Below are 72089 nucleotides of genomic sequence, written 5' to 3' on the forward strand. Positions count from 1 at the left end.
AGATAGGTACTGTTCTCATTCTTACATTGGTGCTGAGGAAAGCAGCTCAGGGAGGTGCAGTGGCTGCCCAGAGTCACAGGGCTATGAGCAGTAGAGGCTGGAATACATCAGACAGATACAGCTGCAGAGAGGAAGAGAGGCTGGCTCTGCTGTGGCCAGAGGTGTGTGTCGCCTTTAGCTTGAAAAACTGTACAGCTGTGGAACTGGGAGCTGTAAAAGGGGGGGGGGGGGTTCACTCTGTACATTTCCCCTGGCCTGGTGAAAGCTAAATCTTTGATGTTCATATGATTTCCAGGAGACCTAAAGCCTCCAGCCCCCCCCCCCCATTTATTATATTGGAAATTTTGATATGGGGGAGAAAGTCATCCACCCATACTTATTGGATAATCTTGGTCTGTGAAGCAAAACCAAAACCACATTCTCCACACCACTGAGGAAGGCGTCCTTTTCACTTTCCCACACTCAGGGACGTCTGGAGGAGGCGACACTTTTGCAGGATGGTGGAAGGGTTGAGGATTTCAGCCTTGGATTGGACAGACCTGGGCTCTGATCCCACGGCTCAGTTTCTTCATATGTAAGATGCTGATAATAATGGTGATCTTTCAGGACGGTTGTGATGAGTAACATGTGAAAAACCCCAAAGGTGTTGATGCCTTAACACGGAGACATTAAGTGCTCAGTAAATATTATTAAAGCCGTATTGGCAGGAGAATCTTCTCTAAGTTTGGTTACAATAGTTTTTCAGATTTAGCCAAAGCTATTCAGTGGTTTGGCCCAGAAGCTGGTGTTCTCACTTCCTCACACTCCATTATTAAAGAATTCCACAGAGAGATTCTGTGTTTAGACAATGAAATCACATAAAAAATTGATATGTACAAATCTGATAAATTTGGAGAAAATGTGTGTTGTAGAATTTCTCATTTAAAAAGCACTCTCCATTGGCTGTTAATAAAAAACCTTCTTTGTGCTTTAATTTTTTTTTTAGTTTATATAACATGAATTTACACACACCAGCTTTCTAATTTGGCTTTGTTATTTTTAACCACTATTATTATTATTATTATTATTATTTTTAACCACTATTATTTTACACACCAACTGATGAAGGTAAGCTGCTGATCTCTGAGGTCCCCTCTGTTTTCTGTGAAGGTCTCACCTCTGTGCCTTGAGCATTCGCATCTCCCCTCCTGGGACACCCTTCTTCCTCTTCTATGTCTGGTCACATCCTCCCTTTTCTTCAAGGCCCAGTTTAAGATCTGCATGTTCTAAGAAGCCCTAACTGTGGACTCCTGTCCACACTGATATCTCCCTTCGCCCCTCCAGTCATTTGGAAAAGCATAGAGTCCATTTGTTCCAGTCTTTGAGAAAAGCATGCATGTCCTTGAAAACCGCAGAGCTCCAAGAAGCTTTCATCACTAAGCAAAATGACTCCGGCCCAAACACTCTATTAGGGCGGCCATGCTGAAGGAGGAAGGCTGAGGCAGGCTTACTGTGTCTTGGTGTCTGGTATAAGGTTTTGAGATAATGGAGATCATTATTATTACGCCATTAGGAGATGGAAAGTCACCAAGAACAAAAAGAAACACACACATACCCGCATGCACACATGCAAAAATGTGCATTTACTCAATCAAGGGCATGTACAGAATCTATGCCGGGGAAGGTCAACAATAGCTCTTTTAAATGAACTTATTTAGGGCAGTACAGCTATTTTGGATCATCATTTAGCCAAGAAGCCCTTGATTTTTAAAAAAATAAATCCCCAAACATTATGGAAATGTACCTGTGGTTTCCTCAAATTACACTTAAGTTCATTTTTCATGCGGAAAATGAGCTCCAGGCTTCAGTATGATGAATTGTTTCCTCCTGGGTGACAGTGGTGGGGGAAGTTCACTTAGCGCTGCTGCAGTGGTCCTGGCTGTATCCTATTTTATTCTGGTGATTAATAGGATTACACTGGAGCGATCACTGCTGCCTACTTGTTTATCCCATCACCGGGCTCAGTGTCTAGGCTCTTAATTCAGGACTCTCTTGGCTTCGAAACCTAGTTTGTCATGTTCGTAATGTAATAAACTTCTGCTATATCATTGCCCCATGGCTGTTGAAGTGAGCTAAGAGAACTCTCTCAGAGCCATCCAGGTTTGGGGATTTGGGTCATGTATTTATAAAGTATTGACTGAGCACTGCGGGGGAGCATTGTCTAGCGGGGCCCCTATCCTAGGCCTCATGCCTTGAGGTGCCCTGGGCTTTGACTGTGCCTTCCTTGAAAATTTCTAAATCCCTCTCTGATGTCTGGAACTGTCCCAGGGACTTTTAGGGCTATCCATTCATAGTGCCCTCAGCTGGATTGGGACATGAGTGGGCCCCAGGCTCATTTTCTCCCATTTGGAGTATCTGCAGCTCTCCTTCTCAGGTAATGGGTTGAACAGTTAACTCAAGGGACTGTGGAATTTGCACCTATGGGATTATCCCAGGACTTCATGGCTGGGCTCATATGGCTGGGGCCTGGTTCCAAAGGGTGACCTAGTAAGCAGATCACTGTCCTGGCCAGTGAAGTATGCATTTCTTTTGAGAGCTCTTATAAGATCAGGCTGTCAATATGGTGCTCACATAATCATTTTGGGTAACTTTCACACATGTTGGACATAGGATGAGTTTAGGGCTGCTGAGGGACCTATGGTTTACCACTATCCTTTGAGTTTGAGCCATTTATAGGGACTCATGTTTTGGCTCTTGCCTGTCCATGCAGTGACTGTCACCTCCAGCCTGCAACACCAGAGACAGGTGTCCTTTACCCATGATCTTCCGTATCCAGGGCAGTTGCCGCATCCCCGCCATAGGCACCATATCACAAGCAGAGCTGCTCCTGGGTGTGGCTGTGTCTGTCTCCCTGCAGGTATTTTAAGATTGCTCTGCAGTGCAAATGGACCCTCCCAAATGATGTCCTTTCTTGCTTCCAATCACTGTGGTGATGTCATGCTCTCCCAGGTTGCTGGACAGGAAAGAGACCTTCCTTGTCCTAATGGGAATGCTCCCTTTATCCCCCCATGGTGGTAATGTGTGGAAAGCAAGGGTGAGGTCATCCTGAGAAGCATCACATCCTAGGAAATCTGTGATTATATCAAGAGTTCAAAAAAGGCATGGGGTTGGAGGACGTTGTTCTATGTTTATACCACGCTTTTCTGAACAGTACACTTAAAATGACCAGAAAACAAATGATCATTTGCATTTTTCTGCATCTTCTATGTAAGACTTGCATTTGTTGACATTGTCAGTGAAGTGCAATAAAATCTTTTGTGAGAGTCAGTGGAAGCCAGTATTCATGGGCAGCATGATGGATGACGTAGAGTCAGGAGTAATGATGTAACCAGCATTAAATAAATGAAATTAGGGAATCGCAGAGGCAAGAAAACCTACATTTTTTTTTTACAATGCAAATAGTTTCTGAAGAGGCCTGGCATTGTGAGTAGTAATAGCTTGGCTACCCTTTTCTCACAGTGGGCGATGTGAAATTGGCCAAGAATAATGTATATGGCAATAAAGAACATACGTTGGTAAGTCCTGAGCCTGGGCAGCAAAAGATGGTGCTTGACACTAAGAAGAAACTTCACATGCATAATTGGAAAATAAACACCATATATCTCTACCTATTATTCTATCTCTTCATTGAAAAATCACTATACCTGACACGAGCCCATGAATTCTCTATTACATTGAAAACCTCAAGTTGCTAGTATTTAGAAGTGGGGCCCACACAATTATTTTCCAAGGGCCCCTTACACCCTAGGGATGGCCCAGTTGGGAGGGTATTTATTAGCTGTACTTAGGAAATAAGAGTATCTCTGCACTGCCCATTGGAGGATGCGTGTTGAGCTTAGATGCAGAGCTGGAATTTACGCTCTTCAATAAAAGGGAGAGGAATGTGAAGCACCCCCCATCTCAGCAGAGAACAAGAGCCAGAGAGGGAGGAGAGCACATGGAAGAGAAGCCTCGGATGTAGAATGGAAATCGCCCTTGGAGTGAAAAGCTACAGATAGCAGATATTCAGTTAAGAATGGTGGAGGAAAATAATCTCTTTTAAGTAGAAGATGAACACCTTGTCTTTTAAAGTTTGTGCTGTTTGTGTGTGGGGACACAGAATCACCATTTTTGGCAACTAATAATTAAGAACTTTTGAAGAAGGACATGTCTATTCACCGTAGAGGAGGCTTATGTGACTAAGAACAGTGTGAGGGACATGGTATAAGAACAGCATAAAATGGACAGTCAACACAAAGATAAATGCAGAAGAAAAGTGAACCAGGCAGCACTCCTGTTAATTGAGGCCTTGTTTTCTTTTGTCCAGAGATCTGTCATATCTCTAATTCACTGCAATTTTCCAAATAATTATTGACAGATTCTTTAATCACATTTGCAAGTGGCTCTTATTTTGCCCACTTTTTCCTTTATGCTTAGAGGTTTGCATATATTCAAAGCAGGCAGGTGCATTCTCATCATTTCATCATCTATATATACTAAAATGAGTTTGAATACTCAGTAAGGTACATCTTAATGCCTTTTGTCAGGTCTAAAAAACCCATTCCTTTTTCTTTTTTCACTTTGACTTCTGGATACTTTTAAAGATTTATGCCACTCTGTTGTATTTCTCCTAGTCTATATGCTCCTACCTCCAGTTTTTTGTAAATGCCCATAAAGTGTTGCCGTCTCAGGGACTCCCTGTGCAGCTACCCTGGTTCCTTGATAATTTTTCTTTGTTCTTACTAATTGGAATTTTTGGCTACACCAGGTCTTGTCAGTCATACAGCTGCTTGTTCAATGTACCTGGTCCTTAACTGCCTTTTTTAGAAATGTTGTTTTATATTGAAAGGTGTATATTTCCATAAACAAGGTGTGACAAATACCTCATGCTTGTTATAGTTTATAAAATATATATTATGAGTATATATTTTATTGTATTCCTTCATTTTCTCTTGGTTTGGTCACCTAAGAAGACTGTCATAAGACAGACAATATGGAGACAAGGAAGTAAATGGATTGAAGTTACTGAAGGTTTAACTACAAAGTTATTGGATGTTCAAGTAAAAGAGCCTTTAAATGACTCCCCCAAGGTCTCCCTCAATATCACAAATAATTCTTGAATATTAATAATTTTCTTCAGAAACCCAGAAAAGAAAAATCATAGAACCAATGACATGGATCTACAGAAAACTGGAATTCACTGTGGGCAGTAAGGTAAAGGACACTGTAACTTTGGAGAATCTAACTTGCTTCAGATAGAAAGTACAGCATCGAAAACATGATCTGCCCCCTGGAATTTACTGCAGGTGGTGAAGTAAGGAACATTGTGTATGCCTTTGGGAATACAACTTATTACAAGAAGAAACTATAACCTCAGGTAACTCCCCTTGCCCGCACACGGTTACCTGTATGAGCTCATCTGTTGTCCCCCTTCTTTCTCTGCCGCAGTCACGGTGGCCTCTCCTCGCCTTCAGCGAACACTCCTGCCTCGGGAAGGTGCAGTCGCCGTCGCCTCTGTTCTTAATGTCCTTCCCCCAGAAGCCTGGGTAGCTTGTCTCCTCACTTCCTTTCAGGCTTCTACCAGATCTGCCCAGTTCAATGTGGCCTTTCTTCCCTGGTTACACAAAATAGGTGCACGTCTCCAACACACACACGCACACACACGCACACACACATACTCTATTTGTCTTCTCGGCTTTATTTTTCTTTTGGCATGTTCAACTCTATCACTGTAAATATTTTATCTGTCATCTATCACCTATCTATCTATCTATCTATCTATCTATCTATCTATCTATCTATCTATCTATCTATCTATCATCTATCTATCTATCATCTATCATCTATCTATCATCATCTATCATCTATCTATCTATCTATCTATCTATCTATCTATCTATCTATCAATCATCTATCTATCTATCATCTATCTATCTATATCATCTATCTATCATCTATCTATCTATCTATCTATCTATCTATCTATCTATCTATCATCTATCTATCTATTTATCTATCATCTATCTATCTGTCTGTCTGTCTATCTATCATCTATCTATCATCTATCTATCTATCTATCTATCTATCTATCTATCTATCTATCTATCTATCATCTATCTATCTATCTATCTATCTATCTATCTATCTATCTATCATCTGTCTATCTATCTATCTATCTATCTATCTATCTATCTATCTATCATCTATCATCTCTCTATCTCTCTATCTCTCTATCTATCTATCATCTATCTATCTATCTATCTATCTATCTATCTATCTATCTATCTATCTATCTATCTATCTATCTATCATCTATCTATCTATCTATCATCTATCTATCAATCTATTATCTATCTATCTATCTATCTATCTATCTATCTATCTATCTATCTATCTATCATCTATCATCTATCTATCTATCATCTATCTCTCTATCATCATCTCTCTATCATCTAATCATCTATCTAGTTATCTGTTCTTTCCCGTTCACCAGATGTAAGCTTTGGAGAATGAAGACTTTTTTTTTCTGGTCTGATCACTGCTTTTTTCCCCAGCACTCAATTGAAAGGGGCATTTGATTACCTAGAGGTTTGCTCTAATCTATATATATTGAAGAAATAGTGTCATAACAGAATATGTTAAACTGAGGGATTTGATATAAAAAAAGAAACCAAATTGACTTTTTATACCCTTATGGTAGGTATTAGGATATAGGTCTAAAAACAATACCCCAAAACAACAAATTATTTTTATTCCCCTTTTTAAAAAGTCATGCTAAGTGATCTGGTACCTTTTTTTCAGGGGGAGGGGCTACTTTCTTCTATGTTGTCTTGGGACCTCAGCTGAAATTGAGGTAGAAATTTTCAGTTTTATATCTTGTTACGTTAGTATTAACATTTTAAAATTCATTCTAATCAATATCGCTGGTGTTAACCTCAGTAAGCTAGTGAAAATGAAGTTTCAGGGACTGTTGCTCCTAATATATTCTGAATTAAATAGGAAAGATGTTCACTTCTGCATGTCTTTTACACTACAGCTTCCTACAAAGGGAGGAGTTCACTTATTTGATGGTTTCTCTGCTTCTCTGTAGATCTGCAGCACAACCAGAAACAGAGTCTGGAAGTCAACCCAGGGTCAGCCTGGGGTATTTTTCATAGCAGTTGGCATTTGTTGAACAATTACCATGTGCCATCTATGGTTTTAATTACTTTATATATAATGACTAGTAAATCGTTACACAAATCCTAGAAGTTAAGAAATATTATTACCCCCTCTCTGAAAAATAGCATTCTGAGAGCCAGAGAGTTAGTCACTTGCTCAAGTTCCAGAGCCAGGAAGTGGTTAGAGCCAAGGTAGACTCCACACTGCAGTGGGAAAGGTACTGTATTACGAGCCAGGGCATCTAGTTCAAATCCTGCTTCAGCATCTCTCCATGCCTGTAGATGCGACTAGATGTTTATAACTTCTCTGAACATCAGGGCCACATCTGTTAGTGAGAGATTTGAGGGTGGGCTAAAAGTAACAACTCAAGTGTATTTAAACCTGACCAGAACCACTTGTTAGATACATAGACTGAGTAACCCAGATACAGTTTTGGGTGGTTTATTAACTAAAATTCAAGACTTTTTTCCTAGAACTCCTACTATTAGTTTCTTAGAGTTGGCATAACAAAGTATCACAAACTGGGTGGAATAAAACAACAGTTTATTTGTCATAGTTTTGGAGGTCAGAAGTCTAAAATCAAGGTGCTGGCAGGGCTGCTCTTCTCTGAAACCTGTAGAGTGGGAATGGGAAACGTCCAGCCCTGCCAAGGCAACTGGAGGCAGGACTCAAAATTCAATAAATCTAGGAGCTTTTTTCATAGCTAATTTTTAAGTTGATAATTTTGTATGACCTGAGAATGATGTTATAAATATCCAAATGGCCCTTGGCAGAAAAGGTGCCCCACCCCTGCTGTAGGGGGTCCTACCTTGTCTCTCCCGGTTCCTGGCAGCCCCAGGCATTCCCAGGCTTGCACCTGCATCACTCCTGTTGTCTGTCTTCACGTGACATTTCTCCTGGATCTCTTCACATCATCCTCCCTCTCTGTGTCCAAATTTCCCCAAATTTTATTAGGACACCAGTCATACTGGATTAGGGCCTACCATAATTATTTTAACTTTATTACCTCTATAAATACCCTGTTTCCCAATAAGGTTACATTCTGAGGTACTGGTGGTTATAACTTTTGGGGAAACACAATTCTATGTATAATAGTGATTTTATTGACTTGTGTTCTCTTTGGGACCCATGTCAAGATTAAGCTGCTGCAGTCTGTTTAGAGTCTGCCTGCTTTTCCTTAAGGGGATTCTTAACACTAAGTGAGTCTGGATTCCTTATTCAGGTTATTTTCTGTCTAATACTTAAAAACAGGAAATCAAATGGAAAGATATCAAAGACAATTCCAGTAATCCAAATCTTATTTGAGCTTTCCTGAATTCATGAATTCCCCCAAGCCTACTCCAAATTCAGAGTAATATTTAATTTCCCTGCCTACGTAAAGTGAAACTATGTGATTGTCTAGATAAATAAAAGTGCCTTTGAGTGTGTAATGTTAAGTTCTATTAGTCGAGGTCCTAACTGAAAACAGATGACACACTCAGATTAAGATAATTCAAGGATTTAATAAAGGGTAATTTGCAGAGGTGTGGGTTTGGTGTCCTGGGCCAACAACAATAGAGCCCTTACCATCCCTAGATCCGAAGGAAAGAGTAGCAATAACCTTTAATTGTGGGACACAGGAGGGAGCAAGGAAAATAGATACCCTAACCTCACTCTCCATGTTCTTTAACTCCTGCTGTGTCTCTCCATTAGCCAAATCTAATTGTAATCCACAGTGAAAGAGAGCCCTTTGGTATAGTTCATACATGTCAGGCTTGCAAGGGTGGAGAGCAGATGTGAAAAGCATGGGAAGAGGTCCAGCACAACCTTTTGCACCTCAGTATCCACTTTTTTTCCTTCCTCTGGTTGAAACTCAGTGAGGGACATACAAGAAATTCCAAATTTCTAATAAGTTACCTTATTAGAAATGACGCCATTATGGTCATACTCCTTCCTAAAACATTAGCTGCCACTGATGCTCTTCATATAAGACAGCAAGAAGAAAAAAAGGAAGGGTAAGAGTGTTAGGGAGACAATTTAGTGACATGAAATACAGCTGCTGAAGTCCCTGATTCTGTAGCTGGTCACACTGCTAATCCTAGGCAGTGTTTCTGCCACCATGCTCCCCTTGGGTCTGCTACGTCTTCAGCTGGATGATGTTTTTTTCCCAGTTGGTGACCCAGTTCTCCATTCCTGTAGGATCTCAGTCCTCAGTGGTCTTATTTTTGTGAGATCACTGCAGTTGCTCATCGACTGCTACTACTGGACAAGGAGAGGCCTGGAGGCGACGCAGTGAATTCCTGGGTTTCACACAGAGTCCTCTACTGTGCGGCAGCACCCCGATTTCCTCCTAGTCAGGGTCAATAATCTTGGCCAGGATAGAGACCTGCTTCTCAGACTGCTGATGGGGTGCCGTGAGGAACCCCAAATGACCCGGGGATATTCCCTTGCCATTTTATTTCACATACCTCTCTTTCCTAATAGAATCACTCCTCTGTGGACCCAAGAGCTTCCTTGCAAACACATCAAACCCCCACATTCTTCGTGAGCATTATTAGATGTAATTGTGAGAGGAGTTACTCCTACCTCCACCCTTGTTCCCAGACCCATTCATTCGGGTAACGAGGGAGATAGCACTAAATATTATCTCATCAGAATGCAAAGAAGCTGCTGCTTGTAATTTTGCTATTTTCTGATATAAAGTTTAATAAAGAGGTTCTTTAAATTTGTTTAGCATACTATATGTACTTTTCTTTTGTTTTTGCAGTTATATGAATAATTCTTTTTTCCCCTGTTCATTCATTCTTGATTTGGTATAGAGCTACTTACACCTATAGTCTCTCTAATAGTACTCGTTACTTAGGCATTAGTAACTTAAGTGGTGTGAGAAAATGTGGGCTCCTGCCATTATTCCGTTCACTCAGGAAGCTGAGGACCATAGGAGGAAATAGGGGCTTTGGATCTTCCTGTTGGAGCTGCTCAAACAGGATCCAACTTTCCTTTTCTTATCTACCAAAATTCTTGTCTACTGCCCAGCTCTTGTGGGTGAACATCCTGGAATTCTGCTCCTTTGACTATGCGCCAGGCTGTTTGCCCTCTCAGCTTTATAGGGGTACCGTCCCCTCCGACTTGCAGAGCTGGGTGGAGGTTTGGTGTGGTTTGATACCTATGGTCCGTCTGGATCTCTTTAGCTACCTCTGCTTCTCTTTATCTCTACTCGATATATAAGAAAGCTTATGTACTTTGTAGCATTTGTCTTTCAAGCCCAGAACTAACACAGTCCATGCAAGTATATAACCAGGATAAATGCAGACAGCTTCAACTCTACGCATGTGAGACAAATGCTGTATGTCTGTTAGAGGCACAGGTTTTCATGTAAGTTAATGTACAACAGCCATTTTAAAAAGCTCAGTGCTTTGATCTGACTATTCTTGCTGTACTAAGTAGCTTAGAGAGTTTGGCCTCAGTCTGGGACAAGCTTCAAACCACGGCAAACAAGTGACCTTAATTTTGTAGGTAAAAAATAAAATTGTGATCATCCATAAGTAAGTGGAAAACCTATATGATTTCCCAGGGAGGATTCTTAAAATGACATATTCAAATCCTGTCTAATACACTTCACTTTTTTCTTTATGATATTAAGGAACTAGGTATGGCTAAGAAATCATTTCAATAATTCTTAACATCTAACATCTTGGTCTTTAGAGAAACAGTCTATCGTTTCATTATTATTTCAAAATATCTTGTTGGAGCCTGGCAACTCAGATTGAAATAACCGAAGGACTATAAATAAAGTGAAATGATAAACAGCAAAGCATCAAATTCACTGCCATAGAAACTAGTCTTAGATAAGGTCTTATTTAATGTCTTTATTTATAATATATGAGGCAGGAGAAATGGCTTACTAAAATAATTAAGGCAACTGTATTTTGCATCATGGACAAATGTAAAAATTAACTAGCACTGCAGAAGGTCATACTTAGTTTATTTATGATCGTGCTATTCTAAAAGATACAGGAACACTGATACTCCTTTGAAAGATCCTTGGGAAGAGAGAACATGTCAAAGATTCCTCTGCTCCTATTCCTTTAGTGTCCAGTACGATTAGGATAATTTCAAAGCCAGAAAAAACAAAAAACATTTTTTGTGTGTAGTTTTACTATCTGTACCTAAATTTAAGGAACATAATTAATAAATTTATATCTGGTTAGGGCATTATTTGCAGTCTCTTAACTATCTGACTCTGTTATTTATAATAATTTATGATTCCAATTAGACTTATTTTTAATTTCTGAGATCTATTCCTCTAACATTATTTTAGAACCCCTAGAGGCATAACATGCCCTAGAGACTAGACTGATATAGTTCAGGGAATTTTATTTTTATGATTCTCTACCATGTGATTTATCTGCCATTTGACCTTAAAGATACCTTCTTGAAAATAATAATAGGAATTTTACTTTGCACAGGCACTGACTAGATTGATTCCCTATTTTGGCTGTAATTATTGATATTCCTTGTAATTACTTTTTTGGGGAATAAAAAGTTGGGGAACCCAACTCCGTGTTGCCTGGTCCAGTAACCCCTGCCCAGCCCACCCATACCGCCGGGAAACCCAGGCGGCAGTGCTGCTGTGCCCGCTTCTCCCTGAGCCTCGGTTATTGGGGCACCAGCATCTCTGCGGCTGTTAAAAGATTCTTTTGGTGAACTCTCTGATGTGACTTTGTGATCTGTGAGAACTGCCACAGGGTTAGCTAAAATGGATTCATATAGGGAATTAAATTATAAATAAGTGAAATCTCAAAAGTTATAGAAAAACAAATGTTTAACACCAATACTGTATCTCTTGCGGGTATCAGCGCCTACCCTCATTCCCATCCTTACCATGTGAGGGACTTGTTGGTATTTTACTGACGTTTAAAAATTCATATGGATTCTGATGTTTTCAGAATATCATAAAGAGGTAGCTAATGTATTTCCAGTTTGTTATACAGAGGCAGTTTCTCTAAATGGCTTATTTTAACTCAATTTAAAGATCACATCTGTCCAATTATACAACTTTATTGCCCCTGCCCCATACTGACTGGGTGTAATCCATATGGAGGTCTGTGCTCAGATTTCCATATGGCAAGTGGGCCACATGTATCGTGCTCACAGGTTCCTAAATTTATCTTGAGATGTCTTTTTACCAGCTCCTCTCCCCACCCAGTACTGGAGAGGCTAAGGGCTGAGGCCCCCTCAGTTCTCTTCTATCTCCAGGCTAGTTACCCTACCTTAGGAAGGAATTTTTATTACCTTCTTGTATAGCAGTAATTTGCATATCCCATGGTTTATAGTAAAAACCATATACTCATTCCTTTCAGCTTGATATTTGTTGGGGAATTTTGAAATTAGAAAACTTGTTTTCTCTCTTGAGTATATATGCCTCTTGTAATTGAAAGCTTGACTTTTCTGTCATTTTTTTCCCCCTTATAATGGGCTTCATAGTCTATTTTACAATACTTTCTCTTTGTATTCCAACTCTAATAATCTTAATCTTCCTCAAGCAATGGGTGTCTCTTGCTGAACAAAGGGAAAGCCAAACACAAGCAAATGTGAAAAAGTAAAGTACATTATCCAGTGTGTCTCTACTCTGAAATAGGAGGAAAAGCAAGGAATTTGAGGATTTCTGGTTAAAGATAGGGCATGATCACATTGTCTAACATGTGTATAATACTTCCCAAATTATTTTCCAAAGCCCACTAACATAAATGGGTAGAATGATTCTTTTGTTGAGGTATAATTGCTTAGCCAGTCTAACAGGTGTGAAGTGATATCTTATTGTGGTTCTGATTTGTATTTCCTTGGTGATTAGAGATGTAGGGCATCTTTCTGCCCACCAGTTGGCCATATGCATGTCTTCTTCAGAAAAAAGTCTATTCAGATCTGCCCATTTAAAAGTTCAGATGATTTGTTTTTTGCTGTGGAGCTGTATGAGATCTTTATAGACTTCGGATAGCAACCCCTTATCAGATATATGATTTGGAACTATTTTCTCCCATTCTGGAGGCTGCTTTTCCACTTTGTTGATGGTTTCCTTTGCTGTGCAGACGCTTTTTCGGTTGATGTAAGATAAAGGTAGGAAAAAGAGGTAACAACATCAGGAATATTTAAGAAATAAGAGAGTAGACCTGAGAGAGTTGATCTTAAGCCATTCAGGGAAAAACACAGAAAGCACCCTGATTCCCACAGCAGACCCTGCATATACCTTGGAATTGGTACCCAGATGCCCCAGAAAGTGAGGGTGAAGGTGGGGCTAAAACCAAAAGGACTGACTGAAATGAAGGACTTTTAGAGGACCAGTTTCCCCTCCCATTCGGTCCTGCTCATACTCCAACTAAATAGTAAACTGAAGATTTTCCTCTGTAGATATAAAGCATATTTCCCCCTCTCTATAATAAGCCAGGCTTTTCTGCACAGGGCACACATGAGGGAAGAGAGCCAAAGTGAAACAGTCCTCTTTTCCCACTGGGCCCCCAAAGCTTGAGTGATCGGAAAATTATTTTCTGGGATTTCTGACAAGCCTAAGACAAAATATTTAAAGATACTAATACCAGGCTTTCTCTAATGAGAAAGACTAGCCATATATTCTTACATAAAGGCCACAGTTGAACAACTCATGGAATTTCCAGTCAGCTTTTTAGATATGAGCAGAGAACAATTAACAGACACTTGAGGAAATGTTTAATGTGAAAGACAGAGATCAAAACAAACAAAAGTTACAAAAACAGAGACTGATTGGGAAAGTGAAAGCTTTAAAAAATTGATCATTAATATTCTCAGACATAAGAAAAATATTAGATCTTTGAAATAGAGCAAGATGTGATTTTTAAAAATATTCAGGGAATAGCTCTTAGAAATTAATATGTACATATGGAAAATTGAAAAGTGATTCGCATCTTTCACTGTGGGTAAAACAGCAGTTAGTCTCCATGCCCCTCTCCTGCCCCTGCCTGCCTACCTCAGTCACATGCCACAATGTGAAATAGGACTATGCAGTGATGTAGAACTAAATACCCAAAGAAACAGCTCGAAGACTCTATAGACAGTTACCTCTGGGGAGTGGGAAATGGTGGAAAGTAGATCTATAAAGACCAATGGTTTTCATAACAATCCTTTTAGAACAACTTGACACATAAAACTGTATATCATTGATTAAAAACAAACTTAATTTAAAAACAGAAAGAAACAGCATGGGATTGGAAATAAAACTGTTCCAATTACAAGTCTGTTGTTTCCTTATTGTGTGACTTCACCTCTCTGAGCCGCCCTTTCTTTACACGAAAAGTCATGATTAAATGAGATGATATATGTAAAACACTTAATTATAGTAAGTGCTAACCTTAAGTAGGCTTTAGTAAATGGCAGGCATTAAACTTAGCTTTGTATGTTTTCTAAGCCTCTGAGGAGGAAATTTAGGGTGAGTGAGGTTCAATAACTTGTTCAAAGTCACCAACTAAAAAGCATAAAAGCCACATTTGGCTCAGGGAGTCTGAGCTGTGTGCCCAGATTTCACCATCACATCACCTTCTTTCCTGTGGTTCCTTATAGACGGAACCTTATTAATCTTTATTCCAAATATCTAGTACAGTGCCAGACTCATAATGAGCAATTAGTCAATATTTGCACAAATATTATTAGGCTGTGAGTTAAATAGTCCCCCATAATTTAAACATTAGGTTTTTATATGCGCAGGCCATGGGGTTCACCTGTTTTAGTTTACATAATAGAGACTAAAATATCTATAATATGTACTGTCATATACTTCATTTTTTTAAAATAAATGATAGCCCTTCCCAAACTTGTTAGTGTATGCTAAAAATATTTCCTAAAACTCTATGGCATTTCTTCTTCAGTAAATTTCATAATGTTCATCCCCTTTTCTAAGTATATGTGAGTCCTTTAGATGCACACATAACTGTAGAGAACATACAGAAGATGCTGGACACATCATTTTAACTTGTGTTGACTTACGATAAACCAATCAAATAGATATCTTGTGTGAGAAAGTCACTAAAAAGAACCTAAGAGTAGATTGAATAATAAATACTTTGTATAGTATCATGAAGCCTAAATATGAGAGTTTATCTTATAAGTGGAAATGACATGACATAGGACAGGGTGGTAATTATTCTTATCTGGGGCCTGGAGAAACACAGGAGGTAAGTACTGTTCTGACTACCTCATTAGTTCTGGAAATCTAGAAAAAATCAGAAAAGCCAGCAAGAGCTGGCAAAATGATTTATGAGAAAAAATGAAATAAATTAAGCAAGAATCACTTGGATAAATAGTGATGAAGAAACACAGTAATATTAATTATCTGGAAATGAAAACATAAGAAAAATGGGGGAGACAATGAAGAGGAGTAATTATAATGACAGTACATTTGTCTTTTGTTTTTGAATCAATTGCTAGAGAGGGTATGTGGAAACAATAAAGGACATTTTAAAAGAAGCCAAGTTAAATATAATCTCCCTAAAAACCAAAATTCTAGGAAAATATATTAATTTTGCTTATTATTTCTACCTTAAATATTTTACCAACTGGTGGTCAAAATTTTCAATAATCCTTCCGGTTTGCTTTAGCTCACATTCTTTGCCATGTTACTATTCAGTTAAGTTTATAACTAAAAATATTTAGTGAATATTTTCATATGCATGAAGAAAATTTCAGACTCACCATTTAATCTCTGAAGCTTATTGTTAGAAAACAGATTGACAGTGAATTCAGTGAATGTTTTGTTACGTTGTTTTTTTTTAAGAAAAGTTAATGTACCCTATACCTCAAAAGAATATTCCCTAAGTATATTCGTTGTCTTTATCCGTTCTTTTATCTGTGACAAAATACGCCAAAGAATCTGAGTTCTCAGATTTAACTCAACATGCTGTCTTCAGCATTTAGCCCAGTTCTTGGTCCCTAGCAGTGTTCAATAAATATTTTTGAGTAAATGAATGACTTAAATGATTCAGTACTTGACATTCCATCTGCACATTTTTGTCAAGTCAGAAAATAAAGTGTCCTTAAGGTTGAATATGCTTCTCTTTCAGTTGGGTGGGGATCACATGTTTAGTAATAAAACATGGAATCTGAATCTCTCTTTTTCTTTGGAATTAGAAGTTGAGGTGTATATTTTGAGATGAATAGTCAATAATGCTCTTAGTTACTTGACCTATTCTTTCAGGCAGTGGCTCTCTCACACCTGAAGGATAAACTTTAAGAAATACAGATACCCAGGTTGAATCATGCGGAATGGTCTTCTGGGCATGGGGCCATCTTGAGGGCGGGAAGAGGAGGAGAGAGGAGAAGAGTAACACAGGTGGGCCCGGCCGGGCGTGGCTCAGTGGATGAGCATCGACCTAGGATCCAGGAGATCGGGGTTCGATTCCCGGTCAGGGCACATGCCTGGGTTATGGGCTCCATCCCCAGCAGGGGGTGTGCAGGAGGCAGCCGATCAATGACTCTCTCATTGTTGATGTTTCTCTCTCTCTCTCCCTCTCTCTTCCTCTCTCTGAAATTAAAAAAAATAATAATAATAAGGAAGCTTTAAAACAAAACAACAACAAAAAAAGAGTAACACAGATGAAGCTAAAGCAAAGGTGGAACGAGAGACATAGGTGAGAAGCTACCAGTATTCATTTTTGTTCCTAGATATTGCCTTATGCATTTCCATTTGTTGGAAGGGTCATAACTTGATTTCTGGTCACACTTTATGACAATTACGCTGTGCTATGGAGAGTTCCAAAAGCAAAGGGAATAAATGCTATAGGTTCTACAGCAGAAGCTCTGCCCTTTGCCTCCCCCCCCCACCCCCAGCATCTATTTTGTATGCTTATCTCGAGTAATGGGGCTGCTGTAAAGTTACTTGAAATGTACAACATCCTGTCCTGGAGAACAACATACTTAGTAACAAATCCTTTCACATGACAACCTTTCTATTCTTCACTTTCTAACTTGGAAGTTTCTCTCTTACCTGGCTAGTTTTCAAGAGAAAATATGAATGGCATTTTTTCTGTGTGCTTTGCTTACCTGAGAACTTTGTGTGGTTTTCACATATGAATAAGTGATTTGGTAGATATGAAATTTTGAGTAAAACCAAAATTACTGAGGACTCTATAAATTTGCCATTGCCTTTTGGTATTATATATAGCTCAGGAAAGGTCTGAAACTGGCCTGGCTTCCTCTCCAATTCCCCCACACCCCACTTTTTAAATCTGAAAAACAAAGGAAAACACACACATAGGCACACACACAAACACACGTAGACACACTACAAAAAAAGGAAAACATATCCATAATTCACCCCCGAGGTTACTATAGAGACTAAATAGCTATTATAGTAATAACAATAAATAATATATATAACATATATTATACAATAATATATGATACATATTATAGAGGTTAAATAGTATAGTACTGCCTTAGTTAGTTTGGCTCAGTGGCTAGAATGTCGGCCTGAGGACTGCAGGGTCCTGGGTTCGATTCCGACCAAGGAGAGGGAGAGAGAGAGAGAGAAACATCAATGATGAGAGAGTCGTTGACCGGCTGCCTTCTGCACCCCCCACTGGGGATCGAGCCCACAACCCGGGCATGTGCCCTGACCGGGAATCGAACCCCGATCGCCTGGATCCTAGGTCGATGCTCAACCGCTGAGCCCCGCCCGGCCGGGCAGAAACTCCTACTTTGATAACAATAAGCAAGTTAACTCAAGTAAGAGCAAAGTTACACAGATCATTTAAATTCTGTAAATTGACATTGAGTTATGAGCATTTTAGAATTAGAATTTCTTTGCTTTTTTGTGTGTGTACTTATTAATGGCTATTTAAAAAGTAAAACTAAAAATGTTTTCATTGATTCCTACAGATTAGTCTGTTGCAAAAAGTTACTGTAGTCATCATTATTTTTGAAAACCAAATATCAATGAGTAATTTTCAGGTGTAAAAGGATGTTACTAAGTTCCACCTGAGTAGAGAAAAAAAAATTTTTAAAAATCTCTCTGGCAGTAACAGTCACAGGGCTTAAAGTGGAGTCAATCCTATCACTCACTTTTTAATTTTGGAAACTGAGTTAAAAAAAGATTAAATGGCTATAGGTCAGGGGCAAAACTCGGGTACAACCCACTCCCCTACTTTCAACCAATGCTTTTTATTTTATTTTTAAATTAACTTTATTGAGGTGACATTGGTTAATAAGATTATGTAGGTTTCAAGGGTAGATTTCTGTGATACATGATTTGTATATTGCATTGTGTGCCCAACACCCAAAGTGAACTCTTTTGTCACCATCCATTTGGTCCCCTTTACTGTTTAGTATCCCCCTGTCCCCCTTTGCTCTGGTCACCACCACACTGTTGTCTGTGTTGATGAGTTTCAGTTTTATATCCCACAGATAAGTGAAATCATGTAGTTCTTAGCTTTCCTTTTTCTGACTGACATATATACAGCGGAATATTACTCAGCCATAAGAAAAGATGAAATACTGCCGTTTGCAACAAGATGGATGGACCTTGAGAACATCCGATGTGTTTTCATATCATTCTGCCATCCAGTTCCCCTTCCTCTGACTCTGTGGGGCAATAAAGGGGGTTGTGATGAGAAGACTCAGGAAAGTCAGATGTAGGTTTGGAGTTGCTTATCTGCTCTTGCTATTGATAACAGTTTCAGCTGCAACAAAGAAGAACATATATAGAGAGAGATGTCCTAGGAAAAAAAAAAAGGTCAGTTCAATGAACAGCCCAATCAAATTGATTATATGATGATATGTAGACATTCTTTCCCCCAAATAAAAAGCTTAATGGAAGCTTTCTACTTTTCAACTGGTGGTAATGTTGACCTAGAGTCACTGCCTCAGCTCCCCCTGACACAGAACTTACAAGTTTGAAGGAAGTTAGGAGGATGTGTTTTTAATACATTTGGCTTTGGGATTCATGGGATTGTCTAGAAAAAATAAAATCTCTGCATGGTATAACAGGGAATGTGCTCTCTATCCCACTTCTTAATTAAGATAGGAAATGAAAATACTAATGTTTGTGTTTATGCAGTGTTAACACTGTGGCTTCATAGATAAGTATGAGGATATTACTGTTCTTTTTCTCAGAGCAGTAAGATAGTGACAGATAAATTATATTGTTTTTATTCATGTGGAGCTAATGCCTATTTTTTAGCTTATTCATTTCTTCTAAAATATAAATAGATATTAAAACCAGAAAGTCAAAGCTCAGGTGTTATGGCTAAGAATAAATGCTTTGGAATAGGAATGAAATTGTCTGTTATCGTTTTAATTACCACTTTGTTTCTGCTGCATTGACTTAGATTAAATTACTATAGGGAAAATGTCACTTATTTTTCTAAGTGATGTTTTAGGATTAAAAAAATAAGTGTTAGTAAGATCATGAAAAAGTGTTTGGGCAGTAAATTTTCATTTCAGCATAAAGAACAGTTAAAAGTATTTCTTTGGTAATTTTTCCATTTTGCCCAAAATCCCCAAACAGTTTTTTTCAAACTTTCCGACCCAACATTATATGTAGGTGAATTATTCACCTATATAATTTTGTATTGGTATAGTGAGTACCTACACAATAGGCCTATTTGAAGGGTGTTTTATTTGACTGTTCCTAGGTCATTGTGTTCCATTTTACTCATTTAGTAACACATCTCTGTGGGAACCAATTCTGTGGCAGGCATAGTGCTCAGAGCTGAGATTATCATGATGGACAAGAACAAGTTGGTTCCTACTCTCATGGAGAGCACAGTGTGGTAAGGAAAGAAAGACATGACATACCTATAGCTTCAAGTGTCAGGGGAGGTATCTTTAGATTTGATAAGAGATCTAAACGGTGACCAGGAGTTACTCATGCAAAGAAGAGAGAAAACATATTCCTGAAAGAGGACAACATGTATAAAAGACATGTGATGGGAGGGGGCATGGCTAATAAGAGAAACTGAAAGAAGGTCAATGTGGCTAAAATCTTGAGAGAGCTCCAAGAGATAGGGTGAAGCAAAAATATAACAAGGGTAACATGGCAATTCAAAAGGGAGATGGTGTTGGCCTGAGCGAGGTTGATGGTAATAAGGATGAGGAGAAGGAGACTAGAGTTGAATAAGCATTGACAAGATGACCTTGGAAGTGAAAAGGCATGAGTCAAGAATAAAACCCAGGTTAGGCAGCTGGACAGATAGATGGTGGTGTCATTCCCTGAAATTGAAAACCTTGGAAGTTTGAGACACTCATGAGACAGGCAGTTGGAGGTATGAGTCAGAAACACAAGATATATTCAATCAGACCCAGAAACGCAGATTTGACAGCCAACAGCATTTATATTATGTGGCAGATATATTTCACTTGCCCCTTCAGATGCATTTATCACCCTTTTCAGCCCTGTTCTCACTCTAGGGGTCTGTCCTCTATGGGTTAATCAACAGACCATTCTGTCCTTTGACTTCAGATTAGAGTTTACCAATAGGGACCCTCTCAAGAACTGAGAAGGGCCTGAGGTTTTACCCTACTTTTAAGCAAAACAAGTTAGCTCATCACAGAAGCTAGCAGAAGACATGGAGACTCCTGGTCAGATACAAAGGTCTATATATTTACAATAATAGAAATAGCTAGGGTATCAGCATTTTCTTGTGTGTGTTCCTCAAACCCTAATGTCCCAGGGCCATGTGAGGAAGGCCAGGTAACACCTGCACAGGAGAAGCACCTTGAATTTAGGGAACCTGAATCTTTTATAATGGGCAGTAAGCATGCCTGCCCTTGGCTCTTTATCTTCCAAGACTATGTGTTATACTAATGTCCTTGAGAAGATAGTTCAGAACATAGGCAGTTGGTGCCTCTGACCTCAAGATGTGCAGAAATGTGAAAAATCCATGGAGAATTACTCCCAGCAATCTGTGAAAGGCAATAAATGGGAGGAGTGAGAAGAGTGAGGTCAAATGCACCTATTTCCCTCCCTTGAAGATTGCTTAGATCTGGTCATGTCCCTCAATAGAAGGTCACTGCTTCTCTACACAACCCCCTCAAAGTACCTGTTATCACATGCTGTCCTAATTCCTTTGTGTCTAGGAATGGTAATAGTTTCTTATTTGCCATAGCCCCAGGTTACTACACTATCACATGAAGTTCCCTCATATCTTGCCCACTTCTTTGTAAGTAGCTTCTTTTTATTTATTATTTTATTTTATTTTATTATTTTATTTTTATTATTTTTTTAACATCTTAAATTTTTAATCCTTCTTTACAGGTTACCTAAGACCACTTTTGATTAAGAAAACTGTAGAAAGTTAGTAACTGCCACAAGCAAACATCAGGTGGTGACCTGTGTCAATTTTTCAGAGTCCTGCTTTGCGGGGTGTCTGAATGTACTGCTCAGGGTCTCTTCTCACACTTGCCGGAATCAATTGTGGCAGATTTTAGTCCACAGGTTGCTTTTCCTCATATTTCTTTGTAAACTCTTCAGCATTCTTACAGAATTTTTTACGGTTCTTAGAGTATTCTTCAGCTAGGTCAGCCCGAAGTGGGTGCTCAGGCTGGGGGTCATTCACCAGTGCTATGAGAGACTGGATTACTTGGTCAGTTTTCGTTGCTGGTTTCCAGTTTTCAGCACTAATTACTGGCAGGCAGACCTGTCCCTTTTCATCGATGTTGGGGTGAAAGATCTTTGTTTTAAATGCGATCTTCGGTGGTTTGAATGGGTACCCTGTTGGAAAGTTGATTTCGATTCTCAAGGGCCACTTATGATATGGGGCTGTCAGGAACAATAAGCCCTTGCCAAGCCAATAAATTAGCTTCATCAACCTGGATGTTACGGAAGTTTTTCATTCCACATTTGCGGATTTCTTCAAGCTCCTTCATCAGCCTCCTGCTGGCTGCCACCTTGGGGCTGGTCAGCAGCTTCTTTGCAGATGAACCCTTTATACTTTGCCCCAGCTTGAGTGTATCATCTGTTTCCTGTTAGAATCTAACTGATACCAAGTTCACTGAGGCATGGGAATGGAGGAGATCGGAGATAGTGAAGAGTGAGAAGAAAGCCCTGGCCAGGTGGCTCGGTTGGCTGGAGCATCGCCCCATACACCAGAGGCTGCTGGTTTGATTCCCTGTCAGGGCACATACCCAAGTTGCAGGTTCGATCCCTAGGCAAGGTATGTATGGGAGGCAACGATCAATGTTTCTCTCTTTCTCCTTCTCTCTCTCTTTTTCTCTCTTCCTTTCTCTCTAAAATCAATTAAAAAACAAAACATATCCTCGAGTGAGGGTTAAAAAAAGAGGAGAAGAGAAAAGAACACAGGGAAGATCCTGATGTGCAGGGAAATATGGGTCCAACAAAGGAGATTTCAGTGACCACAAGAATTTGGCTTTCAGATTTTGTAATAGTAGCCTTTGTCTTGGGAGGTTTGGTTGAAGCTATTCTAGGTTTCTGGTGGGATGGGAAGGTGTGCAGTGACGTGTGGCTGGCACTGGACAGTCAGCAAGATGGAAGACTGACACTTTTGGTTGGATTTTGTTACTCACCTTACAGCCTCAGGAATCTGATTTTGCTAGCGTACTGCAGGTACCTTTGTTTCTGAAAATGCCAATTTGCTTATTTTCAGTGAGAAATATTACTGTCTTCCAGGTGGAATGTGTAACTCAGCATCAACTACCTGTAGGCATGTAAAAGTTGATTTTTTGGGTTGTGTGTTAAACAAGATGTTTCCTAATCCAGGCTGCATCATATCTCCTCTGCCTCTCCTTTAAGCATCATTTCTATGCCATCTCTCCTGATTGTCAAGAGTTTATTTAGATACATTACGATGATTGATCAGGTTATAGCTATATTCTTACTTTCCCTACATCTGGCAATAGAAATATTTTGCTCTCAGGCATATTTTTGCACGTTGCTCTCATGTTTGTGTGGACTTCACTGTCTCCTGCCTTCACTGTCCTGCCCCCTTCAGTCAGGGTGTTAGGGAGTTTGTTTCCTCTTGCCCTCTCTGGTCCTTGCATGCATCTCCTGGTAACTTGGGGATAGGGGATGTGTGTCCTCTCATTCACACAGGTTAGCATAGCTAAGGGATACCTATGTGGAGGTCATAGGTTAAGAGGCCTATGAAGTGCGCTACAACATACTTTACATAGGGAAGTAAGTGGTCGTTGTTATTAATGGAATGGTCAGAAGACATGGCATCATTCTGCTGCTGTGATATTAATCATAAATTAGCAATTTTTCTCTGCCTAATTTTTAGTATGCTTCATCTCAGTCATGAAGCAGAATATTGACAGAAGAAGGCATTTCATTACTCAAGGTGGAGTCTGTCTTCTTTTGAAACTCATGGAATGAACCTCATTCTCAGAATGAGTGAATTGCTCATTTCCAGTGCATTGTACTTTGTCTTACAGGAAGGATTACAAAAGAATTCAGGATACTTGGGCATTACTCTCCTGAGAGATGTAGCATAATAAAGCCAATTTTCAAATACAAGATATTTAGAAAAAATTAGTGGCTCCAGAATCAGCATTAGTTAGGAAATATGTTTTTAATGTATGTTATTGGGACCAGGATGAGCCTAAAATTAAGATAAGAATTACTTATATCCTGTGGTAGTAAGAACTAATGCAGCCTTTAACTGGATTAAGACAATCTATTTTTACCTCAGTCATAAATAATTTAAAATTATCTTTCCATTTTAATATGAAGACTAAATTCTAGAGTCATTCCCATAAAAATTATTGATGAACTAAACTGACTGTGTCCTCTCCATGTGGATACTCATACAGATAGTCTGGACTATTGGAAACTAAACTTATTTTGGATAATCTGTTGAGCGGACATGTGAATGGAATGGAAATAGCAACCTTGGAAATTTACCAAATTAAAGTTGTCCAACTATATTAGTGCCTCTAAGAAAAATAAAGTACAGCACAGCCTAAGGGCCAGGGTTGACCATTAAACTGGAATTCTGTGACTAGAATTAAGTTCTGGAGGTTGTGGGTACACATTTGAGATGCACATATTTCAGTTTAGTAATGCAAGGAGCCTATGAGCTGTGAGTAATTGAGCCCCCTCTTTTGTTAGGCACAAGCTGTATAGCCAATGTTAGAACTGTGATTAAATAAAGCATCTACTAAAGACTTTATATGCCAAGAATTATTTCGGTCTTTTCTAATACGAATAAAGCACTTACTTAGTCCCTATTGCATTCCAGGCACACTCTACATATAATAATCAACTTAATGTTCCTAATGATTCTGCAAGGAAGGTACTGTTATCCCATTTTACAGATGAGGAAACTGAGGCAAAGAAAGTATACCATACTTAAACTTACAAACCAAGTAAGCAGTAAAGGCCAGATATAAACCCAGGTAGTCTGGCTTCAGGCTCTGTGCTCTTACCCACTTTCTTACTTGCTCTGATTCTTGTGAATATCTTTTTTTCATGTTAACTTTGCCAAGTGATAAGAAGCAACAGCTTGTATTGTCTCGTGATCTATTAATCCCCAATTTAAAAAGAATTCCTTCTTGTCTCATTTTAAAAAACATTGAGATATAATTAGAGTACAATAAACTGCAATATTGAAAATGTACAAGTTGGCCAGTTTAAACATTTGTCTTCACTACAATCAAGACAATGACCATTTAACCCAGTTTCCTTTGTGTTCATCTGTAGTCCATCTCATGCTCCACCCCAGTTCCAAGCAATCATTGTCCTTCTTTCCATCACTATTGATTAGCTTGCATATTATAGAATTTTATATAAATGGAATCATATAGTATGCACTCTTTTGCTTGGGTTCTCTCACTTATCGTAGTGATTTCTGAGATTCATTCATGTTGTTGCAAATATCAGTTGTTTGTAATGTTTTATTGCTGAGTACTATTTCATTGTATAGGTATTTCCTGATTTGTATTTACTTGTTGATGGACTTTAGGTTGTTTCCAATTTTTAGATATATTTGTGATCGAGGCAGCATTATAAATGCTACACACACACACACACACACACACACACACACACACAGTCCCAGAGTTTCTACATATACATGATTCTGATAAGTTCTCTGTTTGGTTTCAATGTCCTATTTATCTTTCTCTGTGGCAATACCACAGTTTCTTTAATGGAGCTTTATAATAGGCAAGCCCCCTATATTTAATCATCTACTTCAAAATGGTCAGGGCTATTTTTGTCTAAAAGACACTTCTTTATCTTGTCACCGTGGAAACCTCTAGTCGATTGAGCGTTTCTCCTGATCACTAAGCCAGCTCCTTCCCTGACAAATCATAAGCCTCAGTTTCTCAGGCTATGTTCTTCATAAGGAATAGGCATGGGCTATGTCAGCTCTCCACTGTTAGATTCCCTTTCAGTAAACCTTATTGAAAAGAACCTAAAATATTTAAAGTTTTCATTTATATGTTCTTTGTATTTTATTCTGTGGATAGGAACTTTCTATTAGCTAAGCTCTCTGTTCTCAGCTTCAGTGGGTGACTTAATGACATGTTGTGGCTTTGTGTAGGGTGTGTAACAAAGATCAGTCCTTGTTCTCACACTTGTTAAAATTACACCAAATATCAATAACTAGAGTGAGGTTTTAATATTATTAATGACATATGGCCAGTGAACCCAAGAATTCTGACCTTATACCACTACCACCCCTCCTCACTCCCAATAAGATACCCAAGGGAGAAAAAATATATATACACATACATACACATACATATATATATATATATTCATGCATATGTATATATGTGCATATGTGTACATGGAGCAATGTCCAGTGGGAACATTCTCACTGGAACTCAGGTCCTTTGCGCTGGAAGACAGGGTCACCCAGAGGATGGGGGTGGGACTCGTCACCTTTCTCGGACGAATCTTTAAGCCCACAGCAAAAGGCAAGAGTCACAGTGAGAACAAGTGTAGGCCAGAGGGTAGGAAAAAGAACCCAGGATTTCTCACATGGGAAAGGACTTCTGACTGCGAAGGATGAAGCAGAGGCAAGAGGCAGAGATGAGTGACAGGCTCTGCGGGTTCCGCTCAGGTCCTCTTATCGCCCCTGCAGCTGGCAATCGGTAGGAGGAATGTCAAAGAACTGTTGTCTTGTACCTTATCTTCTACTGCACTCTGGCCTCTCCTGCTTGCCGTGTGGCCCAGTAAGGGTCCAATCTGACCAATCGGTCCCTTGTTTTCCCCTCTTGGTGAGACGTGAGGTGGAAAGGTGTTGAACGTGGCCTCCGCTGTTCTCCTTTCCCATATTCTGGGGACAAGTGGGCTAAGCTGTAGGAGCTTAACATAGATCCCAGGTTACTGAGGTTTTATAGATCCCACTACTTAATATGTCAAAGAAGATAAGAATGGATAAAACTGTTTGAGGTAAGATCATTTTAATCACTGAAACAGGAATAGGTTTAGGCCCCCTGATTACCCTGCACCTTGATGACCTGAATTATTTCTAGGTCAGTGAGATGCGCACTTTCCTGCTGTGGTGAATAGAAAGATGATTGTCCCTGCTTAGTGGAGTTGTATTGTCATTGACTAGAAGCCATCTAAGTAGAACATTGGTTGTTATTTAATAATTGTCAAAACTTGGGCTTGAGATCAACTATACTAATCCAAAAGCATCATTTTTTTGGCAGTTTTTCTTTGTCACTTAATTAACTTATATGCAACACTTTGACAGAGCAGGTCAAATCATTCAATTGCCTGGCAATACATTTCATAACTAAGTGATCTTGAAGGATTCACCAGGAAGCTACTTTACGTAAAATGAGATCTTGTATGAATTTTATTTAAAATGTATTCAGGCAATAGTGGGGAAACATGAATGGCCATATTAAAATTTTTCCATGATAAAGTAATTCTGGCCATGCTCTATGGCATGGAGTATTGAGCCTCATTTGTCTGCATGCCAGGAGACCAGAACTCTTCTTCAAAGGACAGACCTGGCCCTATCTGTAGATGTCTGATGGAATTTCACACCTCCTCATGAAATTGGAGTGGCTACAGAAGATGCCAACCATATCCCACTTTCCATGTGCCGAAAGTTGAAAAGTATGGTGCTTCCTTCAACTAATAACATAAAATATTTGTACATCATGTCTCATCAGAGAAAAGACTCAAAATCTGTCTCCCATTTTTCCATTTCCCCCCAAAACCAAATATATACGTCTTAAATTGTATTCTTAAACTCAGTCAGACCTTTCTTTACAAACCATTATACTTGGACTACATCAGTGCCCTCTTTATGAAAATCTACATAAAAAATATTTCTTCATGATCACAAGCTATTCTTTCCTTGAGCATTAATTTATCTTCATCATACGGGCACTCTGAGTCTATTTTGCCTTTTGAGAGTCCCGCTAGGACTCTCAAACTCATATTTGTTACCCAGCCTTAACAACTGAATAAGATGTGGTGGTCTGGCTTTCAAGTACTAATCCTTACATTTTAGTTCTGATATTCCACTGGTCCCTAATTGTTTATTTTTTTGTTTAATATGCTTGTGTTATATGTATCAGTGTCCACATCTGAAAGTACTAATGCAAAAGCTGTTTTTAGGAAGGAGGTAGGCACTTCAGGAGCTTTGTCCTCAGTTGGGAGGCCACATCACACCAGATATTTAAAAATAACATCAACTACAAAATAGAACCTTTCACGTTCCCCGTATTTATGACACGTACCTCACAGGGGAAATGCCCTCTGAGTGGGAGCAGAAACTTGATGCTTCAATCTGTTTCTCATTGCTTTGCACTTTAATGCTTTGACCGAGCCATTTCGGAAAATCAATGAAGGAGTTCAATGAGATTTACAAATTATTCAATGAATAAGTTCTTTCAAAAGCACCACACAATTTTCCCTTCACCTCTCCTGCTCTTTGAGGGCAGAGCATAAATCCACCATATACATTCAGGTTCTTCTGACTCTCAATATGTGTATGGAGATGCATTATTGCCGCCTTACAGACTTCCCTCTCTAGATTTAAAACTTATCTAAAATTCTGGAATTCCAGAATTTTGTTCTTCTTAAATGACTTTTTTAGGAGCCATGTTATCCCCATTTTCATATTTTGCCCCTGATGCCTAATCCTAATTATGAATCAATACCTTGGTGACTGCTCACTAAAGATCTTTCATGATGATTACAAACGTAGTTTCATCTGTAGAAGTCATTTATGGCTGCTTGGCCATGTCTTTGTGACTTTTTTGATTACGTAGCCTGAAATCGAACTAAATTGTGGAGGGGGAAAATTCTATCAGTATAATCATTCCAATTTTTCAGGTTGTATAGTATTGGGAACTGTAGTTGTGGTGTAAAGCAATAAAGATGAAAAACATAGAATCTGGTCAGGGTCTTAGGAATTTAGGAAATCTTATGAATCTTAGATTGGCATCCCATTCCAAGCCTAATCAAGGGTAGATAACTTTTACAAAGACTTTGTAGAAGCCCTTGGAGATAATCATGCCTTCTCCAGTCAGTTCTCAGTTCAGCACAACCCTCAGTTTATCTCAACATAACAATTCACACCTTAAAGTGACCTACCAGCATCATTCATTAATTCAAAAAATGTTTATTTAGTGCATATTAAGAGCAAGGCATCATGCAAACTACTTAATAAATATTAACAAAGGAGGTAGAAAGGGTGCTTCCATTTCCAGGATTCTTATCTTGTTTTTGAAATTCTAAGACATAGAGTATTACCCATTAAGCCAAGTCTTCAACCATTCCTACCTTCTTATTACTTACCAACATATTTCAAAATCTGAATTTTTCTAATAACCAATATCAATGCATAAATGCCATAAGTTGCACAGATTTTTATAGAACAGAAAGAGTAGGCCTATACTGTATTGTCTCTCTATTATCTATCACTGGCATATTCACAGGTTCTTAAGAATTAGAGAATGACTCTGGCCTTCTGAAGATTAGGAGAGATATAGTGTGTGGGAAAGTTATACTCCATAATGGAAGCTTTCAACTGGGAAAAATATAGTGGGGTGACTCATACATAGCTCCATATGTAGGGTGTGTGTGTGCGTGTATAAAATTTCCCCATTTAGTTATTTCATTTTATTGTATATTAAAATGTTTACATGTTGGTACATGCAACTTGTTTTTTTAACATGGCTATTTCAATGACTTTTCCAGTTTGTAATTTAGTCTACTTAAACATTCTTCTATTAATTATCATTGAAATTATTCCTAGTTTTTCCTGTTGCTAACAGTGCTGCAATTAAAAACATATACACTCTTTGAGAGAAAAGTATAAGAACATCTCTAGGACCCATAGGCAGGATCGGAAGTTTGAAGACCTATTTTGAATGATGTTCTTCAGATTTTGCTTTTACTGGTCTCTGAAATTGTAACATGCTGATTTTTAGGGATTGGTATTTAATATGCTGGAAATTGAAAAGAGGAACTTTGAAGAATCCCAATGGAAACATGGTCTCCTTCCTAGAAGAGAGATTTTTCAGGGTGTTTTGTGTGTGTGTGTGTGTATTCAGATATTAATGGTTCATCTTGTGTGGATTGATTAGTACTTCAAAATGTTATAGAATATTTTAATTAAATTATTCTTCATTTTCCATCAGTGACCATCCCTAAAAATAAAATTCAAAAGTATCAAAGAAAATCATCAGGGTTAATGGCAGTGGGATGGTAGATTCAATAAGAATATAATTATGGCCAGGTCGGGCATGGGTCAGTGGTTGAGCATCGACCTAGATCCAGGAGATTTCGGTTCGATTCCCGGTGGTCAGGGCACATGCCCGGGTTGCGGGGCTCAACCCCCAGTCGGGGGCGTGCAGGAGGCAGCCGATCAATGACTCTCTCATCATTGATGTTTCTCTCTCTCTCTCCCTCTCCCTTCCTCTCTCTGAAATCAATAAAGATATATATATATATATATATATATATATATATTTTTTTTTTTTAAAAAGACTATAATTATGAAATAATGTCTTTTATTTATTTTTTAAAATATGGTTTTATTGATTTTAGAGAAAGGAAGGGAGAGGGAGAGAGAGATAGAAACATCAACGATGCACGCCCCCTCCTAGGGATCAAGCCCTCAACCTCAGCATGTGCCCTGACGGGAAATGGAACAGAGACCTCTGGGTTCCAAGGTTGATGCTCAACCGCTGAGTCACACTGGCAGGACGAAATAATGTCTTTTATTTTAATGCTTCTGAAATGTCTCTATGTCAAAGTATAATAGGGAAAGAGCCTTTATACATCTAATTTTCACAAACAAATTCTAAATGGGTACATTTTCCTAAAATTTCTTTTCTAACATGTTTCCTACAACTCAAATATGATTCTTAATCTCTTCAAGTAGCTTAAAATTAAGGACAGTTGACATAAGTGTTGAAGAGAAAAAGATTTTAGAAAACCCAACCCAAGGACAGCTGGCAAATTTTATGCCCTGAAATAACCTCTTAGTGGTTACCATAGCTTCACCAGATATGTGAACTCTGTTGGAAACTTTATGCTACCTTAGAAAACAACACACACAATGTTTCTGAAGAATTGCTTCCTGCAATAAGTTTATTTTCTAGCCAAGTAGCGACACAAGCAGGCCCACAACAGATGTGTAATGGCTGCCCTAGAGTTTAGAGTTGTCTAGACAAGAGCAATTAGAGTAGATTACAGGAATCGGCCTGTCCATTGTCTCATTTTAACTTTATAAAGCGTAAGTCTTGTAGTATCGCATACTTCACTTCTTAACTGACCTTTGCCTGAAATGGAAAATCCTCTGTCCAACCAGGCTAGAAGAATTTATTCTGTATTGCATGTGCTTTGATGTATATTTCAAAGATTTCCGCTACAGCCAGGCAAGCTGTGTTTGCTCAGATGCAGTGGAAAACCTCTGTCTGGTATGCCCTTGAAGATGAATTTGTCTAATTTCCCTTTACAATGAAACAGCAGTTCATGAAATTTAATTCCTGCCTGCTTCCTCTGGTCATGGGTTAATATACAATATTTCATCCTGGGGATGATTTTGGATGCTCTAAGAACGGCCAAATGTCAATTAAATGGACTGGATTCTCTGTCCAAGGCAAGGCAGGGAATTGGGAAGTTATTTGAACCCTGAGTATATGAAATCAAAGCCTCTTCAATGGGCTGCGTGAGTCTGGCTGTATCCTCACTTCAGGAAATAATTAAAATCCTCAGCTCCCCCTAACACCTCTTCACTTCTGATGGCTCATACTATTTACTGCTGGGGGCTTTTCTACCCTCCCCCCACCAGCATGTAATACCAACTTGGGCATGCTTGGAGAGAGGTAGTTATAAGCTGTGGTTTTAGAAGTGTTTTTCGAAAAAGACTAGAAATGATTAACATTGTCATGTTAACAACTATTTCCTCTTTGGGCTAGGATCCTGGGGAGTTCTTACTTTAATATTCTTCTAACACATAGGGTAACTGTTATACTCTGCCACTTACAGGTATCACAGAGTTTCTCCCTGAGGGTTGGAGGTCTGTTTCTGCCCTTAACTACTTCTATAGATTTTGGGTCTCTGCCGCATTAAGTTACATACTTCTAGACATAGAGACTGTTGTTGCCTCTAAAAATTAATGTGCTCATGAATACCTCAACAGGTTCTAAAACGTCAGGCGTGTGCACAGAGGCAAATAAGGTTGAGAACTGGATATGGTGGGATCTGCATCGCTTTTGAAAAGATGAGGATTTTGCTGGTGTGCTCAAAGGGAAAAGCCTGGTGAAAGAAATAGCTTTAGTTCTGTAGACGAAATAATTTTTCAGTTCCAATAGTGAATGATGAAAGGAGGCATAATGTGTAGGTATACTCAAGGGCCCATCTTTCCCCAAAATTCATGTAGTAAGTGACGAAAAATGAAATTAAATCTGTGGAATACTATTTCATTTATTTTGAGGGCTGACATAGCCCATAAAACTAGTGGCAATTGTACTTTAGTTGAATTGCCATATAATTTGCCATTTTGCCAAAGGTACTGTGAACAGTAAAAAGAGTTTGCTGTTCTTAATGTTCTATGTCAATTCTGAAATGGATCACAAGTCTTATTACCTCAAAATAGAATGAGTTTCAAAGATAATCACAGTACTATTATTCCTTAGGCTAATATAATATGCTCATCCACATTTTTTATTGTGGAGAATTACATTTAATCTGTAATTGTCTCCCCTTTGTTTTTGCCTGATAATTCCTCGACTGACTTTGCTTTGCTAATGCAGACCAGTGTTTCTCAAACTTAAGACTATTAACATTTTGAGCTATATAATTCTTAGTTCTTGGGTCTGTCTTGTGCAACGTAGGATTTTTAGCAGCATCCCTGGCCTCTAATCACAGGGTGCCAGTAGCACCTTCCCCCTACTTGTGGTAATCAAACCTGTCATCAGACGTTGTCAGATGTCCCCTAGGGAGTAAAACTGCCCCAGGTTGAGTGAGACAAAGCAATAACGCTATGTCTGGTTCTAATTTTTTATAGTCAGTTCTTTTATAGTCAATTCTTTAATCCCTTGTTCATTTGGAAATAATTTGTCATTCATTCATGTCAAAGAAAATTATGAAATAAATGTCAAGCCTGCTTCTGCCAGGGCTTGAAAGGTTTGGGGAGGCTGAACATGTAAGTTTAGTTTATCAAACATTTTGCGCATGGGCCAGTGAACCTCAAATACTTTACACTCTGAGTACCATGAAGAAATATGACTGAGAAGAATGAAATTGCTTTAGATGGTGCATTTATAATAAGTCCATGCTATTATTATTACTAGGAGCTATAGTCATTAGTCATGACCCTCATTTAAATATAAAATTAATACATGTCAAAGATTTTCTTTCATTCAGCAGGTTAATTACTGAGGGAACCCATAAGATGTTAAACTGGCCCAAAGAACATTTGAGAAACTCGGTATCTGTAGACAGCAGAATAAACGAGTCTCAGACACAGAAGTGGTTAATATTTCTAAGGACAGTAATAACTTTGAAATATTTATTTTCCACCAAACAGAGATTATTTACATTTCTGCAAGATAAAAGTTTACAAGCTAACATAGAGCCTCACTAACTCTTAGACTTTTAGTCATTACTTTTAATAGTGTTTAGACATCTATTCCTGGACAGAGGTATTTATCTTTCCTAAGGGAAACCCGTCCACCTCCAGAAGACCTCTCCCTCCCATGTGCAACCTCCTCCTGTCTGTTCTTCTTTCTTTTTCCTTCAAAAGTAAGTGGGGTTTTTCCTTTTTTAAAATCATCATCTCTACCTACCTCCAATAGTCTCACTGAATAAGTGGTCCACCATCACCACACCCACCTTTACACCCTAAAATCAGGTGTCTAATACCTTTGAATTATTGAATCTCAGATATAAAATATTAGATAATAAAAATCATACTGTTTTCTATATCTCACGTCACATAAGAAAATAATTATGGGTTAATAATAATTAATATGAGAAATAATAGCATACCATTGTTGGGGGCCTAAGGTAAAATTTGATAAATTAATTGGCTTATATGTAATATATCATATAACATGTTAAAACAGTTCCCCCAAAATAGACACTTAATAAATATAAAATATTAAAAATAATAGAATACTTTTTCATGGAGAGCTTTAATTAAAATTGAGCTAACTCTGTGAAGACCTAGAATTATTTCTAAAGTTGACACGGGACCTGACCGGTGTGGCTCAGTAGGCTGGGCATCCTCCTGTGCACCAAAGGCTGCCGGTTCCATTCCGATCAGGGCACAGGCCTGGCTGCGGGCTCCATCCCCTGTATGAGGTGGGCAGGAAGCAGCAGATCAATATTTTGCTCTCACGTTGATGTTTCTCTCTCTCTCCCCTTGCTCCCTTTCTCTCTCTCTAAAAATCAATAAAAAAAATCTTAAAAAAAAATAAAGTTAAAATGAGGTAATCAGTCAAGATTTAACTATCCTAGTGTTCTGTTTTTATATTTTATTTAAAATATTCTTTCTTCAAAGAAAGTAAAAAAGGAAAGACAAGAAGAGGAAAGGAATAATTCCGAGCAGTTAGACATTGGATTAAAGGCTTTTTAAAATCTTATAGTTTTGAGGTCTTTGTCAAACAGCATGTTTTATGACTCAAGCGCTGAAACCTGTGCATTTTAGATAGAAGCCCATCTTAAATTTAGACTGCCTTTCAGTTTTAATGTGCGACATTGTTTCTTACACAGTCGTGAAAGGCAATAAATCGAACCTTAAATGTGATTTTTTTGCATTATTTCTATTTATTCCTCATTGCCTTCCATGAAGAAAGAAAACGAAGGTAATAACTACCCTAAAATAGACCAGGAAAATGTTTCTCACCGTTTTGTCAGTATTTAAACAAGAAATATACAGACTTCTTGAAGTGTGTCTTCTGACTCCTACAGAGGCTCAACTCTCCCCGTAACTTAAAACTTACAATGAATAAACGGAAGGAGGCCAAATGGCAGTTCCACAAACTATTTGCCGTCTGCGGTTGCTTTCCACTTTGGCCTGATTTGCTTCGTCTGGTAGTAAAATGTGTCCATCTGAAGATAAATGAATTCAGACACAGCATAGCTATGTAATCATGTTACACTTCAGGAGAAACTGTATGTGGTCAAACTTGTTAATGATAGTCTGTTTCTGTGGAAGTAAAATATTTTCGAAGCTGTTAGAAGATTATCAGAAACTCTAGATGAAGAGTCGCAGGTACAATGACCTCTTTTCTCTCCAAAGCCTGATCCCTGTTTATCCTTTATAGATCCTTTATCCCACTTCAATTCATTTAGTCTTTCAGTGGTGCTCCTCGTGGTCTTATGTAACACTATTCTTTCGATATTGTTAAGTGCTTCCTTTAAATAGTATCAAAAATACAACAGTTAATATCCCATTGCATTTTATCTCACTTTAAAATTTAGATTAGTCATGGAGTTAGGGTTTCATTTGTCATGTTGTTAAGGATGTCACATCATGTGGCTGTATTAAATTTAGGTTTGCACTTGGATGTTCTGGGCTGACGTATTTTCTTGGCATGTGAATTATCCTTTCTGTTTCTTTTCTATGATCCTCTATCTCCTCTGATTCTGATAATAGTTTAACAGGGAGTATGGAAATGGTTAGCCCTTGAAGACTGAATGGGAAGACATTAGCATCTGTTACTCCAAGAGAGATTTATTTCATCTGTTGGAACATAAACTTAAGGAGCTTGTATTAATTACCCATTGCTATGTAGCAAATTGTCCCAAATGTAGCAGTTTAAAAGAATATACATTATCTCACAGTTCCTAGGATCAGAGATCTGTGTGTGGCTTAACTCGATGGGCCTGGCTCAGGTTCCCTCACAGGTTTAGCGAAGCTGTTGGCTGGGCCTGCAGCCCTCAAGGCTTCCCCGGAGCTGGACAGTCTGTGTGCAAACTCACCCTTTTTGAATGTTGGTGCACCTCTGTTCCTTGCTGTTGGCCCAAGGCTATGTTGTGCTTCTTCACAGGGACGATCATAACCTGGGAGCTTGCTTCCCCCAGATTGATACAAGAGAACAAAACAATGTCCTAGATAGAAGCCACCATCCAATAACCTATAGATGGGACATCATCACATCAGCCATGGGATATGGTCACACAGACCATCTCTTGTACAGTGCGAGAGGGCATTACACAAGGACTCCTAAATTGGCACCAAAAATATTACAGCTCTCATTTAGTACATGCCTACAAAGTGCTTTACTGAAATTACTTCCTCCCTTCCTGCCCATGATGCTTTCAAGCAGAGAATATTATCTTCTTGTAGAAAATAGAAGCTCAAAGGAGATTAATAACTAGCCTAAAGTCCCAGAGCCAGTAAGTTGGTAAATAGCTCATGCTCTGTTCACTATATTATACTTTCTTTACCTTGGGAAGCTGCCCTGTCCATTTTTAGACGATATTTAAACTTCTAAAAGAAAATGTCAAGCATTTTTTCCTAAAGCTCTCCTTCGTTCCTTTCTACCTCCCTAGGCACAATCACCACTCCTACAGCAACACTACTCCGCAGAGTAGGGCATTTACACATTCAAATAAGGCTCAGTCGTATAGTAGTTTTTAATTTTTTTTATTTTATTGAACATTTAAAAACAACCAAATACCACATTCTCACAATGTGAAAGAGACTATGCAAAGAAACAGAAAATATGGATTTTACCTTCAAGGAGCTCAAAATATTTGGAGAGCTAAAACACAAGAAACAGTTGCAACCATTCCTATTTGTCATTTTAACTAACCCAAGGTTCTCCCCTTTCCTTTATGAAATATATTTTTAAGAAAGGTTGAAGGGGACGTCTGTAGGTCAAAGCATATTGCCCATATGTCTTTTGCCTAACGTCCCAGGCTGGGTACACTCTGTGGACAAATACAAGAAAACAAAATGGGATGTAAGTTAAGTGCTGAGTATGAAAGGGTAAACTAGTTTGAGTTGACAAGTTCATCATTCTAATGCTGCTGTTCCACCTCCCAGATCCATATGGACCATTTTTTCCCCTTCAAATCTCGATTTGAGCTCATGATCTTCTCCACATAGAACTTTAGTCAGTCACTCCTACCAAGTCTCATTTTGTACAAGAAAGGATTTTTATTATATTAAGAATTATTTTATTCCTTTTTTGTCACAATTACAGCAAGATATACTTTTCAGACAGTATTTATAGTCCTAACAAGGATACTCCTCCTTCAATCCCTTGCTTCTATCTTTATGGCTAACCCTACACACACCCCAAATTTGCAGTGCTTTGCATTGAAACAAATGCATGCATTATTTTAATAGCAACTTAAAAAGCAAAATATCAGCATTTGCATTCTAGCTATTTTTAAAATAAAAGCTAAGTTTCATGTAAAAATAGTGTTTATAAGCCTCTACTGTGTTAATATCAATGGATAGTTTGGCATTATTTCATATGCATATGTAAAGGCTCCTTCAACACCTGAAAGGACAAATCTATGAAGGCAACAGAGTACTGGCATCTGAATCCATCTTTATTAATAACTATTCTTCAAGGAAATGTTACTGGAGTTTTGACCAGGAGAAATATCAGGCTTGAAGTTCTCTTGCCTTTCAGAGTCTTCACAGGACAGTTCTCTGGCATCTGTACTGTTCCTGCACCTCTAAGGTTGATGCTCACAGATGATTTAGTAAAATATATATATTTTACTTTTTAGTTAGAGTTGATGTATAATATTATATTAGTTTCAGGTGTATACAACCCAGTGATTAGACATTTATATAACTTATGAAGTGATCACCCTGATAAATCTAGTACCCATTTGACACCATAAATAGTTATTACAATATTATTGACTATAGCATAGGGAATAGAGTCACAGTTGTTTTTATTTTTTTAAATTTATCTTTATTGTTGAAACTATTACAGATGTCTCCTTCCCCCCATTGACGCCCTCCACCCCTTTACCCCACACTGTCCCCCAGGCCTTCACCACACTCTTGTTGATGTCCATGGGTTATGCATATATGCATGTAAATTCTTTGGTTAATCTCTTCCCACCCCAACCCCCCTTCCCTCTGAGATTCCTCAATCTGTCACAGTTGTTTTAAAATGACTCTCTGCATTTGGTGCTTTTGTTTGCCAGCTACACATACACCCAGATGTGAATGATTAGTAGAATGAGTTAATTGGTTGCATAGAATTAATGTTACTCACTTTTCTTTATAAAAATCTTCAGAACTTGAACAGAATGTGATAATTGAAAATTAATGTAAACGATTTATAAACACACTAAATAAGCAGTTTAAAGCTTTTCACTTTTAAAAGGCTCAGAGGGTAGCAGCAGGATGGTCTGTCTGTGGGCAGGGGCCACCGGGACACTTCTGGGCAGTCTTTGCGGGAGCAGGGAGAAGGCTTGTCTCTGCCCACATGTGGGTGTAAATGGTAGTGAAAAAAACTAATTGCATTCTCTTTGACATTTTTGTTAGCATTTTGTATGAAATTAGAAAAATTTAAAAAATATTACACTAAAAAATTATTATACTTGTCAGCTATGGTTAATGTCAAAACTTATAATCCAATTTTAATAAATTTGTCAAAATCCTTTGAAGAGATTGCCAAACAGAATAGAAAAACCAAGTTGCTACCAAAAGGAATTATTTCTTAGGTAATGGTGAAGATGTTTCAAAGAGTTTGCTGTAAATTCTAAATATATACCAGAATCTTTATGGAACATAGTAGTAAAGGGAATGTATTTCCTCATTATGAGGGAAACATATGAATCATTAAATCATGATAAAATATGATTATTATAAGACTAAAATTAATACAAAAGAAAACAGAATTAGAACTGTCATTTTACTCTGGGTAAGAGGTAATATATAGCAAATTTTAATTACCAGTTTGTGGGTTTTTGCCTTTTTTTGCTTTTTATAGATGATAAAAACCTTTGCATTCACTATATTTCTTTGTGTTCCTGTAATTAATGTTGAAATATAACTGCTACATAATGAGAGAGAAACAAGTAACTATTCTTTTTAGACTAAAAATTAGCTTCTCACACTTGACTTTTACTAAAGAGGCTAAAAATTATAATCTTTTCTTCTCTTCAGTTTAACCTGCTTGATAGACACACTACTATTATATCTAAAATTTGTAGTTATCTGGATGCTGTATTTTAACCATGACATGGCATGACTAAATAATAATAGGAAATATTATATGTAAGGGATTTTTTTGAACAGTGAAGGAAAGAATAAACTTGATTTAAAAAATTCCAAAATGTTAGTATAGATCAAGAAAGAAAGGATCCACCCATGTTGTTGCCAATGGCAGTATTTCATCTTTTCATTGCTGAGTAGTACTCCATTATATGGATATAAGTTTTTCCATTCTCTTATTAATGGCACCTTGGCCATTTCCAGTTTTTGGTTCTATGAATAAACTTGCTATGAATCCTTTCATGCAAGTCTTTTTGTGCACATATGTTTTCTTTTCTCTTGGTTAAATACTTAGTACTGAAATTGCTTGGTCATAGAGTAGACCATATGTTTGGTTTCTAGTTTTAGTAAAAGTAGTTTCTCAGAAGCTGCCAACCTTTCCAAAGGGGTTGTATCATTTGCAAGAAAGTTTCAGGCAATCTACTTCCTTGTCAACATTTGGTTTTGTGAGTCTTCAATTTTAGCTATTCTACTTTGTAGGTATTGGTGTCACCTTGTACTTTTAATTTACACTTTACTAATGAATAGATATTGAGTACTTTTTAATGTATCTATTGGCTATTTATATATCTTCCATTGCGAAGTCTTTTCGAATAACTTGCCCTTTTTATAATTGAGTTATGAGTTCTTTTATATTCTGGATAGCAGTCCTTTGTACATTTGTTTTCCCCCAGTGTATGTATTTATTTTCCTAATGATATCCTTTGTTGAGTTAAAATTTTTAATTTTGATAGTCTAATTTATCAATTTTTCTTTTATGATCATTTTGTTCTGCTTTCTATTTAAGAAATAATTGCTTAGCAGTAAGTTTCAAAAATAGTCTTCTATGTTTTCTTCCAAAATCTTTATAGTTTTAGCTTTTATATTGAGGTCTATGATCCACCTTGAATTAATTTTACTTGTTTGTGTGTGGTGTGGGGTAATGACGGATGTTCTTTTTAAAAATATGGATATACATTTATTCCAGGACCCTTTATTGAAACATTTTCTTTCGTTGAATTACTTTGACATCATTATTAAACATCAAATGACCTTAGAAGTATAGGTTTACTAATGGGTTTTCTATTTCATTCTGTTGATGTAGATTGACTCTATCAACCTAGCAATTGTCTTCATTACTCTAGTTTTACAGGAAACCTAGAAATTAGGTAGTATAACTCTTTTAACTTTTTTTCACTTGATCAAACTAGCTAGGTGATTAAAATTTCATTGATATTTTCTAAGAACTATCATTTAGGTTTTTAAAGTTTTTCTGTTGTTTGCTAGTTTTCCATTTATTGATTTTTTGTGTGATCTCTATCATTTTCTTCCTTCTCCTTATTTTGATTTTGCTTTGCTCTTGCTTCTATAGATTCTGCTGGTAGAAATTAGGTCATTGATTTTAAGCCTTCATTCTTTCCCAATGCAAATATTAAGTCCTAGAAAAGTAAAATAACATGACAAAGGATATGCACCTTTATAATGATATAGTTAGTTTTTACACTTAGTCTAATAGCTTTTAGTCCAGTGTTTTTCCACTGGATCATACCACCCACTTCATCTTTTCTGTGCCTATATTTACAGCATGCTTTTTTTTCTTTTTCTTTTTTCATTGTTCAAAATATTACAGATGTCCCCCTTTTTCCCCATTGACCCTTCCACCTCACATCCACTCCCTGCCCCAGGCCTCCACCACACTATTGTCTGTGTCCATGGGTTATGCATATAAATTTTTTGGTTAATCCCTCCCCACCCATCCACCCCTGAGATTCGTCAATCTGTTCCATGCTTCTATGTTACTGAATCTATTCTGTTCATCAGTTTATTTTGTTCTTTAGATTCCACATATGAGATCATGTGATGTTTGTCTTTCTCTGCCTGGCTTTTTTCACTTAGCATAATTTCTCCAGGTCCATCCATACTGTTCCAAATGGTATGAGATCCTCCTTTACAGCCGCATAGTATTCCATGGTGTAAATGTCCCACAGCTTTTTTATCCATTCATCTACTGATGGGCACTTGGGCTGTTTCCAGATCTTAGCTATTGTAAACTGTGCTGCTATGAACATAGGGGTGCATGTATTCTTTCTGATAAGTGTTTCAGGATTCTTAGGATATAGTCCTATTAATTTTATCCTGAATGGCCTATGAAATGTTCTGGATGACAGACAAATTCATTATTAATTACCTTATAGTAAATAATAAGCACATCACCTCTCCACCCCCTTTCACCCCAGGCCTTAGCCCTGGGGTAATACAATAAAAGCCAGATGGAAAAACCTCCTACCTGAGCAGCTTGACACTCCATGGGCAAGGGGTGAACAGTGGATTCATTCCTTTTATATATAGAAGATAGAGAGTGACATTCCTTTCCTCATGAAAGTAAAAAAAGTATTTTTACATATTTGAGAGGGGACATGAAGGATCGTGGATTCTCAGTCTAAACCCTGTGAAATATAAAACTGTCTTTCTAAGAGTCAGGTAAATGGCTGGTGTTTCTGGCTTTTAAGACAGAGATGATTTCAAGGTCTGGCTTTCATACCGTTTGAAGTGTAAATACATAGGCTAATAGGGCTCTGTCTTCCTGGAACCTTGGGGACTTAACTTAGGGATCTAGTCCTGTCATTTGACAACCTTAGACAAATGGCTACAGACTTATTTCTTATAGCAGGTTTTTATGGGCAGTGAAGGCAAATATTATCATTATAGCATATACATTTCTGTGTATCAGAAGGCTAGGATATTGATAATAAGCTAGTATAAAAATTTTACTAGAAGTCTTAAACGATGCAAAAAGACAAGAATAAGAAAAATTTATCAGGACAGAGAACAAGAGAATTGTGGCATCTTCTACAGTCTAAACAATGTGTACACAGAATATTCAGGGAACCACACAAATAAATTATTAACACTAATAAAAAATTCAGCAAGCTTGCTGAATGCACGATCTAAATATAAAACTTGACAGAATTCCTGTGCAGTAACAAATTTTTAAAAATTTGTGAAATAAAATTTCATTCATTATAGTAAAAAACTGATAACTAGAAATAATTCTCATAGAAACTATAAATTCGTTACTTGAAAAATTAGAATATTTAATTGAAGACTCAAAAAAAGGGGGGAGGGATATAACCTGTTCGTGGAGGTCAGTCTCAGCATTGTGAAATCTCAGTTCTCCTAGATCTGTGAATTCACTGCATCCCCAAGGAATTTTTGAGGAATTTGAAAACCTGATTCTAAAAGTCATATGAATGAAGGTCCAAAGAAGAAAATTTTGAATAATAAAGAAAACTTGCTCTATCAAAAAATAAGAAGTAATATAAACTTAGGGTTCTCAGAGAAACAGAACCAACAGCAGATAAATATCAAAAGCAAAAAAGGTAAGATTCCCAGAGACCAAAATTAATGCAAAGTCAGGCAGGTGCCTGGGTGCTAGAGTTGGAATTCCACAAAGGATAATCACATTGGTCGCAGAAGCCACTATAAAACTTTATGACAATAATTTCGAAAGTACAAGTGAAATAGACAATAAATACATATGTTGAAGGAAGCAGAAAAGGAGCACAAGGCGGGGAGAGTTATAATGGGTACAGTGAATCTGCGCACACAGTTACGGAGGCTGAGGAGCCCCAAGGTGGTCACTGAGCAGGCTGGAGCCCCGGGGTCAGAGCCTGTTTCCATCCCGTGTCCCGAGGCCTGAGGAGCAGCAGGCCCGCGGGAGCCAGCTCCCCGCCGAGCGCAGGCGCCTGGTGCCCCAGCTCAGGGTCAGGCAGAAGCTGCGCTTTCTCACTCGGCCTTTTTGTTCCACGCGGGCCTCCCACTGCCGCCCGAGGCCTGCGCCCTGCTTTACTCGGTGGGTCCCCCCCCCCCCCAGCCACGCTAACCCTGCCCCGAGGCGCTCTCTCAGACAAGCTCGCCGATTGTCCGGGCCCTTCACGGTCCAGGCAAGTTGACACATAAAATCAACAATAATACGTAAAACTATTACAATAACTAACTTGTAAATTCTACTTCCTCTGTACCAGGCACTATTCTGAGCACTTTGCATAAGTTAATTCTCACAGCAACTTGATGAAATAGGTATGATTTTTATCTTCATTTTATAAATGAAATCTAGGCTCACTGAGATTGGGAACCTAAACATTTATTCCAATGGCGTTTATTCTCTTAATACAGTTATGATATTAATTGATTTTCAGAGGTAAAACCAATTTTGCATTCCTCTTATAGTTCCCCTTGGCCTTGGTGTGTAACACATTTTATATATTGTGGGATTTACTTTGTTAGTATTTTATTTAGGTTTTTTTTTTTTTTTGGCTCCTATATTCATAAAGGATATTATTCTGTAGTTTTCCTTTCTTGTGACATCTTTTGTATCCGGATGATGCTAGTATTGCAAAGTGTTCCCTCCTCTTCTATTTTTTGGGAGAGCTTGTAGAAGATCGGTTTTCATTCTTTTCTGAATGCTTGGTAGAATTACTGGAGGACCAACTGAATTAGGGCTTTTCTTTGTGGGAAGTTTTTAAATGGCTCATTCTATCTGTTATTCATGGTTGACCTACTAAGATTTTCTATTTATTCTTGAATCAGTTTTGACAATTTGTGTCTTTCTAGGAATTTGTCCATTTCACCTAACTTGTTGGCAAACTTTTATTCATCATATTCTCTTAAAATCCTTTCTGTTTCTCTAAGGTTGATAGTTATGCACCACTTTGTTCCTGATTTTGGTAATTTACATCTACTCTCTTATTGTTTATCATTCTAGCAAAAGTTTTGTCAATGTTGTTGATATTTTCGATGAACCAACTTTTAGTTTTATTAATGTTCTCTATTGTATTTTTCTCTGTTTCATTTATTTCTGCTCGAATCTTTATTATTTTCTGTCTTCAACTTGCTTTGTATATAGTTGCTCTTATTTTTCTAGTTTCTTAAGATGAAACATGAGGTTATTCATTGAGATCTTTCTTCTTTGTTAATGCATGCATTTGCAGATAGAAATTTCACTCTGAGCACTGATTTAGTTGCATCCTATAAGCTTTGTCATGTTTCAAAAATATTTTCTAAGGTCCCTTGTGATTTCTTTTATGACCAATTGGTTATTAGTGTATTTCATTTCCAGATACTTGTCAATTTCCCAAATTTCCTTCAGTTATTGATTTCTAATTTAATTCCTATGTGGTCTGAAAACACATTCTATTATTTCCATTATTTTTAAAGTATTGCATGTGTTTTATGGCTCAGCATTTTGCCTACTCTGGAACTTTTCTGTGTATGGGGGCTTGGAAGGAATGTGCGTTCTATTGTTTGGTGGAGTGTTCTAGGGAGATTTGTCAGTTCTAATTGGTTTATAGAATTGTTCATTTTATTTCCTTGTTGATCTTCTGCCAGGTTGTTCTACCCATTCCTGAAAGTGGGGTTGTCTCCAGCTCTCACTGTTGAACTGCCTGTTTTTACCCTTCAATTCTGTGATTTCTGCTTCTTGTCGCCTTGTCCCTTTCAGTGTGGAATTTATATCCTATGAGCGAGTAGGGGCAGAGGCCATCAGGGCCCCAGTATTTTCAGTGGGTAGCACTTGGAATAGAGCATCTGCACTACGAATGGTAGCCATTGGGTGGGGGAGTACAGACCCAGTCCTTTTGGCCTCACCTGCCTGGAATAGGGCTTCTGCAGCATGGGGCTTGCAGATGAAAAATTCCAGAAGCCTACCTTTCCTGAGGTGAAACTGTAGCATCAAACTGGGAGCTGGAGGGAGAGGGAGTTTCTCTGTCTTCTTGGCTGCACATGTTCTGGGTAGAGCTTCCCAGGAGCCAGGAATGGGTATAATGGACTGGATCATGGCTCAAATGCCACTGGCTCTTACTCTTCTTACTGAGATTTAGTAGATGTTCTTGTGCTGTAGAACATTTAGAACAAATTCCATAGGTTATGAATAATTATGGTTTTTTATAATTTGCACCAGCTAAATTGTTGTTTTTCCTGGGTTTGCGAGCTTCCTCAGGCAGCACCTTGGGGACAAGATCTTGGCACCTTATTCAGTCAAAGCATAACATCTTTGGCTTGCTTGTGCAGTCTCTGGTTGCATGGTATTACATTTCAGGCCAAGCCTGATATTGGACTCTGATTTTACCTGGATTTAAGACAGAAGCTAAGGTATTACCCGCAATCCATACATAGCGTATAGCTTTATAATTATAATAACTTATCCGTTATATTTCTCTCTAGTAGCCATGGCCCCTGTGGTTCTGGTATAATTCAAACTAAGGCAGAAATCATTCACATGACAGAACTGATTTTACTGGACACAGGGCTTTGCCCCTATCATGAGATTAGTTAAGCAAAGACTGGCTGCTTATGTTTCAATGAAAGAGGTATTCCTAAATATTTTATAAACCCCCAAATTAAAACCATTTTCCAGGTCTCTCTTATCAATTCCAATCATTTTCTAATACAATCCTTTCCCCATGTCCATATAACAGCAGGCGTGGTGGTGGGGAATGGAACTCTTACCAAGAGAAATAGTGTAATGGAGCCCCCTTTCCTTTTTATTCTGAGTTCTAGAAAATCATCTTGTCATTGTGAGTTCTTGCTATTTTACAATACTCAGTTTTCACCTGAAAAATTTGAAGAGTCCTGGTTTTATTAGATATCTTATTTGGTATTAGAAATCATAAATATCAGATATTATATATCAAATGAGGAAGAGGCATTATTTACCTTTCCTATTTTATTTTGTGAGCGCTCTAATTGGGTCCAAACTTTGGGAGCATCCTTATTTAACAGAGAAGTTCCAACTTGACAGGAAAGGAAAGCCATTATATGTTTGCCCCTATTCAAGGCTAGTTGCTGGGTGGAAGATGCTCAGTGTAGATGAGGGAAGGAAGAGAGTTTTAAGTTTTTTGGTCCCTTTGGGTTTAATGTCTAATTCTATTTTAGCATTGGAGCTCTTTTGGTTTTTTTTTGTAAGCTCATTCTTACAACATGGTGAAACTCACCATCTACACCCATTGGCCTCATGTGACAGGACAAGATTCTCACATCCTGACGTTCCTCTTGCCACAATTTCATCTTCATTTCTCATTTTGTAGGTTTAAGGCCCAGAAAAACTAAGTGATTTGTCCAAAATCAGTCAGTTATCTTGCCTCTGAGGGTGATCTTTTGAGCCTACAGTGCTGGCTCTTAGGAGAGGTAGTTTCACAGTGTAGATAGGTCTCTACATCTTTTTCCTTTCCCTCTCCTGAGTCTCCTAGGTTCCCTTGTCAGGAAGTAGCAGTGAAAATGAGGATGAGAGTTCATGTTCTACCTTCCTTGCCACAACATACACTGTAGTTACTTTTTTTTTTTTAATGGCAGTGTCACATTATAGTGGAGCCTCCAAACGCCTGAGTGACTTTGTGGAGCAGAGCTCTGGGCTTACCGATTTTAGACACGTAGAATGACAAAGATATATTTTGTTGTGTCAGTCCTCTGAGATTTTGGGGCCAATTTATTACTACAGCATAACCTGCTTTGTCCTTAATAATATAATTTTCAAAACTCAGTAGGAGAAGAGATCGCTTCAAGCCACTGTTTGCACAAAATACTCATTTTGAAGACAATGTGCTGAATTGTCTGATATTGAGGAGATGGCATCTGCTGTCAGCTGTGGACCAGCAGGGAGAAGCAAGCTTAAATGATGGCAAAGGCATGAGAGGATTCTTCGGTTTTCTTCTAATTCAATAGGCTACTCTTATGCTTTGGCAAAACTCATGCTTGCCTGTAGGTAAAATTGACTAAATTTTAATTGTTGTGCAACACGAGGAGCTAATAGGACATATATTTAAACTTGAGGGTCTAACTTTTAAAAAAATATTTTAAAATGCATTTGAGAATAGTCTGGTTAAAATCACCCAGTAAGAAAGACACTGAAGATATTAAATTTGCTGAATGACGTTACAGTGGATCCTAATGGCACTAAAGAATTTGCCAGTAATATGATTTCTTTATATGCTGCAGTCATTTTTATGTTACATTAACTTCATTTTGCATTTTTTGGATCATTCTCATGCTGCTTAGAGTGCATTGGGTTGTAGCTTAATTGCCTTACTCTGCAGTATTAAATAACCTATAAAAAAAAGAATAAAAGTCTGAATTAAAAGAAATGAGCCTTGGTCACTATAGCTGGAATAGGAAAGCAAAACAATAGGATCATCCCAAAGGTAAACGGAATATTAAGCAGAACATATCACTAGAATAAGATTTCAGAAGATTTCTTAGGGAAAAAAAAACAACCAGAAAAAAACCCCACCCCAAAATGGACCACTGGGGACTTAATTTAAATCTGAGTTAAATGAAGATGTAAATGTAACTCAGGGATAATCTCTATTTTACAAACAATACATCTTTATTAATGTTTTACACCTAATTTAAAATGTCCATATTCTAACTGCTCTCAGCAATATATCATAAACCATAACTAATGAAACTTATAGGCTTTTAAAAATTGCCTAATTAATTCCTTTTCAAAGCCATCTGCTTTCTATTATAATTAGAAAGGGGAAGATGTGAAAAGGACAGGGTTATCTGGTTATTTTTCAAAAGTAGGGTTGTTAATGCATTAACTATTACTAAACAGTCGTTGCCTTCCCACAGTAGCTGTTTTTTACAGTTGCATTCAAGGAAAGACTTCAAGACCGAAGTTCGTAAAAATTGGCGTAGTTTTCATAAATGCTAGTTAGCTGAGTTTGTTTCCTTCTTTGATTGTATTTTTTTGTTGTTGTGTTCTGTTTTTATTTTTACAAAGTAGAAAACTCTGAAAGAGTTCCTGAGTCGAATGTGAATCAGAACATTCTTACTATATTTGCTAACTTGCTTAATCAAGATACCTGCTTCTGTGACTTCAGCTGTCAGCTCCAAATGCATGCACTCTCACATGTAGAGATCTTAAATTAGGACTTTTCTTCTTTTTCCAGGATGAGTTTCTAATGTTTTAGTAGAAAATGCAGGTCCTTATTTTTCTTTTGAATTTCTCTGAAATAGCTCCTTCTTTCCCCGCCATGGTCACCCTCCCTAGCCCTTCCCGACCCTCCATAGCTCGCCAGCACGGGGCAGTGGCTCCTCTACTGGTCTCCTTGCCTCCCTTCCTTGACTCCAGTCTTTCCTCCTCATGACCAGAGCAGCCCTCATAAAACATTCCTGTCGTCCTGGTTTGTGCCTGCATATCACCCTGGCGCTTCTGTTTCATCCATGGACTAGAGTAAGAGGATGACAGCCTCAGGCTTGAGGATTTATGTGGCCCTGGTCCCATTCTGTGTTTTCCCTCTCACCGTGTGTCACATCTTAACCACAAGTCCCTCCAATCCAGCCAAGCCAGTGTGTGGACTGGACAACAGAACCACAGTTCTCCTTCCTGATTTGAACCTTTTCATCTGTATTTCTCACCTAGAATTTCCCACTGTGTGCCCACCCAATCAGTCTTAGTGCATATTTACCATGTTCCTCTTTCTTTTTATAGACCCTTTACTCAACACCTATGTAGTGGGCATTTGCCATGGATCGTGTCTCCAAAGCTGATCTTGATTGGAGCTGAGGGAAGCGGCTTTGTGCCTAACTCCCTTGTGACTTAGCTCCTGTAAGTTCCTGCTTTGTTCCATATGTAGCAGAAAGAATACTGGCCTGAGAGGAGGCCTCCAGAGTAACTGCTCTCTGAACATGCAGAGAACCTCCTGCTGTTCACTCTCTCACCACTTCACAGTGTCAATAGATCAAATAGGTACCCAGGACATTTGTTGTTGTTGCTGAATAAACTGTGCCTTGCACAGATCTTACCCTTCCTAGGATAAAGTCTTCTAATTTGTGAAAGAAAAAATTGAAATTAGTGTGTCACTGATGTAATTCCATAGTTCTTGTCATTGCACATGCATTTTCTATGGCCATGAATTGTTGGTCAACTTTCTATACCCATATATATTATATTGAGTGATCTTTGCAGAAAGAACTATAAATTCTCTATAGATGAGTATTGCTTGATTTCCAGCATCTTAAGCATTTTTATTACAGCTCTCGTTTGGGGACATGATTGTCTTACCTCCCACCCCTTTTAAATCATTGTAGGAAGGTTTTTTTGTTGCTGCTCCTGAAATGAACGCAAAAGTAGCATTCCTAATACAGTGTGACTGTCACAGATGACTTTCAAGAACATTAAGTTTGCTTATATTTACCACATGAGGGCAGTTTTAGGAAAGGAAACATTAAACTCTTTTCTTAAATGGCAGTCGCCTCTCCAGTGATACCCAGTACAGCAAAGTTACCCAGCTCTGCTATTTACACGCTGAGAGGACAGAATGCAGCCTCATCTCAGAATCAGAGTGACAGCAAATTCTGTTATTAAACGAAAAGCCCCATCTCAGTCAGTGATTTAATCATGCATAAAGCCCCGAAGGGGCTGGCGTGTAGGCAACGCACATGTGGGAACCAAATTTTCCTGTGGGAATTTAAGCGCTGGGCTGGGCTGGCACTGGGCTCTGGGCTTTTTAATGTGGCGTATTCAGTCTGTAAAGATTAGCATTACCAACATCACACCATGATCTCAAAGATTAAAACAAAGTGAGAATAATTCACATTTTGTTGGTAAGGTAGGGCATACAGTACATTTTAAAAGCTCCTTAGATGGTCCCATGAACAGCCAGACCTTAAAACCAGCCCTATCCTAAGTCTTCATAAGGACAAGCATCTTACGTGTGTTGAAAACGTTCCACTGAACACTGCAGAGCACCTGGACATCAAGCAATAATCATGGAATCATGTTTTTCTGCACAGACATACCTTCCTACACATGACTTGCATGAATTTTACTATTCATATAACCAAAGAAAAAAATTATGTATAATACTACAGTAATTTTTCAATTTTAATTCTAGAGAAACATCCACATATCATCCATCGAACAAAGTTGTAGTTACTGGTAGTGAAGAGAAGTACAAGAAGTGAGCCGTTCGTTGTAGATGTTGCCCATGGGTTTAATTTATCCTATTTACTCTTTCAAGGGATCTGAAGGAAGGATGCTGTTTATGTCTTAGCTACTCCTCGTGTCCTTTAGTAGAATCTTACAAAAAGATGCAAGTTTTGGAAAGAACGAGAGCCCCTGAAGGCTAGGAGGACAGGGGCCTATTTCTCAAAGACTAAACCCACCGAGTGTATGTCAGGATCTCAGGGCCGTAACCGTGACTGATCCCGAGAGAAAGTGAGGACCTGAAGATCGCTAGAATGTGGGCTCCTCGGGACGGGGGCTTTGTCTGTTTCATTGCTGTATCGTCAGCCCTTAGAACAGTGGCAGGGATAATTAGGGATCACTTAGGGAGGTTCTTCCATCCTTCCTACCAGGATGCCTCCAGATAACACATTTCCCTCTTTCTTAGTTTACCTTTTTTCTCTCTTATTCAGCACATCCTTCAGTAAACGGTCAAGAAAGGGCTTGTGTGGGAGTTTTATGTGGGTTTGTGCGTGTGTGTTTTATAATTGGCACTCATAAAATGCCTTTTTTATCTTCACACTTGGTCGATAGTTTGGCTAAGTAGAGCGTTTGGATTAAAGACCCACTACCTTCAAAATATTGGAAGCATTTCTTCGTTTTCTTAGCTCCTGCTATTGTTATGATCTTCAATTCACTGTTTGTCATTTGTTTTACTACTGCTGTTGGTCTTGCTGCTCTCGGAAAGTTTTAAGGACTTTTCTTTGTCTCCAGTGTTCTGAAATTTTACCACGCTGTGTCTCAGTATAAGGTTTTCTTAAAACATCAAGCTGGGGATTTGACAGGCCCATTCATTTCATTCTGGGAAATGTCCTAGTATTTTTCCTTAAAATCTTCTTCCTTTCAATGATCTCTGTTACTTGTTCCTCACAGACCTATTACTAAAATGTTGGCTCTTCTAGATTAATCTTTGAATTCTGGTTTCCTCCTATTTTTATCTTTTGTGTGTTTTTCTGATCTATTAAAGATTACTTTATGCTCTGAAACTTTTTCTGAATTTTTAGTGCTCTACCATCATGTATTTAATTTCTAAGAACTGTTTCTTCATCTCTGTGTTCTTTTTCTTATAGCATCCTGTTTTGGATTAATGGGTGTGCTAAAATTACATATAAAATTCAGACTGGACCACCCTGGAATTGAGGATGAGGAGCCGGCTCTACCCAAACTACATTGTTTGAAAGGCTTTGGATTTCTCTGGCAATATAACTCCAGAAAAGTGGTGTCCTTTTGTCCAATTTTCATTTAACCAAATGCTTGGACAAGGAATGCTTGGAATGAATGCTGAGTCATTCATTCAGCAAATACTTATTAATCACTTATCATGCGCCTGCCATTGTTTTAAGGGCTGGCAATAAAGCAATGAAAGCGACAAAGTCCCTGTCCTGAGGAGCCCACATTCTAATGATCTTTGTGTCCTTATATTCTCTTGGGGTCAGTCATAGTTATGGCCCTGAAATCTTTACATAGACTTTAGTCTTTGAGAAATAGACCCCTGTTCTCCTAGCCTTCAAGGGTTTTCCTTTATTTCAAAACTTACATTTTTTTTTTGGTAAGAACCTACTAAGGGTCAAAAGGAGTAGCCAAGACAAGGCATCCTTCCTTCAAGTTCCTTAAATCTTTAGCCTCAGTAGGCACGTGGACAGAATTCCAGGATACAGTGCTGTCTGCACAGCCAGGAACTTTCTATTGACTTGTAGGAATCTAACTTCCCAGTGAAGGATGGGGGCTTCTGACAAACAAACAAACAAACAAACAAAACAGACTGAACTTGAGAATTCCCTGAGCAGACAAAACCATTTAAGCCACAGAAGCAAAACTAAATCCAGCTAATTTCATGAACTTAAGTGAAACTTAGGTTATTTTGGGTTTTTTTAATGTTTTTTCTTTTTTCTGTTTTTAAATCCTCATCCAAGGATAATTTTTAAAATTGCTTTTCAGAGAGAGTGGAGGGGAGAGAGAAAGAAACATCGATGTGAGAGAGACACATCAATTGGTTGCCTCTTCAGTCTGAGGGCCAATGCTCTAACCAATGAGCAACTGGCTGGGGCAGCTTAGGCTATTTTTTATAAATACGTCTGATAATCAAAAGAAAAAATTGTCACTTTTTATTTTTTTTAAGTTTTTAAAAAAATTGATTTCAGAGAGAGGGAGGAAGAGAGAGAGAGAGATAGAAGCATCAATGATGGGAGAGAGTCATTGATCGGCTCCCTCCTGCATGCCCCCAGCTGGGGATCGAGCCCGCAACCTGGGCATGTGCCCTGACTGGGGATCGAACCTTGATCTCCTGGACCATAGGTCCATGCTCAACCGCTGAGCCACGTTGGTGGATGACTTGTCATCTTTTTAAAATTGGTATGGAATAATCACTTTTAACCAATGCCCTGCTATTTGGAAACTCCTGTTGTAATAACCCATCCCTGTAAAGGTTAAACAAAGTCCTCAGTTTCACTTTACAAGTTATCCTGTAACATCATGCCCATAGGCTTCCTACTGGTTTTAAATTTGAAATCTCCCAACTTGCAAACTGTTCTGATATGCACAATAACTCTTACTAAATGCATTTTCTTGTTTTGATGGTTCATATTTTTCTATTCTAGATATTTGACAGATACAAACATAACTCTTTTCTTGCTGAGGATTTCAATTAGAAGTATTTTTTAAGTCTTCTCTGGTAGTTTTATTTAGTTTTTGAAATTTTGTTTCTATCATGTTCTTTTTTAATGTTTGTCTGGCTTGGTATCATTCATACTAGATGCTTTATTTTAATGTCTGTGTAAGCATGAGGTACTGAGAAACTCATTAGAAGCTTTGTTGATTGCTGAGCCACACAGCAGAGTGGTGATGTGAAGCCAGGTCCTCTCTGGTCAGAATATCCAAGTGTTTCAGGTGTCACTACGTTTCTCTACAGAGAAATCATTTGGTCTCCTCCTAGGGAACATAAAACTGCCAGCCTTCTAGGAGCCAAGTAGGAAAAGAGGCTGGGAATTTCTGCGTGTAAATCTACACTGCCACTTAACCTCCCTGTTTTCAGTATTATAACCTCTACTTGCACATATCCCTGTTTAATGTCAAGTTCAGAGGCCCCTGGTCCAATCTTTCCAGACTTCCAGTCTTAAGACAGAACATGGGGGGACGTGTATTTGCCTATAGGCCTCTTACACAAATGCCCCCCATCCTTCTGAGATTTCCTGTCCTCCCATTTCTTCCATTTTCTTAAAGTGTGGCTTGGCTTGCTTTTTATTTCCCCCCATTGTCCACTATCCATTGTTAGCTTTCGGCTTTCCCTGACCAGTTAGCACTTAAATCTGCTTTCTGGCTTGCAAATATTTGTTGGCATTTCTTATCTGCTTTCATCTCTCCACCAGCACTCTTTGATTTTGTGGAGTTTGTGCTCTTTACTCTTTTACTGCCTTTTAAATTATACATTCGAAGGGGACATGCATTTGATCTCCCACATTTACGTGGTAGTTCACTGTGCATCCATCCGCCACAGTAGTCATCACCATCCCCGTTACACCGATAAGAAAAAATGGTACAATAACTTGTTTAAGATAGTGCAAGTAATAAGCTGCACTGTATAGACTGAACCCAGGTTTGAAATTCTTGTTGTCTGTATGAACCGCTTCACAAGAAATAGTTCAAATAGATAGTCTGAAACAGGACATCAAGCCCTAACAATGCTAACTAGTATTTATTGAGTGCTTCCCCGACCTGTGCCGAGTGCTTTACATGCACTAATTTCATCCTCACAGTTACCCTGTGAGATAGGTAGTATTTCTGTCCACAGGATCAGATGAGAAAGCTAAGCCATAGAACAGCCACACAGAAAGAAAGGAAGAGAAAGTTCTGAACAAATAGGGTCAGGACCCTAGACCTGGGGTCAGCAAACATTTCTTGTAAAGGGGCAGTTAGTCAACATTTTTAGCATTGCGCGCCATAGGGTGACTGTTACAATTATTCAACTTTCCCATTGTAGCATGAAAATAGCCATTGCTACTGTGTAAAAGATGCATATGGTTGTGTTCCAATAAAAACTGTTTACAAAAACAGATGATGGACTGAATTTGGCCTGTTGTCCACCCTTGCCCCTATTTTAATTTTTTTAAAAGTAGACATAATGAACAGCTGGTAATGAAGCTGAATTCTGCTCCAGCTGGAAAGATTATGACACTTGCTACTAGGCAAAGATTCAACAAATGCACAGACATTGCGAAGCTTGAATAGGTATTCAGGTGTAGGAACTTACCTCAAAGGAAGAAGTTGACAGACATAAGGACAGATACTAGTAGCACACCTGTAAAGAAGAGGTGGAGGTCTCCTCCCAACTTCTGCCGTTTCTACCTGTGCTCCTCACTGTGTTCCTTTGGGCATTGGTAAGCCCCGTAGGGGTTGAATGCTTGCTTCTAAAGAATGAGAAATAAAAATGGATTAATGGCACCAAGTCGGCAGTTGTAATTTAGACGAGGTAAAGCTACAACCTGAGTGTCTTTCAACACTTCAACACTTAAAACAACAGCAACAACAAAAACTTCCTCCGAAGGAAGATTTTAAAGGCAACCCGAATGTTGATCCAAAGGAGTAATTCAGTAAAGTCATCAATGACTAACTTTTATGTTACAGCCACATGGTTTTGGTAACAAGAAGCAGATGGTGTCATCAGTTCCAAATGAATAATTAGACACTATCTCTCGTATTATTCATTTGCAACCGAGATCAGAGGGAAGGCTTACTGATCACTTTCCCATAACCAAGGGCTTGGGAAGGGGAAGAAATGCATTGGTTTAGTGACAGAAATAGTTGACTTTGTCAAGAGAATAACTTGGATACACTTAATGAAATATTTTCATTTTTCGGAAAGAGTCAGTTCACAGTGTCTTTGTATTGTGGAGGAAACCAGCAAGATAGCAATCATTAAGATTTTATTCCTATGGGAATATAGACTTGTCAGCTATAACCAGGATCTAGTCTGAGGATAGAAACTCTAATCACTTTTCACCTTCTCTACCACAGTGGATAAGAAGACAATTTCTAAAGGGTGATTTTAAAGTAGAAAACGTATACTTTATATTCAGCTGGGAGACAGAAGCTAGATAAAGAATAGCACAGAGGAGTTACTTTTCTTCATTCTGAAACATATTCCTTATGCTCAGTTACACTAAACCCTTTCCAACATGATTATGGACTAAAACTCTAAGGCAGGAAGGGATCATGCTGTCTCTAGGCTTTGAAAAATAGCCAAGTGTAGTAACTGTAGTTAAATCAATAATCCGATTAGAACCAAGGCACAAAACTATTACAAATCAGACCTCCCTTTGCCTTCTCTCCTTGAGTCACTCTCTCTTCACATCAAAATTTCCACCAGGTATTTCTGCGCGGTTCAGTTCCTGGATCCCGCGCCTCTAGTAAGAGATAAGATGGGAAGGATGATTGTTATCATCAACTGAAAGTCACCTTAGCCTTCAAATTTTAGAAGCTCTTTTTGCACTTTTATGTTAGACAGTAGATGTAAATTTGCTGTCCTTTAATTTCATAACTTATGTGAGTGCCCGTTGACCTAGTTTTCAGCCCCCTGCTTGCTCCCTTAGCCATGTTCCTTTGTAAAGGGCAAGAATTACAGAAATGTACATGGTGTGGCCCTAAGTGAAAAATGAGAGAATCTAATTAGGATTTGTTTTACATGTTTCTTACAAAGTAGCAATATTTACACTGAGATTTATTTCCCCCCTAGTGTTAATACTAGAAGATAATAGAATAAAACCTTTAAATGCTGAGGGGAAAGGAATACCGGAAGCTCTATACAGGACTATATTATCATTCAAGAGTAAGTATAAATAAAGTTTTGGATAAACAAAGCCTAATAGAATCTACTTCTTACAGATTCTTGCTGAGAGAACTATAAAAGGATGGACTCCAGCAAAAGGAAAAGTGAATCCAAGGAATGGAGTGGGATATAAGCACTAGTGGTGAGTAAAAATAGTAGTAAAATACATGCATTTAACTCAAATGTAAAACGTGATGATTTTATTGAAAAAAATTGTTAAAATTAGGTCAGCTGAATTTACTTCAGTTGGACTCTTCTCTCTGCCTATGGTTTCAAGTATCTCCAATGTAGGAACTCACTCTTTTTTAGCTATTAACTGCTGTTTCTCTCACTAGCTGACTATCATTATACTAAGAGAAGATAAACAGTTGGAATTTCAATAATGTAAGAAAAAAACAGAAAGTAACTTTTGTTTGTCTTTGTAATCCCTGGGAAGTCTCACCTTGTGTTTAGAAAAGTGACTACCATGTAAAAGATGCTCAAAAAATATTTCTCCAGTTAATAAATATATTCTTAATTAAATTTTAAGAATAATTTCTGATGAGAGACAGTATTTTGTTGGGGTTATATATCAGTGCATAGAATCATATCATTGATTTCTTCTTACCAGAAGACAATGATAAAAAAGCTGATTAAAGATGTGTTACAATGTCTATATTTTAAAGAACTTATAGCAAGCTTCAAAGAATAATTTTTTGGAGAGGCAGTTTTCTGTGGAGTTTTTTTAGGTCCTTGAATGAATTAATCTTAGGTTTAAAAAATTACTTGGTTTTCTTTGGACAACAACAACAAAAATGATTCTTGGTTGGAAAGGAGAAACATTTTTAAAGATAAAGTTCTTAGTGAAGTTTTCTTTCTGGATATGCCACCCAATTTTTATATGGAGCAGAGAGACATAAGCTTTTCACCTTCACTTGCTCAGCCTAGAAGCAATTTTTATGTTGAAGCTGCATTGCTACCCTAGGATTCATTCAGGGCATTCTTAATGATGGCCTGGCAGTTCCAACCTTGTGGTAAAAATCATCATCTTGGCAGAAAATAGTCGTTCTCTTACATTTTTGCTCCACACCCAGGTTGCTAGTCAGTAGTTGGGTACATTTATGGCACTGGCGCTAATAGTCAAGGTCCTTTAGTTAATTCTGTGATTAATGGAGAAAGACATGGTTTTTATCCATATTCTCATGGCTGCTGAGTCTGAATGAGACATCAATGTTAAAAGCCAGACTTTTCATGAAGCAGGTGGTCCTGGTCTCAAAATATGTCCTTGGTACCAGTTGGCAAGTCAACTATGAAAAAAAAAAAGTCTAGGTCTTATATGTGTTTTTTGATCTGGAGTTATTGATTGTTAAAATTGGTGATGTGGCTACTTGCTGAGAGTGAGCTGCCATAGGGAGTATATATTTGGATTCACATATTTAATTACCTAGGGCAGCAGGATGAATTCCAGGGCTCAGAATCCATTTTGAGGTCTCTTCTTCTTTCCCGCCTTCTGTCTTTCTGTCTGTGAACAATCAGTTAGCATCTACTGATTTTTTACAAAAATAAAACATAAAACTAATAAAAATCTAATAATTTCTGCTCTCTTTTGCTACATATTTAAAAGAAGATGCATAATTTGGATCAACAGTTAAAGAAATGTAAATACCTAGGCACAATTATACTTCAATTAGTAGCATCCATTGTTACTTTAACACTTTCCCAGGCTTGGATACACAAGTAACCCATGATTAGTCTACTGGAATGAAATTATTTCCAAAGAGATATAGTGAGAATTCCGGTGCTCTGGGGCTTCAGAAAAACTTGTTTGGAGAAAAATCTCAAGGAAATGCACTTATTCACCCTTTCAAAATCATCTTGAACTAAATGCTTTGAAATTATGAGAAAGAGGGGACTCATTCCATTTTACTTTAACCATATTTTTAAATGTTTCCATAAAATATATCAATAGTGTATAGTACTTTGCACATGTAATAAAATTAATGGTTGTTTTGACAGTAAGACAGGAGTCACACTGGGCACTTGAAGACAGCCAGGATAGGTATTACTCAGACTCTACTTAGGAGATAGAAACCACAGCCATTTTGACAGAATTTAATACAAACAATTGTCAGCCAGGAACTGAAAATCCGTAAGAGGGAGCAGTAAGGCTTCACAGAACATCCCTAAGGCTAAGAGAATAAAGGGACGAGGTTAGTATTATTAAAATGTAGAAGCTTGAATGAGGGACTCAGTGCCTGGGACTCTGATTTCTGGGGAGCTGTGTTAGTGCTTTAGGAATGCCACGGAGCTGCTGCATGGGACTGGGAACCAAACCTTTGGGGAGCAGGCACCAGGTGGCTACAGGGGGCCCTGTGAGAGGACAGTGATGTTGGTTCTGCCAGTGCTGGAAAAAAAGATCTAACTGGAATTAACTGTACTACTGGAACAGTCAGCCAGTGGCAGGGTGTGTCTTTGTTGGGTGATGCTGAAAGTAACAGGAATCAAAACAGGACCAGAAAATAACCTAGGAGGAAAGCACATCTCCTCTTGTCTACTCTCTCTCTAGCGTACCCACCCTATTGCCAGAGCCTAAAAGTGATCTAGCTAGCAAAAACCTGCTTTCCAGGCTCCCAGCCTCAGAATCACAAAACAGTGAAGAAAGAAGGGTAGATTTGGAGCTAAGAGACGGTAGTTTAATATCAAGCTCAAGGAAAAAAACACTGACTTGGCCTGCTTACCGTCTATATGTTTATTTCATGAGGGTTATATTCAGTATTTTGGCTTTCATATTTTGGGTGAAAGTAACCATTTTTCAAAAAATATTTTTATTGCTGAATTAGCTCAATGGAGAGTGAGGAGAAAGTCATTGAATAAAGGTGATTGGCTGAACAAATGCTCATGCTTCCCCAAATCTCTTAAAATGGCTGGAAAGACATTTAAAAAAATAACCTTAATTATAAAACAATAATAATTCATGATAGAAAGAAAGCAGATGAAGAGAAAGGAAAGCAAATGAATTTGATTCATGCAGAACAGCACTGTAAAAAAGGTATCACCCAAAAGGAGAAGGCACACATCACTGCAGATGTGGGGGTGATTTTTAAAGAGTTGCCACCTCAGAGTCAATGAGTGCAAGATGAGGTTGAGGCTTCTGTGTCATGGGGCTCAGAAATGGTGTGATTTCTTTCTGAGAAGAGCCAGTCTCCAGAGGCGCTGAGCAGTGAGCAGTGGCAGTTTGCTGTCATGATAAAGTGATGACTGTATGTAGGCTGTGAGACCAGAGAGGTAGTCCCTTGTGTGGCTAGTGACCTCCAGGAAAAGCTGGAGCCAGGGAGCAGAGGACTAGCTATAAACAAACTCACCGACAAAACATGCCGGCTGCCCCTTCCCACAGCCCCTGGGGGAGCGCTCCATGAAAGGAGCACGCAGCTCAGGAGTCAGACGCTGACTCTGGGATGCAAGGCAACCAGAGAACCAAGGACCGCATGAGGAGATCTCTCTCCATCAAAGGGTCAGTAAATTCACCAAATAGATGACTTGACACTGGGCAATTTAATTATTTGAATGAACAAAAATAGTGAAAGAAACTATAATTGATATTGAAGAGATGATATAACATCTATTTTTAAAAAGCCATTATTGGAAGCAAAAGAAATATCTTGGTAATTATAAGTCATTGGTGATTTTAAATAATCTTCGTTATAAAACAATAATTTATAACAGGAAGAAAGCAGGTGGGAAAAAAGAAAGCAGATGAATTTGATTCATGCAGAACATGGATTAACAATTATACTTACACCAATTTAAATACCTTGATGGAAGTTTCAATATCTCAATAGTTATCTTAATGGCAGAGTAAACATAGATAAAGACTGAATTAAAAAGTCAAGGATTTCTTCAATATAGAGAACAAAAAACAGACATCAAAAACAGGCACAGCCCTGGCCGGCATAACTCAGTGGTTAGAGCGTTGGCCCTCGCACCAAAGGGTCGCAGGTTCAATTCTCGGTCAAGGGCATGTACCTGGGTTGCACGTCCAGTTCTGGCCACCGGTCAGGGTGCGTGTGGGAGGCAACCAATCCATGTGTCTCTGTCACATCGCTGTTTCTCTCTCTCCCCCTCCCCGTCCCTTCCACTTTCTCTAAAAATCAGTGGAAAAATACCCTTACTCCTTGAGTAAGGATTAAAAAAAAAAAAAAAAAAAAAGACATAAAAAAAATGTTTAAAAAATGTATGTTATATGGCAGATGGGTCCAGAATGTCCAATATATCTGTCTTCTAAGCATTCCAAACACATAGAACAGAAAGAGTGATGGAAGAAATAATCAAATAAATTATTTATAAAACATTTCAAAGTGAAGTACAACACTAATTTAAAGGGCCTAAGTGGCCAGTGGATTACATAAGACGAGACATACTTCTGTCTCTTGTCTTCACTGTTATATCCCTAACATATAAAACAGTGCTTGACCCATAGCAGGTGCTCAGTAAACCTTTATTGAATGAATGAAGCTAAACATAAAATAGTAAATTTTGAGAACACCATGGATTAAAAAAAAAAAAAAAATCCCAAATGTCTACAAAGGAAAAAAAAGACAGAAAAGAGATTTAGGTTTGCATTAGACTTAACAATAAGAGATACCTACTGGGACAAAATTTCAAATTCGGAGGGATATTGATTTTGAGCCTAATATTTTATAGCCAGTCACATGAACATTTAAGGGTGAGTATAAAATAAGATTAACAAATATGCTAAGACTCAGAAATACAATCATCTACAGGCCCTACAGACGTGTAAAATAAGTAAACTTGTGCTCTGAAAAAACGAAAATGATGGAAGAAGAATATACATAGAAAGCAAGTAAACCAATAAAGCAAGTAACGAAGTCCATTAAAAAAAACAAAACAATCTGGGACTAAAATCTCCAAATACCTCACGAGAAGAAATAGTGGTCATGGGATGGGCGAGAGTTCAGTAGGGATTAGGAGGTAGGAGGAAGGAAAAAATAATCCTGTTTTCTTCAGTAGGTTTATACACATATACATTTAACTTCTTGAAAAATATGTTTTAACATAAGGGAAACCATAGCTGAAATATTCTTAAAATACAGAGAATAAAATAATATTTTATTTTATTTATTTTATTTTTTTGGTCACCTGTTCATGATAAAAAATCTTATCAAGTTAATTATAGAACCACAAAATTAATTCAATGAAGTATAGCATTTTCAGCAAATTGTGTTGGAAGAATTGAAATGAAGAGGAAAAACAGATCTACATGTAAAAATATAAAACTATAAAATTGAAAGGAGCATAGAAAATCTTCATGACTGCATTTCACATTTTAAAACATTCCCAGCCAAACAAATTTAAAAAGCAGTAAGCTTAAAATGTATAATTTTTAAGTATCTATCTAAGTCATTTAAATAAAGCCTGCTTCTGGAGGAAAAATGCAGTAACTATTAATAATTGCAAATAGTGTGAATTTTCTCATTAATCACAACAAAGACCAAATAGCAGTATAATGCCTGAAATTTAATTTTTTTTTTGTTATGTTGCTCCATTTCTGGTATGTAAATGGAGATTTCTGAATCAGCTCCTTTCTTGAAAAGTATATATTCATGATTTTTCACCCTGTGCCTTCTTTATTTTATTATGGGGTCAATCATATACAAGAAAAAGATGACTTTTGGATTACTATGATTTAAGCTTTGTATTATGGCTCTCTTCTTTTACACACAAAACCTGTCATTTATATTTTTCTGTATTTTTTTTTTTTTTACTTTCAAAAATAAAAGACAATAACAGCAATAAATTATCAGTTTCATGGTATATTACCTAGTACCCCTAATATTTAAAAACAAATAAATATTAGAATAGATTGTTTCTGATTATAAATATAAAAAAATAGTTCAGTGAACTTAATTTAATTTCCTTAATTATTTAAATAATCACATTAATTAATAGAAAAGTAAAGTTTCAAAAATATGAAAACAAATTTACTTAGCTGTTTTTAGAACTTCAATGGAAGATGTTTTTTATCCTTTTACTCAGTGTTCATTTTCAAAAAGATTCATGGGATAATGATTTTATTATTTTACAATTTTGAGTCCTGGAAAATGTAAACTACCAGCTTGTCTTCTTTTATCATCTAATGAGATTTCTGTAATCACTTAGTGCTTTTCTTGTTTTGCTCTTTTTGTTCTACGAGCTCTCAAGTTACCTTAATATTCAGATAGAGCAATTACAGTGCTGTTGGCATAGTTACCGCCTCCTTTTTCCTAAAAAACCCTTCCTTTTTATCTTTATATCAACTGTCCCATAGACCCTGCACTTTATATGTAAGTTTCTGAAGTTCTTTCAAATATTATACATTTATAAAAAGCTTTTTCTTTAAAAATTGTATTTGTTATTTGACTTAGGAGATGCAGATAGGGGAGCAACATTTAAATATGTAATCATTTTTTAAGCAGAGCAAAAATAACCGTGTTTTTTTTCAGATTTAACTATTAGAAAAAGTCTAATTACTGTTGTGGGTATATCAAAAAGGATAAAAGCAATGGGACCTTTGAAAATATGTAGCAATCTAGGGATGGAGGGACGGCAAAATAAGTCCCCGTTTTAGAGCCAGACTCTAGGGCTGGAGGGAGAGAATGTAAGAGGACTGAGCCCTGGAAATGGACTTGTACTTGCACTGGATACATCTTCACAGCTGGAACACACTTCACAAAATCTTTTCTTTTTTTGCTTGGATTGAATGTCAGATATTTTATTAGATATACCAATTTGTTACAACAAAGAGACTTAAAATTGGAAAATGTCCCAAACACAGCAGAAATTAGAGTTTGACTTAAAAATAAGAGATTACATTTCTTTTTAGATGGATTGGCAATTAGTTTTGTCATTTAAATATATTTATTTCTAAAGGAGAATTATGAAAGATAAGTTTAGAGCTAAAGTAGAAGTCTTCGTTTCTGAGAGATGTTGACAATGATAGACAGAAAGAGAAGTGGTGGCCTTATTTTGAAGTTGCCTGGGGAAGCTGTTCTTTGACATTTAGTTTCTTTAAGTGATGGTAGACGACACTGTGGTCCGTTATGCTGATAATGAACACCATGGTCACATTTATTAGCCTTCTACTTCTAATATTTCTCTAACCCAGTGTAAATTAAGTTTGCCAGTTATGGTTTAAAAACTGTGACAGCCAATTAAGAGAAAATTTAGGCTGAGTTGGCTGGCTGAATTTTGTATAATTAGGAAAGGTGAATCCTCCAGAGCCCTGTCCATCACCGGATGACTTCATCAAGTCTTATCTTCTTCTCCAGTTCTGCCTCCCCATGAAATACTTTGTTTCTCTGTCAAAACCTTCTATTTGGCATTAGGCTGTTACAGGTAGACAGATCTGTAGAATAATTGGATTTGAGACCATTAGCATCTGAGTCGGCAAAAATGAGTTTAAACAAATTGAACTCAAAGTATTAAATTCAGTAAAAAAGAAATTGCAATTTTAATCCACTGATTTCTATTTATTTATTTATTTATTTATTTATTTATTTATTTATTTATTTATTTTACTTTTAAGACTTGTAGTGATACCCTAAAGATAAATAATATTGCAGACACTATGGTAATCCCAGTATCTTTACATTCCACTAAGAATCTGTGATTTGGCCATACTTTTTATTGTTCTGAGTTGAAATAAAACGTGGCATAAAAAAGTAAATTATTAAGATAAGAGGCTTCACTGAATAGAGAAATAATGGTGTAGTCTGAATTGGAAATAGGATCAGAACATGTCATCAATCCTATTTACTCTACAAGTTATTACATTAAATTTAATTCTAAATTAGTGTAATAAAATATATAAAATTAATGGTCCATCTTAAATCATGCAGACTTTTCGTCTCTTTCTTTATAAATAAAAACTGCATTTAAAAAAAGAAAACTAAGTAGTCACTGGTAACCATAAAAAATCTTTTCAAATTTGCATATTGCCTTCCAATCTGTCCACATGTATTCCAGCCTTGTGACATCCTAATTACAGCAGGGCTTTTTATGTATTCATGGGATGCATAACTATATTTACAGTAGGAATATGTCACAATAAATCAGTCTTAACTCAAATTTCCTCCAAATCTTTATCTTTAGATAATCTCATTTGTTCAAGTTTTTAATAAAAATTTTTCATTTTATTATCTTCTCTAGCTTACAAAGTCCTGTTTTGTTGTTTTTTTTAACCCTGTGGTGTCACATAGTTTTATCTTAAAGGCAAATTTTAATAAGTTAATAATAAAATCTAAGAACACTGTGTTCAGAAAGATTCTGGGTCTTCATACGATTCCAGCAGATGATTGATTAGCAGTGCTGCTCATGGAAGCAAGAAGTTCTTTTGAATGTTTATTATTGATGTTCAGAGGAGATTTTTTGCATTCTATTTAGTATTCTTACCAGATACAAAAATAATTGTCTCCTGCCTTTTTTTTTTTTGCTTGATAATGCTTTATCTTAAATTTTTTTTTTATTTTTATTGATTTCACAGAGAGGAAGGGACAGGGAGAGAGAGAGATAGAAACATCAATGAGAGAGAGTCCATTGACCAGCTGCCTCCTGTACTTCCACTATTGGCCATTGAGCCTGAAACCCTGGCATGTGCCCTGACTGGGAACCAAACTCTGATCTCCTGGGTCATAGGTCAATACTCAACTACTGAGCCATGCCAGTCAGGCAATACTTTATTTAAAAAAAATTTTTTTTTTCAGTTACAGGTGACATACATTATTATATTAGTTTCAGGGATACACCCATTGAATAGACATTATATAACTTATTTAGTAGTCATCCGGATAAATCTTGTACCTTATCTGACACCATACACAGTTATTAGAATATTATTGACTATATTCCCTATGCTGTACTTTATATCCCCATGACTATTCTGTAACAACCAATTTATAGTTCTTAATCCTTTCACCATTTTTACCCAGCGCCCCCAATCTCCCTTCCATCTGAAAACCATTAAAATATTGTCTGTGTCTGTGAGTCTGTTTCTGTTCTGCTTGTTCATTTATTTTGTTTTTTAGATTCAAATGCTGATAGATATCTATTGCCATTTTATTGTTCATATTTTTATCTATTTTTTGTTCTTCTTAAAGAAGACCCTTTAACATTTCATATAATAGTGATTTGAAAGTGATGAACTCCTTCAGTTTTTTCTTGTCTGGGAAGCTCTTTATCTGTCCTTTGATTCTAAATGATAGCTTTGCTGGATAGAGTAATCTTGGTTGCAGGTCCTTGCTTTTCATCACTTTGAATATTTCTTGCCATTCCCTTCTGGCCTGCAAAATTTCTGCTGAGTAATCAGCTGACAGTCTTATGAGAGCTTCTTTGTAAGGAACTAATTACTTTTCTCTTGCTGCTTTTAAGGTTCTCCCTTTGTCTTTAACCTTTTGCATTTTAATTATGATGTGTCTAGGTGTGGGTCTCTTTGAGTTCATCTTGTTTGGGATTTTGTGCTTTCTAGACTTGTATGTCTATTTCCTTCACCAAGTTAGGAAAGTTTTCCGTCATTATTTTTTTACATGTGTTTTCAATCCCTTGCTGTCTCTCTTCTCCTTCTGGTACCCCCATGATGCAAATGTTTTTATGTTTAAAGTTGTGCCAGAGGCTTCTTACGCTACTCTCATTTATTTAATTTTTGCTGTTGTGATTGTGTGTTTTCTTTCTTATCTTCCAAACCTTTGGTTTAATCATCAACTTCATCTACTCCACTGTTGATTCCCTTTAATATACTAGTCATTTCAGTTACTGTATTCTTCAGTTCTGACTGGTTCTTTTTTATGTTTTCTAGTTTCATCTTTATGTTCCCTATCTCTTTGTTGAAATCCTCACTATGTTCATCTACTCTTCTGGTAAGTTCATTGAGCATCCATATAACCAGTGTTTTGAACCTTGTATCTGGTAGGTTGCTTGTCTCCATTTTGTTTAGCTCTTTTTCTGGAGTTTTCTTCTGTTCTTTCATTTGGGACATGTTTCTTTGTCTCCTCATTTTGGCTGCCTCACTGTGTTTGTTTCTGTATATTAGGTAGAGCTGCTGTGTCTCCCATGCTTGACAAGAGTGGCCTAATGTAGTAGTTGTCCTGTAGGGTCCGGTGGCATAGCCTTCCTGATCACCCAAGCTGAGCCCTCCAGGTGTGTCCCTATTGTGGGCTTTGTACACCTTCCTGTTGTAGTTGAGCCTTATTGATTGCTATTGGCACATCAGTGGGAGGTATTTACCCCCAGGTAAATCTGCTTCAAGGACTGGCTGTGACCTCCGACCACTGTGAAGAATTAGGGAGAATTAGCTGTCCCACAGAGTAGGACTTTCTTTAGAAGGGCTCTGGTGCCTCCTGAGTCAATCCCTTGAGTGTGTCACTTGTGGAGGTGGTTGGGCAGTGGTGCTTCAATGTGGTCTGAAGCTGTCCACTGGATGCTCTTGCTCTGGGACCTCCCAGGAGGTGCAGGTCAAGGTCAGCTGCCACCCTTGTTCTGCACTGGGCCACCCAGCATGAGCTACAAAGCAAACTGTAGATGACTACTACTTGTGCTGGGCTTGGAGGTGCCCAGGTAAGGCCAAGCTGCAAAGCAAGGCCAGCTGCAGCTAGTGCAGGGCCTGGGGGCACTTAGCAAGAGCTACAGGGCACACTTAGGCCAGATGCTGCTTGCTTAAGACATTGTAGGAAAATCTGAAGAATGAGTCAAGACAGGACATTAATATGAAAAAAGCCACTGGAAATAGCTTGGAAGGGCCTGGAATTTGGGTGGGGCATGACTTCAGGGAATTACCAAAACCAGGACAGGGCCAAACACTTGAGCCAGGTTGATGGAGTCTTAGATATGCTGCCCACCTGCTGGTTCCATGGAGGGAGGGCTCATCAAAGGACCAATCGCCAGCACTTCTGTCTTGGAGAAAGCTACCCCTCCAGCTCTCGTCCTGATGCCAGATAATTCAGTTCTTCCTTGTATGTCCCTGATTCCTTTCAAGCTGCTGCCCCAGTGCAGGAGCTCAGATGGAGTGAGCCTGAGTTAGTCCCTGCACCGGCCCTTTAAGAGGAGCTGCCTGGTAATTCCAGCAGCCCTCTGCCTCCCTCAGCCTCCATCCCCATTGGTTTTTACAGCCAGAAGTTATGGGGACTTCTCTTGCTTCTGGAACCCTGGACTGGGGGGGAGGGGCTGGTGTGGGGCTGGGACCCCTACTCCTCAGGGGAGACCTCTACAGCTAAGATATCCCTCCAACTTTTATCTGCCACACATGGGTGTGGGACCATCCTGTTGTGTGTCTCCACCCCTTGTACCAGCCTTGCTGGGACTTATTTAAGTCCCTAGTTGTAGGACTTCCATTCAGCCAAATTCCAAGCAGTTCTGAATGATGTTTTTTCTGTAGTTTAGTTTTCATTTTGATGTGTTTGTGGGAGGATGTGAATACCACGTTTACCTACGCTGCCGTCTTAACCAGAAATCTGACAAAGGGCTATTCTGAGGTGACCGTCTCTTCGAGGTGGATAGTTGTGGGATCCAATTTGGATGAAGATGGACCCTCCTCTCCTTCCTTTTCTCCTCTCTCCTCTTCTCCTCACTTCCCCTTCCCTTTTAGGAAGCCCAGGGCTGGTAAGGCCTTCTGAGGGTTAGAGATTTCAGCGACTTCTATCATGTTGCCTCATTACCTTCAGTGCATTGATTCCTCCTTATAGGCCAAGCTGCAGCCATGACAGAACATTCCAGAGTGCAGGAAGGCAGAAGAGGAACGGCCATTCTCTTGCCTTTTATAACTGTTTTCCATATAACATGATAGGCAATTTTGAATCCTTGATCATATTGTATTTGTGGGTCAATTGGAGTAGCTCATCATGTTCCTTAACATGCAAATACTATATATTATGATTACTCACATGTCTGAGGATGTATTTCTTTCTGCCTTAGTTCATGAAAAACAGCGTTCATAGAATATTTTTAAAATTGTGTCACAATCTTATCATTTGTATGTTTCTTCCTTGACTCCTTGTATTTTATAATAAGGTGAAAATGCCTGGAGCTGTCTTGGTTTGGGTCATTTGTGGGAAACTGCTTTTTTTTTTTAAAGTGAACTAATAAGTGCAGAATTATTTTGCTTTATTCTTATAGTTTTAATCCATACCAAAAACTCATTTTTTTCCCCTTATAGTTCAAAATTTACCCATAGGTTTATTTAAATCAATTCTCAGAACACAACAGGCCTTTTCAGTCTGCTCTGAAAATACCGATTGTGCTTTATCTCTGATTGGTTTTGTTCTGATTCTTCTGATTTTACATTTGAGAAAACTACATAGTTGTTTCCATGTTTTGTGTTTTGTTTTCCACCCTCTACATCAGTCATCACATACATTGTTTTAATTTTGTCCCATTCTTCTGAGTGCTGAGAGGGCTCTTGAGTTCTCACACACTCCCCTGCTACACACCTCCTTACAACTGGTGATTCTTGCTACGGTCTCCAACATGAGTTTTAACTTGGCTGTAGCAGCTGCTTTTAGCAGGCCATTGTTATCACATTCATTTGACTTTTTCCTCAGCTAGTTATTTGTTACAATCTTTTTTCATTTCAGAGAGGCCATGTCTCTTCAACTCTAACAAAGATGTCAAACAGTTCTTGGAAGCCTTCTTCTGATTCCTATTCTGACTTATAGAAAATATCATTTATCTTCTGAATTTATACCTTATTTGACAATGTTTTTCATAGGTCACATGTTTTTTCCCCCCCTCTCATCCTCAGTGTAAGATCAGCATTTTCAATAAATGGAGAGAGAAGATTGACCCTGATCTTGCCCTTTGTTCAGATATATGATGTAAAGTTTTCCTTCTCAGATAAACAAATAGATATGAGAGGCCAATAGGTAGTTTCCACTTAAATTCTAAGATTTTAGATTCCTCACTCAGGAAGATATTGTTTGGAGGAACACTGATCCAAAAAGGCACTGTGCTACTTACTTCACAGTTGTCAGGGATCTGCAGTCTGTTACACGCTGTGTTGAGGGGGTGGTGGTGGTAAAGGCAGAGGAGTGAGGAAGAGTGGCCAAGGACAGCATTCTGCTTACCCTGAGGGGTAGTAACTAGGGATTGTAGCAGATGGCTCCCAATCTAGTGTGCCACCCAGGTACTAAGGAGCGTAGGCTGGTCAAGTGCTTTGGCCTTTTCCACTCTTAAAGATAGTCTTTACATTCATGAAACAAGTTCAAGATATTTCATTAACTGAAGCCCAGGAAGGATTTTTTTCAATCTGTCTAGATTTGCACTCAGTAAATTAAACATATTTATGGGCCACGTGGGGGAAGGGGCAATGGAAATCTGCTTTAAATTTCACAATTAACTTACTGTAAACATGAATATTCTTTTGAAAACTTTGTTTTCTCATTTTATACCACATAAGAGCAAAGGAGGACACCCAGGATATCATTGCAAAGACACCCCTCTTTGTCTTTCCCTGCCCCAAGGAAATAGGGCTCTTTTTCATCGACATATAGTTAACCTAATTACCATTCCAAACAAGATAGCACAGTTACTTTCCTAAGCATGTTTATAAAATGTGCAAATCCAGTTTCTCCTTTGCTTCATTATTGCATCTCTTACTTATTTTTCATTATAAAACATTTGAGGGTGAGAAATGATAATTAATGCAATTAAGTCTTCATGGTTTATTAATTCCCTAATTTTAGCAAATGTTTTAATGGAATTCTAGCACAAATATGAAGATGAAATTCATTACCTTCATTATAATAATGCCACATAGAACAAAATAATAGCTCTGAAACTCAAAATATTCTATAAATGAACATTGATTATTTAATAGGGACTCTCTAAACTACAATACAGATTACCAATGCACATGCATTTTTCTTTATGTTTCTGGATAAACAGATTTAGGGAAATGGGATGAGTGAGACTTAACTATTCATTTTTAAAGGATACATCTGTATCATCAAACTGCAGCTTGCCTGAAACATCACTGAATGTGCATCTCAACAAACTTTTCCTTGTTGCCAACTTTGAGATTAAAATTTAATCAACATTTTTTGGAAAACCATTAAGTATTAGACCCTGTACAAATATTTTCATTTACTTTCTAAATGCTCACAACAATGGCTGAGGAGACTGGGGTTTAAAAATTGGTTGCTTAAATCACCTACCTGGTCAGAGGAGAAAACTAGTCAGTGTGAACATGGTGAGAGTGCGCCATGCTAGTGTAGTTAGGGATGTGAAATGAGAAGTGGAATGCATTCTAAGGCTGCCCAATTTAAACTGTTCTGGTTCCATTTTATCCCCTTTAGGTGAGGGGTATGTGAGTGTAGTATGCAAACATCCATAATTGAATGGATCATATATATTATTCTGTTCCTTGGGGCATGAAAGTCCATGTTATTTTTAAATTGGGTATCATTTATCATTTGTACACTTTAGGTAACAGAATAGTTATTTATCTTTAAAAAAACTACTAATATTATCAAATAATTGCTAATACTCCTTTCAATATTTAAACCAAGAGTAGGTAAGTGTGTATGTAGTGAACCTATGAATGGATAGGGAAACAAGTTTTCCTCCATTTTTCCCCCTAAAATTTATTAGGGTTCTTCAACATTATTCTTTTCCTTTAGATCTAAGGCCCAGAATTGAATTAATCACAGTGTTTGGTTCAAATCACATGCCCATTGCTGGTCCATATTTATTTGTCTGTCTAAAAATAATAAGCACTTGTGAACCCAAGACCTAAAGCAAAAGCTAAGACCTTGGAAAAAGCAACTGGCATCCTTTGCTTCCCTCAATCCAGGCTAAGTAGTATCCTGATTTATCACTAACCTGTCTTGCTTTCTGTGTGTGAAATACATATCTATTGCTTCCATGTATATTCTACATACACATTTACACATATATATACACACACTTATTTTTGTTTAACTTTATGAAAAGAATATCATGTTATATGTAATGTTTTGGGAAATATTTTTTTATAATATTGCATTGGCAAGGTTCATCTGGTTTTTGTCTGTTACTATAGTTTGTTCATTATAACTTCTGTGTAATGTACCATGTCAGAGTCAACTCTCCAAGGTCAAATCACTATTTACAATAAGTTCTTTCTCTAGTAAACAATGCTGCTAAAATATTCTTGAATTGGAGATCTATTTTACATGTACATCTCTCTCTCTTGGGAATATATTCATAAGATTGGAGTTTCTGGACCACAGGAGTTACGTGGTTTTTCAGCTGTATGAGTTCAATTCTAATGTCAAATTGATTTCCAATACGAATGCACCAGTTTGTCCCCATGTACAAAAATTAATTAAAAATAGATCAAAGACCTAAACATAAGATCTGAAACAATAAATTCCATAGAAGAAAAATAGGTACTAAACTTATGGACCTTGGTCTTAGAGAAGATTTTATGACTTTGGTCCTAAAGGCAAAAATAAATGAATGGGACTATATCAAACTAAAAAACCTCACAGCAAAATAAACCACCGACAAAACAAAAAGGCAACCAACCAAATGGGAGATGATATTTGCAAACAACAGCTCTGATAAGGGGGTAATATCCAAAATATATAATGAACTCCTATAACTAAACACCGAACAAACAAGTAATACAATGAAACAATGGGCAGAGGACCTGAACAGACACTTCTTTCCTAGAAGACATACAAATGACCAACAGGTATATGAAACGATGCTCAACTTCACTAGCTATAGGGAAATGCCAACCAAAACTACAGTGACATACCACGTCACACCTGTTAGAGTGGCTCTTATCAACAAGACAAGTAATAACAAGTGTCGGAGAGGTGGAGAAAAGGGAACCCTCATTCACTGCTGGCGGGACTGTGGACTGGTACAGCCACTGTGGAAAATAGCCTGGCGGGTCCTCAAAAAATTAAGACTAGAGTTACCATATGACCGAGTCTCTCCTCTGGGTATCGACCTGAAAAACTCAGAAATAGTTATTTGCGAAGATCTATGCCCTTCCGTGTCCCTTGCAGCACTATTCACAGTGGCCAAGACATGGAGACACCAAAGTGTCCGCGACAGATGATTGGATAAGGAAGATGTGGCACATACACACCGTGGGATATTACTCAGCCGTGAAGGAAAGATGAGAAGTGCCACTTGGGACGGACATTGGGAATATTAGGCGAAGTGATGTGAGTCAGTCAGAAAAAGCTAAGAATATGTGATTTCACTCACATTTGGGATATAAACTGAAACACAGAGGCACAGACAGCACTGTGCTGGTTACCGGAGGGAACGGGGGGGCGGGGTAAAGAGTAAAGGGGTCAGATACGCGGTGACGGAAGGTGATTTCACTTTGGGTGATGGGCACACAGTGCCATATACAGATCATTATCATAGAAATGCACACTCGAAGCTTCTATAATCTTATTAACCAATGTCATGCCAAGAAGTTTAATTTAAAAAATTGGCT

At 37.9% G+C, this 72089-nt stretch overlaps 1 pseudogene; it reads right to left on the reverse strand.

The window, feature by feature from the left end:
- Positions 1–21603: 21603 nt before the first annotated feature.
- On the reverse strand, positions 21604–35629 carry LOC107546479 (ubiquitin-conjugating enzyme E2 L3 pseudogene; annotated as a pseudogene).
- Positions 35630–72089: the final 36460 nt, after the last annotated feature.

Source organism: Miniopterus natalensis, chromosome 3, assembly GCF_054644295.1.
Source record: "Miniopterus natalensis isolate mMinNat1 chromosome 3, mMinNat1.hap1, whole genome shotgun sequence".
In the NCBI taxonomy this organism is placed as follows: domain Eukaryota; kingdom Metazoa; phylum Chordata; class Mammalia; order Chiroptera; family Miniopteridae; genus Miniopterus; species Miniopterus natalensis.